Source organism: Mytilus californianus, unplaced genomic scaffold (assembly GCF_021869535.1).
Source record: "Mytilus californianus isolate M0D057914Y unplaced genomic scaffold, xbMytCali1.0.p SCAF_10, whole genome shotgun sequence".
Taxonomy (NCBI): Eukaryota; Metazoa; Mollusca; class Bivalvia; order Mytilida; family Mytilidae; genus Mytilus; species Mytilus californianus.
In genome coordinates, this window is record NW_026262582.1 from 2,910,525 (window position 1) to 2,982,613 (window position 72,089).

Here is a 72,089-nt window from a genome sequence, read left to right on the forward strand (position 1 = left end):
AGTAAGGGATTATCATTCTCTTACAAACTTAGAATATAGTAAAGTGCTCAAGGCTCAAATGATCTATTCAAGAATTAGTTTCAATTGTATGTGCAATGTTTATAATTGATGCATCACTTCCTTTTTGGGCATGTCATTTATGGATTAGTTTTACTGATGTAATGACTTTCATATCATTTGGGAAATATTTTTTTTATAAAAAAGCGTTATAGATATTAGGTGACACAACAGTAGAAAGAAAAGGTAGGAATTGGATATGTTTCTTGATTGTGAGTATGAATGTAAATCATGTAATATTTTAGTGAGGAATTATCATTTTTTTTATTTACAGTTTAAATCAATTAATATGTTTGAGTTACAGCTAAATTTTATTTCACAGCCAATATTTTGGTCCGGCTTTTTACATCAAATAATATTTCATTATTTCAGGGAAATGTTCAAAAATGTTCAAAAATAATGCCTTTAAAAGTTTTTAATATGTTCAAAATTAAATTCCTGTTTTTTTTATCGGAATACTGGAAATAAATATTCTTTCCAACCACTGATCAAGTAATCAGTTTTGGAAAGCTAAAGATTTAGGTTATTTTTTTATCTGAAAGATTTGTTTTCTTTTTGTGCTTTGCTTTGGTATTGTTTAATTTTTTTTAGTAATTTGAAGTTATTAATATTTTCATAATAACATTCACGGTACAAATTTTACTGCACCAGTAAACTTCAACTTATTTTGAGATTTTTGTTTGTTTCACAATTGAACTTTTAGTCAGTTTCAATCACTGTGTGATAAATCCTTCCAATCTGATAAATGTGCTTCGGGGCAGTTGTAACTCATTTATAGAAACTCTTTGTTTTGAACTGTAAATAGACCCAAATAATAGGATAATCCCTTACTAAGAACATGATTTACATTCATTCTTCACAATTAAGAGGCATCCAATCCTACAATTTCATTGGGCGAGAGCACTTTGCTATATTCTAAGTAAGGGATTATCCTATTATTTGGGTCTATTTACAGTTCAAAACAAAGAGTTTCTATAAATGAGTTACAACTGCCCCGAAGCACATTTATCAGATTGAAAGGATTTATCACACAGTGATTGAAACTGACTAAAAGTTCAATTGTGAAACAAACAAAAATCTTAAAATAAGTTGAAGTTTACTGGTGCAGTAAAATTTGTACCGTGAATGTTATTATGAAAATATTAATAACTTCAAATTACTAAAAAAAAATAAACAATACCAAAGCAAAGCACAAAAAGAAAACAAATCTTTCAGATAAAAAAATAACCTAAATCTTTAGCTTTCCAAAACTGATTACTTGATCAGTGGTTGGAAAGAATATTTATTTCCAGTATTCCGATAAAAAAAACAGGAATTTAATTTTGAACATATTAAAAACTTTTAAAGGCATTATTTTTGAACATTTTTGAACATTTCCCTGAAATAATGAAATATTATTTGATGTAAAAAGCCGGACCAAAATATTGGCTGTGAAATAAAATTTAGCTGTAACTCAAACATATTAATTGATTTAAACTGTAAATAAAAAAAATGATAATTCCTCACTAAAATATTACATGATTTACATTCATACTCACAATCAAGAAACATATCCAATTCCTACCTTTTCTTTCTACTGTTGTATCACCTAATATCTATAACGCTTTTTTATAAAAAAATATTTCCCAAATGATATGAAAGTCCTTACATCAGTAAAACTAATCCATAAATGACATGCCCAAAAAGGAAGTGATGCATCAATTATAAACATTGCACATACAATTGAAACTAATTCTTGAATAGATCATTTGAGCCTTGAGCACTTTACTATATTCTAAGTTTGTAAGAGAATGATAATCCCTTACTTCATGATAAGTACTCGCTAACGCTCGTACTTAATCATGAAGAAAGGGATTATCATTCTCTTACATATACTTAATGTACTGTTTTTCTATAGCTCTGCTGGGGGGCAAAGTCGTACAAATTTCATTCGTCATCTGATTCTAACCCTGTCAGTCCTAGCTTGAACACCGACAAACCAATCTTTAATAATTAGGGAAATATTATAGACAATGATGTACACTTTTGGAATGGCAGAGATGTGTTCACTTGTTTTGTAAGCAAACGGCATTCCTTTTACAGGTGAAACTCCTGAAACGTTACTTGTAAACGACGTTTCGATTAATTTGTTGTTTTTACCTTGTTCAAGCTACAAAGTGAGACTAAAACAAGACATTTGCGGAAACTAGCATATTTTCTGCCGCGTTTTATTACATTCTTTTCATTAAAAAACCTTTTTAACGTAATCGACAGTATCTTTGGAAGTATAAAATCTTCATATCTATATTTTTTTTTATATTCACATGATTCCAACGCATTATCTTATTTGATTTGGATAGCCAGTTTTCTGCCAAAGTCGGTGGTTTTTCTGCGGAAACTGTATCTTCGTGTACTAAACGGATAAGACAAGAGCGCAGAAAAAAATGTTGCGTTTCATACCAAAAATCAACCAACGAAATATCATCCAATTACGCATACGTCGCCTTAAAGAAATATACATTATCTGGTCAAATTCATTTAAAAAAAATAAAAATAAAAAACTGGGGACACGTTCAAAGGGAATAAAAAAAGTATTCTTTACAGTTATAATGCAAACGAATGCAGCCTTTCTGAAGTCCTTTGTCGCAAAGATTACATACGGTTCTACTCCTTGACATGTACCACCGTATCCGCGTTTAGAAGATGCACAAAGAACATCACTTCGCTCATTCAATAATATAGCTGCGGACAATATATAGAAATGTTTTAGGAACAGAAAGTTATCATTAAATTGAAGGGTTAAATTTGATTTCTGTTCCTAAAACATTTGACCATAACCTTGCAGTGTTAAGATATATCAGAAATTACTGGATTCTTTGTAAAGATATATCAGAAATTACTGGATTCTTTGTAAAGATATATCAGAAATTACTGGATTCTTTGTAAAGATATATCAGAAATTACTGGATTCTTTGTAAAACTGTCTTTAGAACCGAAAACAGGGGACTGATAATCTTTTCAATTTTGTTTTTACAGTAACTGAGCTAGAGTTCATGATGTATGTTTACAGTAACTGAGCTAGAGTTCATGATGTATGTTTACAGTAACTGAGCTAGAGTTCATGATGTATGTTTACAGTAACTGAGCTAGAGTTCATGATTAATGTTTATTACAGTTATAAAATAGATGTAAGAAAACTAAGGGACAGAAGTATTAATAAGTAAAATGTAATATACCACAAATATACTACTAAGAGAGGCCTGGAACTAGCCCCCCCCCCCAAAAAAAAAAAAATACAAACTAAATCATCAATTGTATTATTTCACATCGACAATAAATTTTGAATTGAATGGAATAGCGTATACCTCGTGTATTTAATTCATGTTTTTTCGCAGAGTTCCGAAGATATATATTGTTAGTTTAATATCTATAGGTATTAGGAATCAATCAGTATTTTCTATTTTTAGGCACTGCTAACCCATGGTGCTTTATGGCTGTGTGACCAAGTATAACGCACGCTTGATGATGCTCCTCATTACAGAAGTAGCATTTGAACATTGTTCTTGTTTTCTAATATTTCTAGAACGATAAAACAAATTACCATCAAGACACATGATAAATTAAATTTTAAGATGTATTTTCTGTTAAAAAATACACAATATCCGCTTAACACACACAATGTACGTACGTCTCAGTCCAACATTGTTTTGCTTGATACTTTAATCTGGGAAAACATGCTTTATCTATTAGTTGTAATTGGCTTTGACCTAGCTTTCAGTAACTGTGAGTACTCTTATATCGATACTTTGTGTCTATTGTTTTTTTGTTAGTTGCCGTGGTTTGTTTGTGCTTCGTTGCGATCTATTGAGATAAGTCATTTGCAAATGATTTTTAGAGTTTGTTCTTATGTTGTGCTGTTACCCAACAGTCCAAAGTAAGAGGAGGGTTGAGCGCTTACAAACATGTTTAACCCCGCCACATTCTTTATGTACATGTCCCAAGTCAAGAGCCTGTAATTCAATGGTTTTCATTGGTTCATGTCTGTCATATTTGGTTTTTTACCGTACTTTGTTACGTATTGTATATATTAGGTCGTTAGTTTTCTCGTTTTAGTTGTTTCAATTTTTTCATGTTGGGGTCTTTTTTAGCTGACTATAAGGTATGGGTTTTTTTCTCATTATTGAAGGGCGTACGGTGACCTAAAATCTTCGTCATTTGAACTCTTGTGGAAAGTTGTCTCATTGCATTTATACCGCATCTCCTTATTTTTAAATATATATATATATATGTGATCACGTAAATATTGTAACTTACATCTCGAATATATACTGTATGCTATCCATATCGGTACGCTAACATGAAGATTTTCACATCATGTAATTTTACTGTAAGGAATCGACATCGATATATATACGTATATCCAAATATATCTATACCGGTGTCCATGCAATTTAAAAGATGTGGCAAACAATAATATGTACAAATGACAGAAGCTTTTTTTGAACCTTTTCATTGTTTTTTAAACGTAAATGCACTCGATCAAAACCTGGACCGCACTAAAAAAACCCGGGCTGCTCTCGAAAAAAACACTTGACATATATTAAAATTAATTTATTCTAAAAATGTCCCAATGCAATAACAAGAATTTTTATATAAAGTGTCTGTATATCTAAGGATGTACAGATTCCAAATATACATTTCCTTTTACATTTCCTTTGATATTTGTTTAAAATAGATTAATTTTGTATTATGGAATAAATGTAATGTAAAGCTAAATTAAAGTTTTAGAACACAAAATAATGAAGAGATGATGATATTTTGATATCACAAATACTAATTTACCTTGTATGGTCTTGTATATAAAGTACAATAAAATTGAGAATGGAAACGGGGAATGCGTCAAAGAGAAAACAACCCGACCAAAGAGCAAAAAACAGCCCAAGGCCACCAATGGGTCTTCAACACAGCGAGAAAATCCCGGAAGGCGGGCTTTAGATGGCCCCTGAACAATAATGTATACTAGTATATATATATGATCAATTAAATTTAAGATGTATTTTCTGTTAAAAAATACACATACCCGCTTAACACACACATCGTACGTCTCAGTCCAACATTGTTTTGCTTGATACTTTAATCTGTATATTCCATTCTCAATTTTAGTTCAGCTAATGGATGTCACACTAAACTCCGGAACATATAAATGAACCAAAATAAAATTAAGACACACACACACAAGACTAACAAAGGCCAGAGGTTCCTGACTTGGGACAGGCGCAAAAATTCGGCGGGGTTAAGCATGTTTTGTGAGATCTATTTCACGTCTTAAAAGAAATGAAGTCTGTGTACATTTTTGATCATATTCACTCGAAAAACGTGGTCACACTAAAAAAAAACCCGATCAAATCACTTGAAAAAACACGATCCCAGCCGGACACTATACCTATTGTGAATTAAGGTATACGATTTGTTTTCAAACGATTCGCTGGTGCATGAGTTATAAAACGATGATACAAATACATATGTTACGTAATCCACACTCAAAAATAATTTCATATGTTTTTATTAATAACATTTGAAAAAAAAAAACCAAAAGAAACGTTGAGTCTGTGCGAGTGATAAAATCCATGGATTGAAGGAGAAAATTAATAAGATATTTTGGACACCAATTCAAGGGTATCTTCTAGATATAGGTTTAACAAAAAGGAGACATTTGATAGAAATTGCTTTGATCTCATCACAATCATTAAGAATATTGTATGGAAAGTTACTTGTAAGCTGGTAATACATATTATATTCGAGTGGATTTTGAAGTTACTCAAATGTAGGCTTGACATATAGTCCAATTCTGGTAATTTCGTGCGTCCGATAAGTCCTTCCTTTTCATTACCTTAAAGATCAATGAATCGGGACTCCGGACGGATCAAATTTCCAAGAAGCATCGTACATACATTTTGTTGTCTTATTGGCATGCTATTACTGTTCATGTATTCTTGCTCTCATTGGACAATTTAAAAGTTAACAGATAAGCAAAACTTTATCAATGCATCTCTGACTTTTTTCTATCATTTCGCTTCATATATTTTACATAATGATCCGTTCCTGTCTCGGGACGTTCCATAAATAATCAGAGACATGCACAACAAGGGCGGATCCAGCCATGTCTGAAAGGGGGTTCCAACCCAAGATAAAGGGGGAGGGGGTTCCGGACCCCCCCCCCCCCCCCCCCCCCTAGATCCACCACTACACAAATCACAACGATTTCAGAACATGATCTTTTTTAACCAGACTGGATGCTCCGCCTGACTGGTTATGGATGAATGCTTTTGTACACAGTAACTATTCATAGGGCTGACCATTTGATCCTCTGTGCGAGGATGTGGAGGGTTTTTTTTTTTACCGGATTGAATATTCTTTTTTTCATTTTTTGCTAGGTCGACTTATTTCTGCAATTGTCCTTCAATTTTTTGGACAAATTGTTCGTCCCGTGTTGGGCAAAGTTATTTAATTTAAGTTATTACAAGGCCAGAATATTCATTTCCAAAACCCTAAAGGTAACGTCAAGCGGCCCCGTTCTCCCCGTTGACAGTATAAGGGTTAACCGATCAGGACTAAAATCTAAAATTAAAGATTAAAGATTAACCTAATCAGGTAAATCGATCACACGTTGAAAACAGAATCCCTTAACAAGTGATAATTAGTCGATTTAATACGATCAACAACAGATTAACCTAATCAGGTAGATCGATCACAAGAAAAGACAAGACGGGTGCATTACATTTGCCCGCATTTGGGAATTAAATATTTTTACGTTTTCGCGCAGCTGTTTATTACATTTACCTGAGTTTGCCTGTAAAAGAATGCGCACAAACGTAATCAAAAGCTGCGCGCAAACGTAATGATCGAAAACCATGTTGTATGTTATATTGACTGTCCATGGCGTTAAAGCACTAAATCCCTGGGATGTGTTTTAATTGATTTTAGTCTCTGATACATGATTTTTTTTATTATTAATTGTTTTTGGCTTTTAACTATAGCTTTCAGTAACTGCAAGTAATCTCAAATCGTACTTTCGTGTTAATTTGACCTGTTGACACAATTTGTAATGCATTTCTGTTATTCAATGTTTACTTATTTTGTGTTATATCTCGTCTAACTATTTTTAATATGTACCACCTTTGATAAGTAAGTAGCATGACGATAAATTTTCACTTCTGTACTCGTACTGTGAACAACAAATTTATTTATTTTGTAAAAAAGTTTCCGTACTCCTAAATACAAAATTATTATATAAACTTACCTGTGTACGTTATTTTATTTAACGCCATTTTTCCCCAGGTTAGAGTTGTCTTTTTGACATTGTTCCCTACATCTTTTTTTTTTTTATTAATATTGTATTTTTATTGTGTCATAGATCAAACTTATTAGTTCGGGATGTTTATTTGTTTTGTTTATATGTCTTTTTTGATCGAGTTAAGCCATTTCAATTGATATTTTAAAGTGTGTCTTTTTATGTTGTAATGTTACACTACTGTTTCAGGTTAGGGTGAAGGTTTGTGCCTGTTAAAACGTTTAAACCCGCTGCATTTGTATGCACCTGTCCTAAGTCAGGAGCCTGTTGTTCAGTGGTTTTTGTTTGTTGGTGTGGTTCATAAGTGTTTCTCCTTTTTTATATAGATTAGAACGCTGGTTTTCCTGTATGAATTGTTTTACACTAGTCATTGTGGGGCCTTTTACATGTATATTTGAAATGAGCATATGGCAAAATGAAAACATGCATTAACGAGGACAGGCACATGAGCAAATGGCAAAATAAAAACATGCATTAACGAGGACAGGCACATGAGCATATGGCAAAATGAAAACATCCATTAACGAGGACAGGCACATGAGCAAATGGCAAAATAAAAACATGCATTAACGAGGACAGGCACATGAGCATATGGCAAAATAAAAACATGCATTGACGAGGACATGCACATGAGCATATCATATGTCAAAATAAAAACATGCATTAATGAGGACAGGCACAGGAGCATATGGCAAAATAAAAACATGCATTGATGAGGACAGGCACATGAGCATATGGCAAAATAAAAACATGCATTAACGAGGACAGGCACATGAGCATATGTCAAAATAAAAACATGCATTGATGAGAACAGTTCATGAGCATATGGCAAAATAAAAACATGCATTGATGAGGACAGGCACATGAGCATATGGCAAAATGAAAACATCCATTAACGAGGACAGGCACATGAGCAAATGGCAAAATAAAAACATGCATTAACGAGGACAGTTCATGAGCATATGGCAAAATAAAAACATGCATTGATGAGGACAGGCACATGAGCATATGGCAAAATAAAAATTCGTAAGGGTTCCGCGGAACCCAGTGTCTCGCCTACTTTTTCTGTTAATCGCAGGCTCAACAAAAATGAGGAAGTAAATCAATAAAAATATTCCTCTTGATACTATCTTTTGATTGTAAGAAGCTTCTGTCCAAGTTTGGTAAAAATCCAGGATAGTTTATGAATCTAATAAATGTTTAACTTTAACTGCAGACTGAATGTAATGTTAACTGGAAGAAAACAAAATTTACTTCTAGATACTAGCATTTGATCATAAAACAAGCTTCTGTCCAAGTTTGGTACAAATCCAAAATAGTATAAGAAAGTTATTAAAATTTACAAACTTTAACCACAGAGTGAATGTGTTGTTTCCTGGCAGAAAATCTAAGTCCATTTAAAAGTAAAATAAGGAAAAAAATGGATTTATTTTTTTTAACAAAATTTCCTTCAAGATACTAGCTTTTGATCATAAACAAGCTTCTGTCCAAGTTTGGTACAAATCCAAAATAGTATAAGAAAGTTATTAAAATTTTAAAAACTTTAACCACAGAGTGAATGTGTTGTTTCCTGGCAGAAAATCTAAGTCCATTTAAAAGTAAAATAAGGAAAAAATGGATTTTTTTTTTTTACAAAATTTACTTCTGGATACTATCTTATGATCATAAACAAGCTTCTGTCCAAGTTTGGTACAAATCCAGGATAGTTTAAGAAAGTTATTAAAATTTTAAAAACTTTAACCACAGAGTGAATGTAATATTTCCCGGCAGAAAAACTAAGTCCATTTATAAGTAAAATACGGAAAAAATGGAATTTTATTTTTACAAAATTTACTTCTGGATGCTATCTTATGATCATAAACAAGCTTCTGTCCAAGTTTGGTAGAAATCCAGGATAGTTTAAGAATGTTATTAAAATTTCAAAAACTTTAACCACAGAGTGAATATTTGTGGACGCCGCCGACGACAACGACGACGACGCCGACGGAATGTAGGATCGCTATGTCTCGCTTTTTCGACTAAAGTCGAAGGCTCGACAAAAACATGCATTGATGAGGACAGGCACATGAGCATATGGCAAAATAAAAACATGCATTGACGAGGACAGGCGCATGAGCATGTGGCAAAATAAAAAACACATGCATTGACGAGGACAGGCACATGAGCATATGGCATAGTTAAAGTTGTGTTATGAGATATCAAACCTCCCCTTTTCACCTTGTAACAATGTTTTAGATTTTAACGAGAGAAATTTATGTATTACTGAAAAATTATTACACCAGGGTTTTCAATATCACAAACTAGTCAAAACATTTACTAAATTTTATCATCGGTATAAGGACATCATTCGTAAATATAGCTCAACATGCAGACTTCTTATACGTTCAGGTATTTCACATCCAATTTTTTATGGAAATATTCTTTATAAAGCACAAAAATGTCAGTATTCACCTCTGAAGCTAACAAAACCTTTAAATAGACTTATTAAGAAGGGATATAGTTACGATACTGTTGTCAGGTCATTAACGATTGCATATTTTGGCGTTAATATTGATTCACTTATAGGGTCTTTGCATCGGCACTAAACACATTTATTTAAAAACCAGTTGTTGGCATGACACGGGTTATGTTCTTCTCATATATGTTATGATGGTATGATACTAAACCCCTAACGGGAAGGATTGTGCCTGCTATTCATATGATGAAGACATAATCTTTCAATCAGTTTAATTGAAGTCTGGAGCTGGCATGTCAGTTAACTGCTAGTAGTCTGTTGTTAGTTATGTATTATTGTCATTTTGTTTATTTTCTTTGGTTACATCTTCTGACATCAGACTCGGACTCCTCTTGAACTGAATTTTAATGTGCGTATTGTTATGCGTTTACTTTTCTACATTGGCTAGAGGTATAGGGGGAGGGTTGAGATCTCATAAACATGTTTAACCCTGCCGCATTTTTGCGCCTGTCCCAAGTCAGGAGCCTCTAGCCTTTGTTAGTCTTGTATTATTTTTAATTTTAGTTTCTTGTGTACAATTTGGAGTTTAGTATGGCGTTCATTATCACTGAACAAGTATATATATTTGTTTAGGGGCCAGCTGAAGGACGCCTCCGGGTGCGGGAATTTCTCGCTGCATTGAAGACCTGTTGGTGACCTTCTGCTGTTGTCTGTTCTATGGTCGGGTTGTTGTCTCTTTGACACATTCCCCATTTCCATTCTCAATTTTATTGATGAGGACAGGCACATGAGCATATGGCAAAATAAAACCTGCATTGATGAGGACAGGCTCTTGAGCATATGGCAAAATAAAAACATACATTAACGAGGACAGGCACATGAGCATACGGCAAAATGAAAACATGCATTAACGAGAACAGGCACATGAGCAAATGGCAAAATAAAATCATGCATAAACGAGGACAGGCACATGAGCATATGGCAAAAAAAAACATGCATTGACTAGGACATGCACATATGTCAAAATAAAAACATGCATTAACGAGGACAGGCACATGAGCATATGGCAAAATAAAAACATGCATTGATGAGGACAGGCACGTGAGCATATGGCAAAATAAAAACATGCATTGACGAGGACAGGCACATGAGCATATGTCAAAATAAAAACATGCATTGATGAGAACAGTTCATGAGCATATGGCAAAATAAAAACATGCATTGATGAGGACAGGCACATGAGCATATGGCAAAATAAAAACATGCATTGATGAGGACAGGCACATGAGCATATGGCAAAATAAAAACATGCATTGACGAGGACAGGCACATGAGCATGTGGCAAAATAAAAAACACATGCATTGACGAGGACAGGCACATGAGCATATGGCATAGTTAAAGTTGTGTTATGAGATATCAAACCTCCCCTTTTCACCTTGATTACTTAAAATATTAAAGGTATTTAAATGTTTGTACAATAAGAATCATGACAAGAGAAGTACTTAAAAGTAGAATCCAGTATAAAGATCACAAAAGCACAAGTACTAGGAGAACAAAAAGGATAATTATAAAAATCAGGAGATGTGGTATGATTGCCAATAAGACAACTATCAACCCATGTTCAAAAGAAGTGGATATGATTGTCTTATTTTCATTGTTTATTGAATATTTTAGATTTCATGATTAGTTAATGTCATGATGTATTTAGGAACTAAAAGTAATTGTCTTCTGTATGTAGGTAGATTCTCAATTAATGTAAGTTATAGGTCAACTCAAAATTTCTTGAATATAATTATTGTAAGATTTACATGGTCATCTTGACAAGGATCATCTGACCCTGACATCATTTCACGGTTCATTGGTCAACATTGAGATTTTGTGATAAGGTCCACTTCCCAGTCACTTTCAGTAACCATATCTGATGTTTATTTTGATTGTAAGGTGAACATGTCTGTCTATAATGGTTCATCTAACCTAGACTTCCTTTTCATGGTTCATTGGTAAATGTTAGGTTTTGATTAGAAAGTGCAGGATTCCAAAGATGTTTTTTGTCGAGCCTGCGACTTTTGTCGCAGAAAGCTCGACATAGGGATAGTGATCCGGCGGCGGCGGCGTTAGCTAACTTCTTAAAAGCTTTATATTTTAGAAGGTGGAAGACCTGGATGCTTCATATTTTGTGTATAGATGCCTTATGTTACGAAGTTTCCATTTGTCACATGTCCATTGTCCTTGACCTCATGTTCGTGGTTCAGTGACTACTTGAAAAAAAAGTTAAGATTTTTTGTAATGTTAATTTCTCTCTTATTATGAATAATATGATAACTATATTTGGTATGTGCGTACCTTGCAAGGTCATCATGCCCGTCAGACAGTTAAAATTCAGTTCAAGAGAAGTCCGAGTCTGATGTCAGAAGATGTAACCAAAGAAAATAAACAAAATGACAATAATACATAACTAACAACAGACTACTAGCAGTTAACTGACATGCCAGCTCCAGACTTCAATTAAACTGATTGAAAGATTATGTCTTCATCATATGAATATCAGGCACAATCCTTCCCGTTAGGGGTTTAGTATCATACCATCATAACATATATGAGAAGAACATAACCCGTGTCATGCCAACAACTGGTTTTTAAATAAATGTGTTTAGTGCCGATGCAAAGACCCTATAAGTGAATCAATATTAACGCCAAAATATGCAATCTTTAATGACCTGACAACAGTATCATAACTTTATCCCTTCTTAATAAGTCTATTTAAAGGTTTTGTTAGCTTCAGAGGTGAATACTGACATTTTTGTGCTTTATAAAGAATATTTCCATAAAAAAATGGATGTGAAATACCTGAACGTATAAGAAGTCTGCATGTTGAGCTATATTTACAAATGATGTCCTTATACCGATGATAAAATTTAGTAAATGTTTTGACTAGTTTGTGATATCGAAAACCCTGGTGTAATAATTTTTCAGTAATACATAAATGTCTCTCGTTAAAAATCTAAAACATTGTTACAAGGTGAAAAGGGGAGGTTTGATATCTCATAACACAACTTTAACTATGCCATATGCTCATGTGCCTGTCCTCGTCAATGCATGTGTTTTTTTTATTTTGCCACATGCTCATGTGCCTGTCCTCGTCAATGCATGTTTTTATTTTGCCATATGCTCATGTGCCTGTCGTCATCAATGCATGTTTTTATTTTGCCATATGCTCATGAACTGTTCTCATCAATGCATGTTTTTATTTTGACATATGCTCATGTGCCTGTCCTCATCAATGCATGTTTTTATTTTGCCATATGCTCATGTGCCTGTCCTCATCAATGCATGTTTTTATTTTGCCATATGCTCATGTGCCTGTCCTTATTAATGCATGTTTTTATTTTGACATATGCTCATGTGCATGTCCTTGTCAATGCATGTTTTTATTTTGCCATATGCTCATGTGCCTGTCCTCATTAATGCATGTTTTTATTTTGCCATTTGCTCATGTGCCTGTCCTCATTAATGGAGGTTTTCATTTTGCCATATGCTCATGTGCCTGTCCTCATTAATGCATGTTTTCATTTTGCCATATGCTCATGTGCCTGTCCTCATTAATGCATGTTTTTATTTTGCCATATGCTCATGTGCCTGTCCTCGTTAATGCATGTTTTTATTTTGCCATATGCTCACATGCCTGTCCTTGTTAATGCATGTTTTCATTTTGCCACTTGGGGAATTTGGTATTGATGAACTTTATACTTAAGTTTTAATGCTCAGAGCAATTTAGAGCTTGACATATTGTATTAGACATTTGTTGTTGAACTCTATATGTTTTTTTGCCTGTGTCGTTGGGTTGCTGTCTCATTAATATATAGCCCATCTCTTCTTTTATTCATAAGTATATACAATTTTTATCTGTTTCTTGAAAACATATACAAGAACATAACAATGCCTTTGAAATGTTGTGCATTGTTTATGATTATTGTTGATATTTGATTCCATGATTTATTTCTAGCAATGGTGGCTGCTGGTTGAGAGGTATTCAACCACAAAGGAATTATTTTTAAAAAAATTGGAAAGTAGACTCTGAACTGAATAGCTCACACTTAGATTTAGGTGACTAAAGAAAGAAATATAATTGAGAACTGAATTAGACAAATAAATTCCTTCAAGTTGTCTGCCCATAAACAGTTATTTGTTTCAAAGAGTAATTACTACTGTGGATTCATTATTATTCGTTGGATAGCAATCTTCGTGGATTTCGTGGGTACAGGTAAACCACGAAATTTAATGTTCAACGAATGACACATTTTCTATAGGCTTGTATGCAGAACTCGGCAAAACCACGAAATTTGATATCCACGAACATACTAGTTTTCCTTTATCCACGAAAATTGGTACCCATGAAAACAAATGAATCCACAGTATTCATAGGACAGTGCCAACTTCATTACACGTTTTCATAGTAAAACTTTTACATCACTTGGGTAAATAAATCTTAAGCTTTATGTATTGTTTTTTTTCCCCTTTTTAGTGAGTATTAATGATTTTTACACATTTTTTTCTTCTAATTCTATTATGTATCCAGGGTTTCCGCTGGAGGTCACCACTTTCGCAATTTGTGAATAAAGAAAAATTGTGCAAATTAAAAATCACGACTGACCAAAGAATTTGGTGAAAGAAATATAACAGTTTGACTTGTCCATCTTAGTAATTTTATTCAGGTTCCTCAGACTTTTCCCCTGGTCAGACAATACTCAGATTTTACCTTGCACTCCTCACATGTAACGATTTTGACAGAAAATCAATAATCAGCTGATTGCATCTGATAGCAACTGACAACAATGGACTAATTGAAAAAGGTGTTAATTGTCTTGTTAAATTAAAAAGTGTTTTTAATAAGAAGGAAAACAAGTTGTAAACAAAATATGTTTATGTTAGTTGGTGAAAAATATATTGTTTTGGCGAAAGAGGAGGCGAAAAAAAGTTTGACCCAGGAGAAACCCTGTATGTACATGATGTATCATTAAGTGAAAATTAAACACAGAACTTGGCACTATCCTGTAGGTCGCCAATTTTACATCGTAATTTAGTTTGCATTTGTCTTAACGAGATATAGGGTTTATAGTTATAAGTACCTGGAATGAGTTTCACAATAAATCTTACGACTATAAAATTGATCGTAAGCATACTGAATTGTGTAAGACTTACGATCAATTTTAGTAGTACTAAGATTTTTTGTTACAACTCGTCTATGTGCATTTGTATTTGCAGAAGAATGGCTTTGTTCATAGAAACAATAACTACAATGACAGATATTTCTCTATTGAAAACCATAAACACATAAAAAACAAGAAATGATTGTAACAGGATGCTGTTACGAAGTCTCCCAAACGAAGCTCCCATAATTCGTAATTCCCAGGGTCGCCTGACATTGGGAAACGTCCAGTGAAAATTGGTTTGGTCCAGTAAAGTTATATGCATTAGTGATGCCTGGAGACTAACCTTGTATATCATTCAAATCATCTTCGCATGACAAACCAGAATATATATGGTTTAGGGGTGGGGATCTCGACCATTTACAAGATACTAGAACATTGGGGGTGGGGATAAACCCCTGGGGACTGGCCCTATACGTCATTCAAATGTTCATTACATGACGAACAGGAATATATATGGTTTAGGGGTGGGGATCTCGACCATTTACAAGATATTAGAACTTTCTCAAATGGCAGGGGGTCGGGATGACCCCTGGGGACTAACCCTGTATAACATTCAAACCATCTTAGCATGACAAACCAGAATATATATGGTTAAGGGGTGGGGATCTTGACCACTTAGAAGATATTAGAACTTTCTTAAATGGCAGGGGGTGGGGGTGACCCCTGGGGACTAACCCTGTATTACATTTGATGTGCTTTATCATGACAAACCAGAATATATATGGTTTAGGGGTGGGGATCTCGACCATTTACAAGATATATGAACTTTCTCAAATGGCAGGGGATCGGGATGACCCCTGGGGACTAACCCTGTATATCATTCAAACCATCTTCGCATGACAAACCAGAATATATATGGTTTAGGGGTGGGGATCTTGACCACTTACAAGATATTAGAACTTTCTTAAATGGCAGGGGGTGGGGGTGACCCCAGGGGACTAACCATGTATTTCATTTGATGTGCTTTATAATGACAAACCAGAATATATATGGTTTAGGGGTGGGGATCCCAACCATTTACAAGATATTAGAACTTTCTCAAATGGCAGGGGGTCGGGATGACCCCTGGGGACTAACCCTGTATATCATTCAAACCATCTTCGCATGACAAACCAGAATATATATGGTTTAGGGGTGGGGATCTTGACCACTTACAAGATATTAGAACTTTCTTAAATGGCAGGGGGTGGGGGTGACCCCAGGGGACTAACCATGTATTTCATTTGATGTGCTTTATCATGACAAACCAGAATATATTTGGTTTAGGGGTGGGGATCTCGACCATTTACAAGATATTAGAAATTAATCAAATGGCAGGGGGTCGGGATGACCCCTGGGGACTAACCCTGTATATCATTCATACCATCTTAGCATTACAAACCATAATATATATGGTTTAGGGGTGGGGATCTTGACCACTTAGAAGATATTAGAACTTTCTTAAATGGCAGGGGGTGGGGGTGACCCCTGGGGACTAACCCTATATTTCATTTAATGGGCTTTATCATTTAGAACATTTTCAATTTAAAAGATTGTGTCTATCACAAACGGTTTTCAATTTATAATCATTTGAAAATTTTAAAAAATAAAATCCCATAGGGTTCTATAGTAAAACCCTCTTTTCTTTTTGCCCCTCAAAGTACCCCTTTATAAACCCCATTGCACAAACAAAACCCTGATTGCACCACTAGACATGTTAGTCTAACATATTGTGAAACCCTAAGTTAATCTGACAAGCGGTTTAGGAGAACAGGTGCGGACAAGTTCAAATTTAAAAGCGGCGGATGAAGAAGAAGAAGAAGAAGAAGAAGAAGAAGAAGAAGAAGAAGAAGAAGAATAATAATAAGAACTGAGCAAAAACAATAAGTCTTCCCAAACTTCGTTTGGGAGACTTAATAAATATATATCACAAAATTACGCATCAAAAAGAATATATGTCTAAATTTCCAGATTCAATGAACTGTTAAATCAGAGGCAAAATTCTAATTTGGCATATATTTTTAAAAGTTCACATACTAAACATGTATTCCAAGTCTTAAATTGATGTGACCTTCATGGTAAACTTTCTTAAATTGAAACATTAACCTGATATGGGATGGACAAACAACATACGGTCAACCATACAGACTAAAAAGAAAAATAATGCCCTCTAATATCTTTAAGTAGGGGATAAATTACTTTTGTTAAGATAATGATCATCATAATTAGCTATGAATATCGTCCTCGCACTAAATTCCTCCCAAAGTTGTATGGAATAGCACGAAGTGTTGTTCTGTATTTTCCCCATGCACCAAGGGGGATAACTATAGCTGTTGAATTATCTTCTGAACCAAAATGTAACGCTTGATCTGTGACGAATGATGCTGCTTCTTGTGGCGTTGAACAACAACATATTATATCAATAAGTTCCTGGTCGTTCAATACAAAGTTTACACCATCAGTCGTCAGAACTAGAAAGGCATCTTTTCCATGTTTCAGCTAAAAAATAAATCATTGGTTTTTGTATTGCTACAGGTACATTTTTTTTATCTTAAAAAGTTGAGATTTTTGGGAGCTGTACATGAGTTCAAGCATTAAAACAAATGAATCTCACATAAAGGTCTTAAAGATAAGCCTAAATTCTAGTTCACAAAAGAAATATCATCAACATGATCAATGTGTGGTTTAAAAAAAAATATATATGATTTTTATTATTTGAAAATAGAGGATAAAATTCAGGATTTATCAATTTGTAATTCCTCACTTCGTAATTCCCTTTCAATAAATTTTGAAATAATTAAGAAATTAAGGTTCAAAATCCCTCATGCAAAGTTGACCTTAGATGAATTTGGCTTTTCTTGTTAGGTCCTTTTTGGTCATATAGCCACAGATAGTTGTCTCTGAAAAAAAATTACCTATTTACTTTAATATAACAATTTTTAAAGTATATACCGGTAGGTATTTTTTTTGCCTGTGCATATAGTTTGGAAGGTTTCTACATTTTTATACATCGCTGTCTTTCAAGTGCTAAGGTTTCAGTGTTCCCCATGAAAGATAATCCTGAAAAGTGCTTTGCATGCACAAAATTTATTAAGTCTTATTTTCGTTAAAAATAATTATTCTCTCACTATAATCATGATAATTATGTGAAGATTTTTAGTTTTATATGGCAAAAAAATATTTCACTTTAAAATTTCTAAATGAAATTGTTAAATTTGGAACTCCTAAATTCCAAAAAAAAATAAGTCTATATATACTGTGGTTTTGAAGGAGTATATGTGTGTGGATGCCATGTTTACTAAGTACTTTGAATGCCTGTTATGAGCATGAGGAATTCCATGTATATAATGGAGGATTTTAAAAGAGTCAGGACAACAGCTCTAATAAGGGAGATAATCCATGAATTGGGAAAGTTGGCAGGTACATGTATGTTCTATCCACATAAAGTAATTACGTTTTTGGTTGTTAAATAAGGATCTGCAGTCACTCCATACTTCTTTAATTCAATGTCACCTAGACTTCTTGTCATGGATAACCTGCCATTTACTTGCCATACTCCTTGACTATTGTGGCTGATGATGCCACCCCGTTGATGCACCCGATCTTTCTCTCGATGATTCTCAGGAACATGGTCCTCACTCAGTCTAAGAGCTAGTCCTTCACGACACAAAATGACTCTACTGTCCCCAACATGTCCAATAGCTAGTTCAATGCCGTCTCTAAGTAGACAGACTGTCGCTGTGGTTCCTGCCTGAAACTCTTTTGTATCTGTAAAGAAAATGCAATGTATCAATTTTTGTCTCGCCTTGACAGAGTCAAAAAGGGAGACATAGGTATGCTGTTTCCGGCGTTGTTGGTGGCGTCAACTATGTATTAGTTTGTGATAAGGTCTAGTTTATGGTGAACCACTAGTGGTAGGTCAATGATATTTGGTATGCAGTTGTATAAGCATTGGCATATCTCATTACCATGGAGATTATTTGGCCTGCCCCCTCAGTCATGGTTTATTGACTTTGAAACTTTGCTTAGTTTACATGTATTAATTTGTGATTAGGTCAGTTTCTGTGGAACCACTAGTGGTAGGTCAATGATATTTGGTATGCAGTTGTATAAGCATTGGCATATCTCATTTCCATGGAGATTATTTGGCCACATCCCCTCTGTCATGGTCTATTGACTTTGACATTTTTGCTTAGTTTTCATGTACATGTATTAGTTTGTGATTAGGTCAGTTTCTGGTGAACCACTAGTGGTAGGTCAATGATATTTTGTATACAGTTGTATATTCATTGGATTATCTCATTTCCATGGAGATTATTTGGCCACGCCCCCTCTGTCATGGTCTATTGACTTTTAAATTTTTGCTTAGTTTTCATGTATTAGTTTGTGATTAGATCAGTTTAAGGGGAACTGTAAGTGGTAGGTCAATGATAATTGGTATGCAGTTGTATAATCATTAGCAGATCTCATTTCCATGGAGTATATTTGGTCCTTACCCCTCAGTCACGGTCTATTGACTTTTAAACTTTTGCTTAGTTTACACGTATTAGTTTGTGATTAGGTCAGTTTAAGATGAACCATTAATCTTAAGTCATTGATATTTGGTATGCAAAAGTATTGGTATTTGCAAGTTTCGTTTCCACTGAGATTATATAACCCCACCTCCTCATTATGGCTTATTGACTTTGAAACTTTTGCATAGTTTACAAGTTAATGTTTGTGTTTAGGTTTGTTTAAAGAGAACGACACATTAAAAATCAAATGTATTTGGTATGTAGTTGTATTAGCATTGGCACATCTGATTTCCATGCATGGATATTGTTTAGCCCTGTATCTGTCAGTCATGGTTGATTGACTTTAAATATTTGCATAACTTACATGTTAAAGTATTGCTATTTTGATTTCATCATATGCATTATCAAAATAACAAATAGGTGAGACATATCTCTGTGTTAACAGTTTATTTAAAAGAAACTTCAATACCAGTACATTGTAATCAAAGAAAAAATCATGAAAGAATAGCCTATTAATTACAATTGATACATATTGGAGATTTTTTTTACTTCAAATTTTATATTCATTATCATTTCTCTTTAGGAGCACTGGAGATCACCACAGTTTTTTTAGGGTTCATGTTGCTGAATCTTTAGCTTTTTATGTAGTTTTTTGTATACTGCTGTTTGTCTTTTCATCAATATTCTTTTTTTACAATGATTTTGTGGATCTCTCTTCGACTTCTATGAGTTTTGATTCTCAGGTGTATCTTCTGCCTTTACTTTTAACCTGTTAATTATGCATGAGAAATTCAAACTCAAGTAAATTTCCATAAATATCTCTAAAACAATCATGTGACAAAAAATCATGTGACATAAAAACTGGAGATTTATGTCCTTACAATTTTAAATATGTACAGTTATGTCATGTTTGCCATATCTGTTTTTCGTTAATTGTTTTGTTATAAGTTAGGCTATTGGTTTTCTCAATTGAATTGTTTCATATTTTTCATGTCAGGGCCTTTTATAGCTGACTATAAACGGTATGGGTTTTTCTCATTGTTGAAGGCCGTACGGTTGCCTATAATTGCATGCTTATGTCCACTTTATTTGAACTTTGGTGGATAGTTGTCTCATTGGCAATCATACCTCATCACCTTATTTTTGTACAGCAGCATTACAAAACTACCTCATATACCATGGATTTAATTATTTTTGAGGATACCAATTTTCGTACATTGAGGAGATATTGTATTTTTGTGGATTTTTGATTTTGTTGTATTGTCAAATTGTGCAAACAAGCCTCAAGAATTTTTTTATTTCATTGAACATTGAAATTCGTGCTTTACCTAAACTAACTGAAACCATGAAAATTTGTATACAACAAATAATAATGAATCCACAGTACTACTAACATGTAACATACAAAGTGTTCTGAAAATTAGGTACTAGTTACCAGTTTATAGGAGATGACGTGCACAGTCCCCAATTCTAAATGCATTAAGACTAAGGGTAATTATCTCTAATGAATAGGTGCTCAATTTACAGAGCACAATGTATGTGTTATGTCATGTATATGAAACAGTCCTGTCCTGTTGCTGCTGCTAAGTAATCCTGTCCCTTTCTTTAAAATTATACTACATGTATTAAGCCAATCAGTGAAAAATATTTGAATATAAGATGTGGGTAATACGTCAATGAGACAGCAACCCAATGACAAAAAAGACAGTTATAAAAACGTCTTTTTTAACCAGATTCTGCACCAATAGGGAAGAATGTTTTAAGGTCATCAAGAAAATAACTTTAGTGTAACAAAACAATACATGTACTTTAAATGAAGTATCAGAAAAAGGAAAATTAACAAAAAAGGAGAAGTGATCTTTGATTCTTAGGCCTTGACAGATATATCATCAAGCTGACTCTTAATTTTGACTGCTGGTAATTTGTTCAGGATAATATTTGTTGGCCTAAAGATCAATAGGATCTTTATGTATAACCTATTTTAGGGCTTATTTTAAAGGCCTTCATTTACTCTAAGGGAACCATTACTTAAGCATGTTAAGGGTTAGGGCTTAGTTATTGATTAATTTAGGTTAGGATTAGGTTTTAGGAATATGACTTGTGGGGGGTTAGGTATGGGAAAGGGTTAGTTAAGGGTTAAGGTTAATTTAGAATAGCCCTTAATAGGTTGGGTCTCCTAAATTTAAAGTAAATGAAGGCCATATGAAGGACACATTTAAAACAAGTTTTCTTGTCTGATTAAAAAGGGATCACCTGATAATGTTTTAGATAAAGCGATAACTAATTGAATATATTAAATAAAATATATGTTTGATGGATTTATAGTATTTAAGGAATGTAAAAATTTTGTGATTGAAATAAATTTTTTTTCAGAAAACTATTGTGCATGGGACAGGACTAGAAGGACAAAGGGGTGATATAAAGGGTAGAAAGCTCTGTCCCTCTATTTAGGGCTAGCTAGGACACAATTTTGGGTTTAAATTGTAATAAATCTCCAATCAGAAATTGGAACAGGTGCATGTGAGTCTGATAAACTAGTTTTTCTAATAAAGTATTCAAGGTACACAATCAAACTTATATAGCTATCTAATAATTTTCTATTCATTAAGTTATAAATGGGGAATGTGTCCATGGGACACAGATGATGCCCCCACTTGCATATAAAATTATAAAGGGACATAACTCAAGAACTGTAAAAGTGACGCTACCCAAATTTGACCTTGATCTGATTTTTGTGGTAATAAGCATTGTGTATAGGTTTCGTAACATTTGGTTGAGGCAAACTAAAGTTAGAGAACGGAAACGAAAAATTCAGCAATTTTTCCATTTGTAAAGGGGCATAACTCTAGAATGATAAAAGTGACACCACTAAAATTCAATCTTGATCTGTGTTTTATGGTAATAAGCATTGTGTATAAGTTTCATAACATTTGGTTGAGGCAAACTAAAGTTCAAGAACAGAAACGAAAAATTCAGCAATTTTTCCATTTGTAAAGGGGCATAACTCTAGAATGGTATAAGTGACACCACCAAAATTCGAACTTGATCTATGTTTTGTGGTAATAAGCATTGTGTATAAGTTTCATAACATTTGGTTGAGGCAAACTAAAGCTAAAGAACAGAAACGAAAAATTCAGCAATTTTTCCATTTGTAAAGGGGCATAACTCTAGAATGGTATAAATGACCCCACCAAAATTCGAACTTGATCTGTGTTTTGTGGTAATAAGCATTGTGTATAAGTTTCATAACATTTGGTTGAGGCAAACTAAAGTCAGAGAACGGAAACCAATTTTGGGACGTACAGACAGACAGACAAGGGTAAAACTTAATGCCCATTCCACTACGGCGGGGGCATAAAAAATTCAAAAATGATTTAAAAACAAATTAGACCCTAAAGTATAAGAGGAACGGGTACTTAGCAACATGAACCATCTTTGACCTGTAACCATGACAATTGTCACTGCATGTCTTACCAAGAGAATAGAAATATAAGTGCCTGGCAAGCATGTTGTTGACATCAATAAAGGCCTGTCTGAGAACCAAACATAAATCAGTTTCCCGGAGCAACCAAAACTTGATATGATCTGTAAACACCTTGGATACAAAATCTGATACCACGGATCCTCCATGTCCATCAAATACAGCAAAACACAGCAATGTCGGTGATATCTTCTCCATAAAATATCTGTCAAAATAAGGAGAGAGTTAAGAATAACTAATTCAAGATTTTAAACCTGTAAATTTATTCAATGAGAGACTGAACATCATATTTATTCAAGAAGGCATGAGTTGATCAACATATTGTTCTTCAGTCAGAAGTTTAATATTTTTCTATCATCATGATCATTGAATTTGTACATTTACTTTTAGTGTAATTAAGCAGAAACTATATCTTTTTCCTAGGTGTTCTCATTTTGTTTTGATATAACATCATTGACAACACCTACTGTATCACTTCAACAGATTGAAATTTCAATTTCTTTCACATGTGAAAGTATTGAATGAATGAATGAATGAATGAATGATTGGTGTTTAACGCCACTTTCAACACTATTGCACTATTGCGTGGCGGACTGGTGGTCAGTTTTAAATGGTGGAGAGAGTTGGAGTGCGCAGACCTTAGGCAAGAAAACTGACAACCCATGGCCATGTCAATAAAGATTGGATTTTAAAATTAGCACCTGCTATGTGCGGGGTTCGAAATCACAACCTCAGTGTTGATAGGCTAGTGATACAGTAGTTGGACTACTTAGACCACTCTGCCACTGAGGCCCCATGAAATCAGGGTATTTTATTATTATGGTTAAATATATGTACAAATGTACTTTAACTATAAAAGTCAACCTGATACAGGATGCACAGAAGGATAGACCAGAAAACATATATACCTAATCAGGTCATCATAATTGTTTCTCTTCTTTCATGACACTCAAACTAAGTTTAGAAGACCAGTTATATTTCAAATTATAGTGAACACATTTGTCAATTCAGGCAGGTGAAGACACTAAAAGTTTTTATTGAGGTTACTTGACTATCAGGCCATGGCCAGGATCATCAGAATATGCCAAAAAACACTTTTGCTGGTGATTGAAGGTGATAAAAATCTAGTTTATTACCCTATACAGCTATATATAGCTAGCAAACATTAAATTGAACCTATTCAACATACAGAGTGATTATTTGAATGATTTGAGAATGACTCACTCACAATTACCAGCAATCACTCTCAATAACACAACCAAGAGTTACTTTTATCTGAATCAGGGTTCCGTGTCATAAAACTTTATTCAGTACTTGGAGTACAAAATGTGTGCTACAAAAACCAAATCCATTTTTTTGATAATAACCTTACTCAAAAATTTTAAGACCCCAAGACCTGGCACGGTCAACTTTTTTCATGTCATTAAAAATAAATGTGGATAGTGTCCACATGTAGACACAGATGATGCCCCCACTTGCATATCATATAGTTATAAAGGGACATAACTGAAGAATGGTAAAAGTGACGCTACCCAAATTTGAACTTGATCTGAGTTTTGTGGTAATAAGCATTGTGTGTAAGTCTCATAACATTTGGTTGAGGCTAACTTAAGTAGAGAACAGAAACTAAAAATTCAGCAATTTTTCTATTTGTAAACATGCATAACTCTAGAACGGTTGTGTATATAAGTTCTATGACATTTGGTTGACACAAATTAAAGTTAGAGAACGAGAACGAAAAATTCACCAATTTTTATGTTTATAAACGGACATAACTCAAGAATGGTAAAAGTGTCGCCACCAAATTTCGTACTTAATCTGTATTATGTAGTTATAAGCATTGTGTATAAGTTTCATAACATTTGGTTGAGGCAAACTAAAGTTAGAAAACAGAAACAAAAAATTTGTACTTGATCTTAGTTTTGTGGTAATGAATATTGTGTATAGGTTTCATAATGTTTGGTTGGGGCAAACTTAAGTTACAGAATGGAAACTAAAAATTTTGCAATCTTTTGATTTATAAAGGGGCATAACTCAATAATGGTTAAAGTGACACTACCCAAATTCAACTTGAACTGAGTTTTATCAGTGGAAGTCAAAATTAAACATTGCATTGTATAAAGCATTGATTGTAGTTGATTCAACTATAATCATGGACAAAGGAAGATAACTCGATTTTTAAAAATTACTTGATATGTAGAAGAAAATAAAAATTTTGCAATTTTTCCATTTATAAAGGGGCATAACTTTAGAATTCAAACTTGACCTGTGTTTTGTGGTTATAAGCCTTGTGTATAAGTTTCATAACATTTGGTTGAGGCAAACTTAAGTTAGAGAACGGAAACTAAAAATTTTGCAATTTTTCCATTTATAAAGGGGCATAACTCTAGAACAGTTAAAGTGCCGCCACCAAAATTCAAACTTGACCTGTGTTTTGTAGTAATAAGCATTGTGTATAAGCTTCATTACATTTGGTTGAGGCAAACTCAAGTTAGAGAACGGAAACCAATTTTGGGACGTACGTACGTACGTACGTACAGACAGACAAGGGTAAAACTTAATGCCCCCACCGCAACGGCGGGCGCATAAAAATCAGGTGAACTCAAGAAGATTTGAGGTCATAATTGAATTTTGACCAATGAAGTACGGAGATCAAGCAAGCTATCACTTGATTTTCAGGGAAAGTAAAAGCAAGATTAGTTGGTTAAGAGTTATTCAGATATTATTCATTAGATACCAATCTTCGTCGATTTGGTATGTTGGTGGGTATAGGTAAAATTTAAATGATAAATTAAGTACAAATTTACTATATGTTTGTATGCAGACTTTAGCTAGACAACAGATTAAGCTATCAATGGAAATCTATATCTTTGAAATTTAAAGATTCCACAGTATATACAGGAAAAATAAGTACCTGTCTTCATTTACTTTTCTACGTCCAAGAAGTGAATCAATGCCGACATGTTCGAATGGGATTTCTGGAATCAAATTTCCTCTTTTAATACTCTCATTCATCATGATTGGCATATCTAATCTATTATTCCATGACCCTAAAGTGTCAAAGTTCACTCCTCTTTGTTGACCTCCTTTATTTTCTGGGTCAGAAAGAGGAGTTCCATAATGCCTCTTTGTTGTGTGTTGCAAGTTAAATTGTTCATGATGTTTTAAGAAGCTGTTGTCTCTTTCACCAGAGAACAGTTTTAAACTACAAATGGTTCTTGAGCACTGACAAATACTTGGGAAATATCTGCAGCATGTTAACAGCATTGTAGTTTTCAATATCTGCTCTTTGTTAGATATTCTCCTTCAAATATATTTGTTTATACTTCCACCTGTAGAATTATCTCCCTTTGCCTCTCATCTTTGAGTGTATACAATGTATATACAGAGCCTGAAAAATACAATTTTAAAATAAAAGAACATCAATCCAATGTTCCTTACCAATGCACATTTTTTTTTTATCTTGAGAGCACTTGCAATGAAATTTTCCATATAATTTATCTTTCCAAGGGCCATAACTCCTTTTAAAATAGATTATCTTCACTGATTTTTTTAACTTGTCTGAGACATTCTGATACATGTACATGTTGTGATATAAAACTTTGATATTAGTTTCTAAAAAAACTGAGAGTGCTTAAAAGACTGGACAGATGGACACCCAATATTTGTATGTCCCCCTTACTGCTTTGAGAGGGGACATTAAACAATAAATTTTAATGCAATATTACACTGCCAAAGGGTTGCATTATTAAATTTGTTCCCATGCATGTTAACAGAAAGTAAATTACACATTTTCATACATCTCATTGCTCTAAAGTTGAATGGCCTCAAGTTCATTAACTTTTGATTTTTTTAACAGTACATGTATAACATGTATAAGTTCGTTTAGACACATTTCCTATATGAAAAATATGTGCTCTTTAAAATAATAGTGTAAAAAAAGGACATAACTGGTTTGTGATGCCCAGTTCGAATTGGATCTTGTTATGAATGTTAATGATTGTTCTGAAAGGAGGAGGTCCAGTAAGGGCTAGTTTTGGCCTAAAATTCGAAGTACATCTAATGAAAGATTTTTGACATTTTTTTTAACGTCAAAAACAGCCCATACATGCCATATTTATGGAACATAAGTATTCTACTATCCAATAAACACATGTCATCATAAATAGCTAAAAGTTTACATTTCAACAAATTTTGTAAAAGTGCAAACTTTTGGGGCCAAAAAAGGGTCTTAACGGGCCTACTCCTTGTTAACATTTATCAATAAAGCTACACAAAGACAACAACATCGTAGATTACTGCAAGGAAAATCTTTATGTTGTTGTCTTTGTGTAGCATTATTTTCCTGAGGTTTTAAGACAACCGCAGCATACCTCCGGGTATCCATCCTGATTACTCTCTACCAGCCTGTACCGTTAGAAGGTGTTGGTTCACTCGATGCAACCTATGATTTTTTGTGAACCCCTGCATCTAGACGATCCACCTTTGCCAAACCCGCGTTGTATTTGACAACCACACCGCATTGACAATATCGACCCCTTCCGAGATTGCCGAATTATTCTAGAAAGTCAACAAATGAACTACTACCACTCAAGATCAAAAGAAGACCACCGCAAAACGTACTGAACCTCAGAACCGCACGATTATTGTTGAAATAAACTTGCAACATGGATAGTGTACCACAACCGCAAAATGTAACCAATTCACCACAACTTCCACCATGCCCTACATGTGCGACTACCATACATCTTACAACATTCCCGACGCAATTGGAAGTAGTACCTCTTTCCGAGTGAAGCCTTTTGGAATGGTACGGAATGTCCTGTGAGGTGTTGTCCATTTTGGAAAAGACACTGACAATTCATTATTAACTTTTACTTTCACCTTCATTTTAACGTTGTCAAATCAATTATTGTGACGTTACGTCTTGTTAACCTTTGTAACCCCATATGCACCGCATTTTATGTACTTCAGTATTTGTTTTCTATGTTTAAATTGTCCTGAAGACGCCACTGTAAGTGGCGAAACATGTAGACCATAATAAAGATTTTCCTTGCAGTAATCTACGATGTTGTTGTCTTTGTGTAGCATTTATCAATAAAGATAAATACATGCAGATAACATGGTCTTCAGTTGTTTTATATCAAATACATGTAGTTGTTTTACCGTGGAGATTGAAAAAGTCATATTATAAGTTATCTACGTTTATATCCATAGATACATGTACTGTATGGATATTTTAACACCCTGAAGTATCCAAGTACATCCTGAGGCGAAGCCGAATGGGTGTACAGGGTTCTGAAGGGTGTTAAAATATCCATACATGTATCTACGGATATGAAAGTAGATAATGAGTTTAGCCCCGGTCTTAGTCCAAATCTGGCAATTTTTAGAGAAATTCGAACACAAAGTGTAACGTGAAAGCAACATTTTTTTCACTTTTTAAAAATCTTTTATTGAATTTTGGGAATTTGACATATTTTTAACGGGGTGTAGGGTACTACCTTTGGCATGTTTGGTAGAACCCTACAGGTAGTCAAGTATAAGACGTTTGTAATCCAGATACAGGGAAACGGGAATGGGTCAAATTTGGCGTTCAATGTTGTGAGAGTTACATGTACATCATAAACGGTGTGATGTCAACATGGGTCATTTAATATTTGCATAGCTAGGTCAGTAGTCCCATTTATTGACAATGTGGCAGCCAAGTGATGCATTTACTAAAATGAGTGCAAATGATCGACATTAATGATACAATCGTTAGTTATAATCGTTAGGGATAATCTACAGATTTTCGACATTTCACAAGGAACAACCAAACTAAGGAAAATGCGTGTGAAGTTCCCCGGCGTAATGGATAGCAATGCCTGGGTATATGGATTAGCAACACCCAGGGCTATGGGTTTTGTAACGACGTGCGTTAACCAATCAGAATCCTAGAAATATACTAAGCCGGGGATAATAACATTGATTACATTTTGTAACTCATTTTCTAATGCACATGCCTAGTTTAAATTTTTACCACAGACATGACAGAAAAATTTAGCAAATATAATAATTTAAATTGATTTCCACTTAAAAAAGTAGACCACACTGTTCAAGTTTGACCCCAAATCCCTGATATAAAACAACCCTAAGGTGATATCACCCATACATGTACATTGTATGTGGATGTTTCCATACAGACGATGATGTATTGATCTCAACACTGCAGAGATTTTTTACATCAATGATATTTGACACAGGAAAACGAACTATTTTAAAACTAAAGTATTCTAATAGAAAAGAAAGAAGATGGGGTACCCATCCATGTCGCAAAATCAGTACATGCACACATGCACAGATAAAAGCACTGGAACAACATTTTTATTGATGTTTTTCATCTCAAATTAATGAATATATTCTGTCATTTAGTATGGTCATATAGAACTCTTGCCAAAGAAATTACAGACCAGCATCATATTAGCACCAACAGCATATTTACAGAACTGATATGGCTGCACAAAGCAGAAAATCACTCAAGAATCAGAACCACAAAACTTCAAAAGGGGAAAACCTTTCGACATGCCAGAAAATCTGAAAAAAACAGCTCTTACCTCCAGGTCAGGAAAGAGATGAAGCACTCCAGTCACTGATTACACCTTATCTGCCAGATTGGTTTATATAGCTTGATTTTGCTTTTTGGAGATATAGACCTGTTTTTTCGACCGTTAGCTTCAGAAGTCTGAAGTCTGAAGATGCAGCGAGTGTTTGATAAAAAAAAGTAGCTTGAAACTCAGCAGGCCTTTTCAAATGTTACCTTATAAACAAAATTGATCAGTCTTCTTACTGTATTACTCCAAATACATGACTAAACATTTACAAATGCGCAAAAAGAATAAATTTTGATCCTGTTTACATTTATTTAAAACGTTTCAAGACTTTGACTCGAAATAAAAATCAAGAACAAAAACAATGACGGAGCAGATAATAAGTTTCGGATGCCTTTTTTTCACGGTTTATGCAAAGACAAATAACACCTTATCATCTCTGGTTTATGACATTAAAAAATCGACAACTCTTACAGTCATAAACAGCCATCAACAGGGGCGGAGGAACAGAGGGTTGGAGTTTGTTTTTTGGGAGGGGGTGCCACATTTTTGTTTTGTTCCCCCATAACTACTTTTTGCTTATATCTATGTAACTCATATTGTTACAATATTTAATTTGTCTCAGTTTTTTGGTAAACAATATTGAAAATTAAAAAAAAATTGACAATGAAAGAGGACACTGATTAACTTGTAGACTACTCCTATGGGCACCAATTGCGCCCCTTTAATAGCAGACTTGTTCTTGTACTGTTATGAATCACAGTTTATGACCAAACGCAGGAAAGACCCGTCTAAATTGCAGTTAATTGATAAATTCAACAACACTCACTGTTATCTTGATGATACTTTTACGTTAAATAATCAAGAATTTTCTAAATATACTGCCGAAATTTACCAAAAGGAATTTACTTTAAATAAATCAAATATAAACGGTAATAACTGCCCTTTCCTAGATTTAGATATTTCAGTTTTACACGGGAAACTCTACCACTAAAATTTTCGACAAAAGGGACGATTTTCATTCCCTATTGTTAATTTTCCTTTTTTGGACGGTGATGTTCCTTTGGCACCATCTTACGGTGTTAATATATCACAACTCGTTCGCTATGCCCGTGTCTGTTGTGACGTTTTGGATTTCAACGAACGTAATTTATGTATTACTGATAAATTATTAAGTCGGGGATTTCGTTACCACAAATCACTTAAAACCTTTACTTAAATAATTCTTCATAGATATACAGATTTGGTTTTGAAGTTTGGTTGTATCTGTAGAAAACTTATTTCAAACGATTTGAAGTTTGGTTGTATCTGTAGAAAACTTATCTCAAACGATATAGCGCATCCAATTTTTTTCCGGAAATGTTGTTTACCGAGCCCGGAAACTTTAGAAACGATCCGGGTAAACTTATCCATCCTTTAATTAAACTTATTCTAAAAGGTTGCCAATTCAACACTGTAATTAGATCTTTGAATATTGTTTTATTGGTATTGATATTGATTTTGTTATCAGTTAATTAAAATCAAACTAAATATTATTTGTATATACATATGCACATTCATGTCCATTCATGGCTCTACAATCTGTCGGTACATGTATCTTGGCATTGCACAAGGTCATGTTTTCTCTGTCTGTTAATGACGTCTTTAAACTAAATCCATTGGATGTTGGATGTGTACTGATTGATGTTTTAGTCACGATTTTTTTTATTAGTTGTTATTGGCTTTGAACTAGCTGTCAGTAACTGCGAATACTCCCAGATCTGTACGTAGTGTCTTTTTGTTGTGTGGATGTAGAAGTACCTTGCCACGTCCACTCTCTGTTTTTGTTAGATGGTACAGTATTTTTATGTGTATCCATCTGATGAGTTCAGCCTTTTTCAACTGATTTTTATAGTTTGTTCTTATGTTGTACTGTTACGTCACTGTCCAAGGTTAGGGGAGGGTTGGCGCCTTGAAGCTAGTTTAACCCCGCCACATTCTATATGTACCTGTCCCAAGTCAGGAGCCTGTAATTCAGTTGTTGTCGCTTATTGTTGTTTCTCATATTTGTTTTTCGTATATTGTTTAGTGTAGTTTGATATTGTGTTGTGCCGTTGCACCACAATCCCAGGTTAGGGAAGGGTTGGCGCCAACAAACTTGTTTAACCCCGCCACATTCTGTATGTGCCTGTCCCGCCAGGAGCCTGTAATTCAGTGGTTGACGTTTGTTGCTGTGTAACATATTTGTTTTTCGTTCATTAATTTGTACATAAATTAGGCCGCTAGTTTTCTCGTTTCAATTGTTTTACATTTGTCAATTCGGGGCCTTTTATAGCTGACTATGGAGTATGAGCTTTGCTCATTGTTGAAGGCCGTACGGTGACCTATAGTTGTTAATTTCTGTGTCATTTGGTCTTTTGTGGAGAGTTGCCTCATTTGCAATCATACTACATCTTCTTATCTTTATATATACAACTTATAGTTTCAAACTTAAGAAGTTTTTTTTTTTTTTTTTTTTTTTTTTAATTGTCACTAAAGTGTGATCCCATCACTTTTCAGTCCACCCCTACGCCACTTATCAATTTTGATAATTACTCAACTCACATATTTAACTCCTGAATAGTATTGAAACTTACTTGTTAATAATTGTATAATCCCCTTTCCCCATTTGTTTTCTCTCACTGAATAGTTGTATATATCTCAAATTCATCATGTTCATAATGCTGAAATAAAAAAATATCAAATATCAAAAATGATTTTATTTTAAAAAGGGGATGCATAATACACAACACATCTATATTGCTTTTAATGTATAATACATTCCCTTAAATTGAAAATAATTTAAAATAAGAATTTTTTGAAATTCAGCAAATAAGGAGCGATACTAATTGATAAAAGTGAATACCATATATATAGCATGACTAGAGACACCATGTACTGGAACCCAACAGTTTGCTTGAAAAGAAAACAACACTCTAAAAAATGTGTTTAGGGCCTAAACATAAACCTATACATGTTACTTGTAATGCATTTGTAAACACGTTCTCATCCTTAATATGTTTTTCTCCTAAACACGTCGAGAAAAGTGTTTAAAGCTTAAAAATGTTTAACCCTCTACGTGTTTAACCTGACAACATGTTAAAGATAAACATGTTTTGATACTACTCCTTATCAACAGAAAATGAAACATTTTAAGTAAGTCACATCAGAACCTAGATTAGGCTAAAACCTCATTAAAAACTTTTTTTTTAGAACTCAGTGTCCCATAAAACATAATAAATCATCTTATAGTGACCAAGGCCGCAAATATAGTAAATAGAATCTTTTTGCATTTGCCTTTGCCTTTGTTGTATCCATTCAAAGAGCTTGATGTGAGGCGTGGTCCCACTCGCCATTCCTCGTCAGAACATGCATGAAATATTTGCCACTGGACGTTAAGCAACCAACAATCAATCCCCACCTTTCCATGAAGAGTACACAATTATTTGGAATTGTCTTTCAAATTCTACATGTAAAAAATAAGTGGTCGTGACCTTTACAGAGCGCTCTATCAATGTGTTCATGGTTGAAGGCATTACAACAACCTTTAAAGTAAAGAACTGCAATAAATGATATGTTCAACATTTTTTCTCCTTCTAATTTGTATACATTCGTGTATATTAACAACAAATATTTTCCTACTCAAGCATACGGTCAATGATTGCTCACAAAATAAACAGTAAACTAATATATTGTTTGAAAAATTTGCCACAATCCAGTAATTTTTGCAGATTTCTAAAACTGGTATAAAAATAAGGAGATGTAGTATAATTGCGAAGGAGACAACTATTGAACAAAGACCAAAGGAGGTATATGTAAATAAAGTATTCAACGTTGAAATCATTTTACAACACAATAAGAACTAATTCAGATGCAAAATAATCATATAACTAGATTGTGCATTTCAGATTATTTTTTAATTTGAAGTTTTCTATAAATCAAACATAAATATTCCGGTACATACATAAAATAAAACATTTCTAAATTCCAGTTGAATTCTTTTGGGATGATGGTAGGCAACATTTCTACTTAAAATGGCAAGAGCCGTTTTTTATTCTATTAGGTTTTGAATATTTTTTTAGAGAAATACCAACTTTTATCAAAATTAGGAATTTGTTGAAGACATATTTAGTTGTAACATGTAAACAAGTGGCTGCTTCACTAACAAATTAATGTGCTAGCTTTCTTACGACATGTATTCAAGTGGCTGCTTCACTAACAAATTAATGTGCTAGCCTTCTTACAACACGTATACAAGTGGATGCTTCACTAACAAATGAATGTGCTAGCCTTCTTACAACACGATACAAGTGGCTGCTTCACTAACAAATGAATGTGCTAGCCTTCTTACAACACGATACAAGTGGCTGCTTCACTAACAAATGAATGTGCTAGCCTTCTTACAACATGTATATATACAAGTGGCTGCTTCACTAACAAACTAATGTGCTAGCCTCCTTACAACATGTATACAAGTGGCTGCCTCACTAACAAATTAATGTGCTAGCCTTCTTACAACATGTATACAAGTGGCTGCTTCACTAAAAAAGTAATGTGCTAGCTTTCTTACTCCATGCTAACAAAAAAATTGTATGTTGAAACTTAGTTACATTTATTCAAACCTTTAACTTAAGAATGATGAATATTATGGTATCCTATCAGGCTATTTTTAGGGAACTTCATATAATGTTCACTCTTGTACGGGGTATTTGTTAATTCTATTATCTTAAACATATCGTTATATAAATCCAAACAGCTGATACTGTTTGGGGTATGTCTGGTCTAATACATAGTAACACTATACGTGTTTTGTAAGGTATGTCTTTGCTTCCTTTCCTAGTCAACATTTATTCCTCAACCAACAACAAAGCAGTTATTTATGGAGTTGTCTGCATTGTCAATTGCTACAAGCCTTGATGCTCCAGTTATTAAGGAGCTGAAAACCAGGTCTGTTAGCTGTAAAATAAAAAACTGTAGAAACACAATGTTAAAGTTTCTTAGATTATTGATGACATGCTCAAAAGTTCTTATGTATCATAATATCTTTAAATTGTATTTAATTTATTACATTTTAACATGCGAATTTGACACGTATATATATACAAAAGCTTTATATTCTTGACATGCATGCACTTCTTGTCAATCAGTTTGGTTTAGATGTTGGTGCATTGCATTGAATATAATGCATCCTGGATAAGATACTATGTACAAGTTTGGTCAAACTCCTTTTAATAATCATGGCTTTATAGGCGTAGCAATTAGAAGAAAAGCAAATGAACAGGATTTCATAAAAGCAGACCATGCATGCTTCTCAAGCAACATAATAAAAAAAGTTTTAGTTACCTTTAATCACTTTTGCAAATTTCAATGCTAATCTTCTGACGAACAAGTCACTCGCAGACGTCTTCAAGTGTCGAGTATCTTTCAAATTCATCTTGATAACTAAAAATAATTACATATATATTTTATATATATGATATATGCACTTACAAATTAATAACGTAAGATGTCAAATTTATAATGACTCTAAATTCGCAGACAAATATTTTGAATTTCTCTCCACAGTAAGTTAACTGATCTCGGAATAGTAGCGAAACCTCAGTTTGAAAGTTTACATATAGTGAAAATGCAATTTTGATTTGTTCAAAGCATTTTCTAGCACAACTATTTAGCAGTGGCATTGAATTGTTTCTTCTTATTTTCATGACACTGCTGCATGAATGTTTTACTTTCCCATTTCATAGAGTTACTTTCAAAATTTTGGACTAGATTTTTCATGTTTCTTTGCCTGACATTTCAAAACATGCAAGGCACTGTAATTTTTTTTTCAAATCTCATTGCACGCCCATAAGACCGAGCGGTCGTCCTGTTTAGGCTTTACACTGAACGAGAGAAAACCATTTGTCTTGATTGACTCCTTTTTTCACTAACATGAACACAAATTCTGCTACGTAGAGCGTTTTATTGCATAGATTAACTGATAATAAATGAATAATCTTGACTCCTTACACTTTGAATAAAATCACTTCCAAAATCAGACGATTTCCTAACACAGTAGCAGAACAAATACTGATATTTGGTGTGTATGTAACGTGATTAATTTGGAAAAAAATCTCAATCATATACTGACGTAGTACTTGAAATCAAACATCTATATTTCTTTATAAGATTTTTTTTAATATCAATATTATGAACGCAAGTATTATGAAAGGAAAAAGAATAATCCAATGTTCTGTTACTTCGTATAGTAATGAAGTTACAATAAATAATGGTCAGTTTTCCAGTCCATCCCATTTTTCACTGACAGTACATTCACGAGTATAATTTACATTTACAGCAGCCGTGATGATTAATAAGAATACCTCTTACTTATACCCAATCAGACAAAGGTTGGCGCCTATTAAAACGTTTAAACCCGCTGCATTTGTTTGCACCTGTCCTAAATCAGGATCCTGATGTTCAGTGGTTGTCGTTTGTTGATGTGGTTCAAAAGTGTTTCTCTTTTCTCGTTTTTTTTATATAGATAAGACCGTTGGTTTTCCTGTTTGAATGGTTTTACACTAGTCATTTTTTGGGGCCCTTTATAGCTTGCTGGTCGGTGTGAGCCAAGGCTTCGTGTTGAAGGCCGTACTTTGATCTATAATGGTTTACTTTTTGCAAATTGTGACTTGGATGGAGAGTTGTCTCATTGGCATTCATACCACATCTTCTTATATCTATGTACCATGCTAAGACTAGACCTTAGTTGACAGTTTTATTTAACTTTCAAAAATATCTTTACCCGCAGTATACAATAACTAATTCAACTTTGTGTGAAATAGATGCTGTTATATTCTAACTTGAGCAGAAATAACTTAACACAATAATAAATACTTACAATGAAATTTTGGCTTGTTCGTTGGAACTCGTTTCTGTGATAAAGGCTGACCACACTGCTTCTTTGTGTAAAACGATAGGTTTTGGCGGGATTATAGTTTTGATAGATATGATATAATATATATGTTCTAATCCTACACATTACATTAATCACCTATCATGTTTTGAAGATAAATATATTTAGCAATGTGTATAGGATTTCAACATTATCCTAAATATATTCTGGTAAAACATGTTACACGAAGCGTTCAGTGCCTAAACACAATTTTTAGAGTTAAACATCTTCTTTTCAAGCAAACTGTTGGTTTCCAGTACATGGCTTCTATAGAATTGCAGTCATGCTATATATATGGTATTCACTTTTATCAATTAGTATCGAGACATGTGCTTTCATCATACATTTAGAGTTGTAGCTGTTTTGCAGTGTCATACAACATCAAATTAAAATCGAGGTGAAGTATAACGACACTTCAAAGTCAGAAAGACTGAAAAAACGATATTCTCACCGATGAGTCTTGTATCATCTAAGATGGGTTGATTTTTGTATGTTTGTTGCCCAGTGACAAATAGTTCGCGAATATTCAAGACGGTTAATCAACAATGAAGATGAAGGAAATTTCAATACACCTGGATAGTCATGATAAAGACTAGTTCTTAAATAAATAAGAAAGACTGTTCAGCTGAAAATCCGTATACAATGCAGACCGAGGAGCTTTGTCCACTTCGACAGTAACTAGATACAGCAAAAGAGGAAGAAAAGTTAAAGGAAAAATGGGAAGAGAAGTGGCTACACCAAGCCGTTAAAACATATAATGTCGATCCTTAGTCAGAAAGAGCCCTGTCAGTCGAAATTGTTAATTTTGTGCTGTAAAGCCAAAAAAAAGCTCAAATGAAGCATAGCAGAAATACCGACAATCATCAAATTCTTTAGACCTTTGTTACATTGAATTGTTTTTGTAGCTGTATTTAACTATAGATATTTAGATATATCGCATCTGTGATTCCACATTTGAAACGAGTATCTTCTCGAACTTTTTATGATGAAAGCACATGTCTTCTTACGATATATTGACCCCCCTCAATGATATTTGCAGAAAGTTCAGTTTTCAATTATTTCATAATTTAATAGATTGACCATTTAATCTATGATGAATTTATTTATACTATAATTTTCATATACAAGTTTTAAAAAAAATCGAAATTGAACGAACGACAGTATGAACTTATAAAAAAAAAATATTTCAATTACATTTTTCGATTATTTTTTCGTTTCCACATGCGATGATATTCGTTACTTTTCACAATAGTTATTTCGCCATCTAAACGCCAAATTTATATAAAATAAGGAAATGTGACACGACTGTGAATGGGACAACGATCCACAAGGGATCACATGACTAGGAGGTCACTGTGCAATTTTGAACAATGAGCAAAACCTATACTGTATAGTAAGCTGAAAAGTCCCCAGAATGACAAAGTGTTAAACAATTAAAACCGAAAAAATAATAAAGCAGACGACAACTAACGACGACCATTTAACTACAGGCTCCTGACTTAAGGATGTTCGCTCCTCTTGTTTTGGAATTTTTGTCAGATTTTCGGAATCCTCTGGTTTTATCTATTTGAATGCCTTACAAAATTTTGCCCATTGACCCCCATTTTTCTTTTTAAAAATATTTTACATTCATAATTATAAGCCATCTGTAAAAGTCTTATAAAATCTTATTTATTTTTTAATAGTTTTTGAGAACTTTGACTTGTCAATGATAAAGCTATGAAAAATCAAGAGAGAATATTTTCCCGCCAAAATTTCAATGGCTAATATCTCGAAAACAAGCACATTGACCTATATTTTATTTTTGCTCTTTTTGTTCCTTTATTAATCCCCTATCAACCTATACTAGTGTTATGAAAAGCTTGTTATTTTGAAACTGAGTAGCGAACTTCCTTAATTGGGACAAGACACGTGACAAAGCATGTGATGATAATAAATTAAATCTGTAAGCTAGCTCTAAAAGTAATACAGAAAGAATAGGTTTTTTTCATGGCCTTCGTTTTGACTTATGATTAACAAACTGTAGTATAAAATGTTTTACCATCTGTTCCATCGTCAGTTATAATCTTTAGTTTCTATACGGGGCCATGATACTCTGACTTAAAGACAGTTATAATCTTTAGTTTCTATACGGGGACATGATACTCTGACTTAAAGACAGTTATAATCTTTAGTTTCTATACGGGGCCATGATACTCTGACTTAAAACAGTTATAATCTTTAGTTTCTATACGGGGACATGATACTCTGACTTAAAGACAGTTATAATCTTTAGTTTCTATACGGGGTCATGATACTCTGACTTAAAGACAGCTATAATCTTTAGTTTCTATACGGGGCCATGATACTCTGACTTAAAACAGTTATAATCTTTAGTTTCTATACGGGGACATGATACTCTGACTTAAAGACAGTTATAATCTTTAGTTTCTATACGGGGACATGATACTCTGACTTAAAGACAGTTATAATCTTTAGTTTCTATACGGGGCCATGATACTCTGACTTAAAGACAGTTATAATCTTTAGTTTCTATACGGGGACATGATACATTGACTTAAAACAGTTATAATCTTTAGTTTCTATACGGGGACATGATACTCTGACTTCAAACAGTTATAATCTTTAGTTTCTATACGGGGACATGATACTCTGACTTAAAACAGTTATAATCTTTAGTTTCTATACGGGGACATGATACTCTGACTTAAAACAGTTATAATCTTTTAAATTTAGTTTCTATACGGGGACATGATACTCTGACTTAAAACAGTGATAAAATTTAGTTTCTATACGGGGACATGATACTCTGACTTACAGACAGTTATAATCTTTAGTTTCTATACGGGGACATGATACTCTGACTTAAAACAGTTATAATCTTTAGTTTCTATACGGGGACATGATACTCTGACTTAAAACAGTTATAATCTTTAGTTTCTATACGGGGACATGATACTCTGACTTAAAACAGTTATAATCTTTAGTTTCTATACGGGGCCATGATACTCTGACTTAAAACAGTTATAATCTTTAGTTTCTATACGGGGCCATGATACTCTGACTTAAAACAGTTATAATCTTTAGTTTCTATACGGGGACATGATACTCTGACTTAAAACAGTTATAATCTTTAGTTTCTATACGGGGCCATGATACTCTGACTTACAGACAGTTATAATCTTTAGTTTCTATACGGGGCCATGATACTCTGACTTACAGACAGTTATAATCTTTAGTTTCTATACGGGGCCATGATACTCTGACTTACAGACAGTTATAATCTTTAGTTTCTATACGGGGCCATGATACTCTGACTTAAAACAGTTATAATCTTTAGTTTCTATACGGGGCCATGATACTCTGACTTAAAACAGTTATAATCTTTAGTTTCTATACGGGGCCATGATACTCTGACTTAAAACAGTTATAATCTTTAGTTTCTATACGGGGACATGATACTCTGACTTACAGACAGTTATAATCTTAAGTTTCTATACGGGGACATGATACTCTGACTTACAGACAGTTATAATCTTTAGTTTCTATACGGGGCCATGATACTCTGACTTACAGACAGTTATAATCTTTAGTTTCTATACGGGGCCATGATACTCTGACTTACAGACAGTTATGATCTTTAGTTTCTATACGGGGACATGATATTCTGACTTACAGACAGTTATAATCTTTAGTTTATATACGGGGACATGATACTCTGACTTAAAACAGTTATAATCTTTAGTTTCTATACGGGGCCATGATACTCTGACTTACAGACAGTTATAATCTTTAGTTTCTATACGGAGCCATGATACTCTGACTTACAGATAGTTATAATCTTTAGTTTCTATACGGGTCCATGATACTCTGACTTACAGACAGTTATAATCTTTAGTTTCTATACGGGGACATGATACTCTGACTTAAAACAGTTATAATCTTAAGTTTCTATACGGGGACATGATACTCTGACTTAAAGACAGTAATATCTTTAGTTTCTATACGGGGCCATGATACTCTGACTTAAAACAGTTATAATCTTTAGTTTCTATACGGGGATATGGTACTCTGACTTAAAGACAGTTATAATCTTTAGTTACTATACGGGGACATGATACTCTGACTTAAAACAGTTATAATCTTAAGTTTCTATACGGGGCTATGATACTCTGACTTACAGACAGTTATAATCTTTAGTTTCTATACGGGGCCATGATACTCTGACTTACAGACAGTTATAATCTTTAGTTTCTTTACGGGGCAATGATACTCTGACTTACAGACAGTTATAATCTTTAGTTTCTATACGGGGCCATGATACTCTGACTTAAAACAGTTATAATCTTTAGTTTCTATACGGGGACATGATACTCTGACTTACAGACAGTTATAATCTTTAGTTTCTATACGGGGCCATGATACTCTGACTTACAGACAGTTATAATCTTTAGTTTCTATACGGGGACATGATACTCTGACTTCAAACAGTTATAATCTTTAGTTTCTATACGGGGACATGATACTCTGACTTAAAACAGTTATAATCTTTAGTTTCTATACGGGGACATGATACTCTGACTTAAAACAGTTATAATCTTTAGTTTAAATTTAGTTTCTAAACGGGGACATGATACTCTGACTTAAAACAGTGATAAAATTTAGTTTCTATACAGGGACATGATACTCTGACTTACAGACAGTTATAATCTTTAGTTTCTATACGGGGACATGATACTCTGACTTAAAACAGTTATAATCTTTAGTTTCTATACGGGGACATGATACTCTGACTTAAAACAGTTATAATCTTTAGTTTCTATACGGGGACATGATACTCTGACTTAAAACAGTTATAATCTTTAGTTTCTATACGGGGCCATGATACTCTGACTTAAAACAGTTATAATCTTTAGTTTCTATACGGGGCCATGATACTCTGACTTAAAACAGTTATAATCTTTAGTTTCTATACGGGGACATGATACTCTGACTTAAAACAGTTATAATCTTTAGTTTCTATACGGGGCCATGATACTCTGACTTACAGACAGTTATAATCTTTAGTTTCTATACGGGGCCATGATACTCTGACTTACAGACAGTTATAATCTTTAGTTTCTATACGGGGCCATGATACTCTGACTTACAGACAGTTATAATCTTTAGTTTCTATACGGGGCCATGATACTCTGACTTACAGACAGTTATAATCTTTAGTTTATATACGGGGACATGATACTCTGACTTAAAACAGTTATAATCTTTAGTTTCTATACGGGGCCATGATACTCTGACTTACAGACAGTTATAATCTTTAGTTTCTATACGGAGCCATGATACTCTGACTTACAGATAGTTATAATCTTTAGTTTCTATACGGGTCCATGATACTCTGACTTACAGACAGTTATAATCTTTAGTTTCTATACGGGGACATGATACTCTGACTTAAAACAGTTATAATCTTTAGTTTCTATACGGGGCCATGATACTCTGACTTAAAACAGTTATAATCTTTAGTTTCTATACGGGGCCATGATACTCTGACTTAAAACAGTTATAATCTTTAATTTCTATACGGGGACATGATACTCTGACTTAAAACAGTTATAATCTTTAGTTTCTATACGGGGCCATGATACTCTGACTTACAGACAGTTATAATCTTTAGTTTCTATACGGGGGCCATGATACTCTGACTTACAGACAGTTATAATCTTTAGTTTCTATACGGGGCCATGATACTCTGACTTACAGACAGTTATAATCTTTAGTTTCTATACGGGGCCATGATACTCTGACTTAAAACAGTTATAATCTTTAGTTTCTATACGGGGCCATGATACTCTGACTTAAAACAGTTATAATCTTTAGTTTCTATACGGGGCCATGATACTCTGACTTAAAACAGTTATAATCTTTAGTTTCTATACGGGGACATGATACTCTGACTTACAGACAGTTATAATCTTAAGTTTCTATACGGGGACATGATACTCTGACTTACAGACAGTTATAATCTTTAGTTTCTATACGGGGCCATGATACTCTGACTTACAGACAGTTATAATCTTTAGTTTCTATACGGGGCCATGATACTCTGACTTACAGACAGTTATGATCTTTAGTTTCTATACGGGGACATGATATTCTGACTTACAGACAGTTATAATCTTTAGTTTATATACGGGGACATGATACTCTGACTTAAAACAGTTATAATCTTTAGTTTCTATACGGGGCCATGATACTCTGACTTACAGACAGTTATAATCTTTAGTTTCTATACGGAGCCATGATACTCTGACTTACAGATAGTTATAATCTTTAGTTTCTATACGGGTCCATGATACTCTGACTTACAGACAGTTATAATCTTTAGTTTCTATACGGGGACATGATACTCTGACTTAAAACAGTTATAATCTTAAGTTTCTATACGGGGACATGATACTCTGACTTAAAGACAGTAATATCTTTAGTTTCTATACGGGGCCATGATACTCTGACTTAAAACAGTTATAATCTTTAGTTTCTATACGGGGATATGGTACTCTGACTTAAAGACAGTTATAATCTTTAGTTACTATACGGGGACATGATACTCTGACTTAAAACAGTTATAATCTTAAGTTTCTATACGGGGCTATGATACTCTGACTTACAGACAGTTATAATCTTTAGTTTCTATACGGGGCCATGATACTCTGACTTACAGACAGTTATAATCTTTAGTTTCTTTACGGGGCAATGATACTCTGACTTACAGACAGTTATAATCTTTAGTTTCTATACGGGGCCATGATACTCTGACTTAAAACAGTTATAATCTTTAGTTTCTATACGGGGACATGATACTCTGACTTACAGACAGTTATAATCTTTAGTTTCTATACGGGGCCATGATACTCTGACTTACAGACAGTTATAATCTTTAGTTTCTATACGGGGACATGATACTCTGACTTAAAGACAGTTATAATCTTTAGTTTCTATACGGGGACATGATACTCTGACTTCAAACAGTTATAATCTTTAGTTTCTATACGGGGACATGATACTCTGACATAAAACAGTTATAATCTTTAGTTTCTATACGGGGACATGATACTCTGACTTAAAACAGTTATAATCTTTTAAATTTAGTTTCTATACGGGGACATGATACTCTGACTTAAAACAGTGATAAAATTTAGTTTCTATACGGGGACATGATACTCTGACTTACAGACAGTTATAATCTTTAGTTTCTATACGGGGACATGATACTCTGACTTAAAACAGTTATAATCTTTAGTTTCTATACGGGGACATGATACTCTGACTTAAAACAGTTATAATCTTTAGTTTCTATACGGGGACATGATACTCTGACTTAAAACAGTTATAATCTTTAGTTTCTATACGGGGACATGATACTCTGACTTAAAGACAGTTATAATCTTTAGTTTCTATACGGGGCCATGATACTCTGACTTACAGACAGTTATAATCTTTAGTTTCTATACGGGGCCATGATACTCTGACTTACAGACAGTTATAATCTTTAGTTTCTATACGGGGACATGATACTCTGACTTAAAGACAGTTATAATCTTTAGTTTCTATACGGGGCCATGATACTCTGACTTAAAACAGTTATAATCTTTAGTTTCTATACGGGGCCATGATACTCTGACTTACAGACAGTTATAATCTTTAGTTTCTATACGGGGCCATGATACTCTGACTTACAGACAGTTATAATCTTTAGTTTCTTTACGGGGCAATGATACTCTAACTTACAGACAGTTATAATCTTTAGTTTCTATACGGGGCCATGATACTCTGACTCAAAACAGTTATAATCTTTAGTTTCTATACGGGGCCATGATACTCTGACTTAAAACAGTTATAATCTTTAGTTTCTATACGGGGCCATGATACTCTGACTTAAAACAGTTATAATCTTTAGTTTCTATACGGGGACATGATACTCTGACTTACAGACAGTTATAATCTTAAGTTTCTATACGGGGACATGATACTCTGACTTACAGACAGTTATAATCTTTAGTTTCTATACGGGGCCATGATACTCTGACTTACAGACAGTTATAATCTTTAGTTTCTATACGGGGCCATGATACTCTGACTTACAGACAGTTATGATCTTTAGTTTCTATACGGGGACATGATATTCTGACTTACAGACAGTTATAATCTTTAGTTTATATACGGGGACATGATACTCTAACTTACAGACAGTTATAATCTTTAGTTTCTATACGGGGCCATGATACTCTGACTTAAAACAGTTATAATCTTTAGTTTCTATACGGGGCCATGATACTCTGACTTAAAACAGTTATAATCTTTAGTTTCTATACGGGGACATGATACTCTGACTTAAAACAGTTATAATCTTTAGTTTCTATACGGGGCCATGATACTCTGACTTACAGACAGTTATAATCTTTAGTTTCTATACGGGGCCATGATACTCTGACTTGCAGACAGTTATAATCTTTAGTTTCTATACGGGGCCATGATACTCTGACTTAAAACAGTTATAATCTTTAGTTTCTATACGGGGCCATGATACTCTGACTTAAAACAGTTATAATCTTTAGTTTCTATACGGGGACATGATACTCTGACTTAAAACAGTTATAATCTTTAGTTTCTATACGGGGCCATGATACTCTGACTTACAGACAGTTATAATCTTTAGTTTCTATACGGGGCCATGATACTCTGACTTACAGACAGTTATAATCTTTAGTTTCTATACGGGGCCATGATACTCTGACTTACAGACAGTTATAATCTTTAGTTTCTATACGGGGACATGATACTCTGACTTAAAGACAGTTATAATCTTTAGTTTCTATACGGGGCCATGATACTCTGACTTAAAACAGTTATAATCTTTAGTTTCTATACGGGGCCATGATACTCTGACTTACAGACAGTTATAATCTTTAGTTTCTATACGGGGCCATGATACTCTGACTTACAGACAGTTATAATCTTTAGTTTCTTTACGGGGCAATGATACTCTAACTTACAGACAGTTATAATCTTTAGTTTCTATACGGGGCCATGATACTCTGACTTAAAACAGTTATAATCTTTAGTTTCTATACGGGGCCATGATACTCTGGCTTAAAACAGTTATAATCTTTAGTTTCTATACGGGGCCATGATACTCTGACTTAAAACAGTTATAATCTTTAGTTTCTATACGGGGACATGATACTCTGACTTACAGACAGTTATAATCTTAAGTTTCTATACGGGGACATGATACTCTGACTTACAGACAGTTATAATCTTTAGTTTCTATACGGGGCCATGATACTCTGACTTACAGACAGTTATAATCTTTAGTTTCTATACGGGGCCATGATACTCTGACTTACAGACAGTTATGATCTTTAGTTTCTATACGGGGACATGATATTCTGACTTACAGACAGTTATAATCTTTAGTTTATATACGGGGACATGATACTCTGACTTAAAACAGTTATAATCTTTAGTTTCTATACGGGGCCATGATACTCTGACTTACAGACAGTTATAATCTTTAGTTTCTATACGGAGCCATGATACTCTGACTTACAGATAGTTATAATCTTTAGTTTCTATACGGGTCCATGATACTCTGACTTACAGACAGTTATAATCTTTAGTTTCTATACGGGGACATGATACTCTGACTTAAAACAGTTATAATCTTAAGTTTCTATACGGGGACATGATACTCTGACTTAAAGACAGTAATATCTTTAGTTTCTATACGGGGCCATGATACTCTGACTTAAAACAGTTATAATCTCTAGTTTCTATACGGGGATATGGTACTCTGACTTAAAGACAGTTATAATCTTTAGTTACTATACGGGGACATGATACTCTGACTTAAAACAGTTATAATCTTAAGTTTCTATACGGGGCTATGATACTCTGACTTACAGACAGTTATAATCTTTAGTTTCTATACGGGGCCATGATACTCTGACTTACAGACAGTTATAATCTTTAGTTTCTTTACGGGGCAATGATACTCTGACTTACAGACAGTTATAATCTTTAGTTTCTATACGGGGCCATGATACTCTGACTTAAAACAGTTATAATCTTTAGTTTCTATACGGGGACATGATACTCTGACTTACAGACAGTTATAATCTTTAGTTTCTATACGGGGCCATGATACTCTGACTTACAGACAGTTATAATCTTTAGTTTCTATACGGGGACATGATACTCTGACTTAAAGACAGTTATAATCTTTAGTTTCTATACGGGGACATGATACTCTGACTTCAAACAGTTATAATCTTTAGTTTCTATACGGGGACATGATACTCTGACTTAAAACAGTTATAATCTTTAGTTTCTATACGGGGACATGATACTCTGACTTAAAACAGTTATAATCTTTTAAATTTAGTTTCTATACGGGGACATGATACTCTGACTTAAAACAGTGATAAAATTTAGTTTCTATACGGGGACATGATACTCTGACTTACAGACAGTTATAATCTTTAGTTTCTATACGGGGACATGATACTCTGACTTAAAACAGTTATAATCTTTAGTTTCTATACGGGGACATGATACTCTGACTTAAAACAGTTATAATCTTTAGTTTCTATACGGGGCCATGATACTCTGACTTACAGACAGTTATAAAATTTAGTTTCTATACGGGGCCATGATACTCTGACTTACAAACAGTTATAAAATTTAGTTTCTATACGGGGCCATGATACTCTGACTTAAAACATTTATAATCTTTAGTTTCTATACGGTGCCATGATACTCTGACTGACAGACAGTTATAATCTTTATTTTCTATACGGGGCCATGATACTCTGACTTACAGACAGTTATAATCTTTAGTTTCTATACGGGGCCATGATACTCTGACTTACAGACAGTTATAATCTTTAGTTTCTATACGGGGCCATGATACTCTGACTTAAAACAGTTATAATCTTTAATTTCTATACGGGGACATGATACTCTGACTTACAGACAGTTATAATCTTTAGTTTCTATACGGGGACATGATACTCTGACTTACAGACAGTTATAATCTTTAGTTTCTATACGGGGACATGATACTCTGACTTAAAGACAGTTATAATCTTTAGTTTCTATACGGGGACATGATACTCTGACTTACTGACAGTTATAATCTTTAGTTTCTATACGGGGCCATGATACTCTGACTTAAAGACAGTTATAATCTTTAGTTTCTATACGGGGCCATGATACTCTGACTTAAAACAGTTATAATCTTTAGCTTCTATACGGGGTCATGATACTCTGACTTAAAACAGTTATTATCTTTAGTTTCTATACGGAACCATGATACTCTGACTTACAGACAGTTATAATCTTTAGTTTCTATACGGGGACATGATACTCTGACTTAAAACAGTTATAATCTTTAGTTTCTATACGGGGACATGATACTCTGACTTAAAACAGTTATAATCTTTAGTTTCTATACGGGGCCATGATACTCTGACTTAAAACAGTTATAATCTTTAGTTTCTATACGGGGCCATGATACTCTGACTGAAAACAGTTATAATCTTTAGTTTCTATACGGGGCCAGTTTCTATACGGGGCCATGATACTCTGACTTACAGACAGTTATAATCTTTAGTTTCTATACGTGGCCATGATACTCTGACTTACAGACAGTTATGATCTTTAGTTTTTATACGGGGACATGATGCTCTGACTTACAGACAGTTATAATCTTTAATATATATACGGGGACATGATACTCTGACTTAAAACAGTTATAATCTTTAGTTTCTATACGGGGCCATGATACTCTGACTTACAGACAGTTATAATCTTTAGTTTCTATACGGGGCCATGATACTCTGACTTACAGACAGTTATGATCTTTAGTTTCTATACGGGGACATGATATTCTGACTTACAGACAGTTATAATCTTTAGTTTATATACGGGGACATGATACTCTAACTTACAGACAGTTATAATCTTTAGTTTCTATACGGGGCCATGATACTCTGACTTAAAACAGTTATAATCTTTAGTTTCTATACGGGGCCATGATACTCTGACTTAAAACAGTTATAATCTTTAGTTTCTATACGGGGACATGATACTCTGACTTACAGACAGTTATAATCTTAAGTTTCTATACGGGGACATGATACTCTGACTTACAGACAGTTATAATCTTTAGTTTCTATACGGGGCCATGATACTCTGACTTACAGACAGTTATAATCTTTAGTTTCTATACGGGGCCATGATACTCTGACTTACAGACAGTTATGATCTTTAGTTTCTATACGGGGACATGATATTCTGACTTACAGACAGTTATAATCTTTAGTTTATATACGGGGACATGATACTCTAACTTACAGACAGTTATAATCTTTAGTTTCTATACGGGGCCATGATACTCTGACTTAAAACAGTTATAATCTTTAGTTTCTATACGGGGCCATGATACTCTGACTTAAAACAGTTATAATCTTTAGTTTCTATACGGGGACATGATACTCTGACTTAAAACAGTTATAATCTTTAGTTTCTATACGGGGCCATGATACTCTGACTTACAGACAGTTATAATCTTTAGTTTCTATACGGGGCCATGATACTCTGACTTGCAGACAGTTATAATCTTTAGTTTTTATACGGGGCCATGATACTCTGACTTAAAACAGTTATAATCTTTAGTTTCTATACGGGGCCATGATACTCTGACTTAAAACAGTTATAATCTTTAGTTTCTATACGGGGACATGATACTCTGACTTAAAACAGTTATAATCTTTAGTTTCTATACGGGGCCATGATACTCTGACTTACAGACAGTTATAATCTTTAGTTTCTATACGGGGCCATGATACTCTGACTTACAGACAGTTATAATCTTTAGTTTCTATACGGGGCCATGATACTCTGACTTACAGACAGTTATAATCTTTAGTTTCTATACGGGGACATGATACTCTGACTTAAAGACAGTTATAATCTTTAGTTTCTATACGGGGCCATGATACTCTGACTTAAAACAGTTATAATCTTTAGTTTCTATACGGGGCCATGATACTCTGACTTACAGACAGTTATAATCTTTAGTTTCTATACGGGGCCATGATACTCTGACTTACAGACAGTTATAATCTTTAGTTTCTTTACGGGGCAATGATACTCTAACTTACAGACAGTTATAATCTTTAGTTTCTATACGGGGCCATGATACTCTGACTTAAAACAGTTATAATCTTTAGTTTCTATACGGGGCCATGATACTCTGGCTTAAAACAGTTATAATCTTTAGTTTCTATACGGGGCCATGATACTCTGACTTAAAACAGTTATAATCTTTAGTTTCTATACGGGGACATGATACTCTGACTTACAGACAGTTATAATCTTAAGTTTCTATACGGGGACATGATACTCTGACTTACAGACAGTTATAATCTTTAGTTTCTATACGGGGCCATGATACTCTGACTTACAGACAGTTATAATCTTTAGTTTCTATACGGGGCCATGATACTCTGACTTACAGACAGTTATGATCTTTAGTTTCTATACGGGGACATGATATTCTGACTTACAGACAGTTATAATCTTTAGTTTATATACGGGGACATGATACTCTGACTTAAAACAGTTATAATCTTTAGTTTCTATACGGGGCCATGATACTCTGACTTACAGACAGTTATAATCTTTAGTTTCTATACGGAGCCATGATACTCTGACTTACAGATAGTTATAATCTTTAGTTTCTATACGGGTCCATGATACTCTGACTTACAGACAGTTATAATCTTTAGTTTCTATACGGGGACATGATACTCTGACTTAAAACAGTTATAATCTTAAGTTTCTATACGGGGACATGATACTCTGACTTAAAGACAGTAATATCTTTAGTTTCTATACGGGGCCATGATACTCTGACTTAAAACAGTTATAATCTTTAGTTTCTATACGGGGATATGGTACTCTGACTTAAAGACAGTTATAATCTTTAGTTACTATACGGGGACATGATACTCTGACTTAAAACAGTTATAATCTTAAGTTTCTATACGGGGCTATGATACTCTGACTTACAGACAGTTATAATCTTTAGTTTCTATACGGGGCCATGATACTCTGACTTACAGACAGTTATAATCTTTAGTTTCTTTACGGGGCAATGATACTCTGACTTACAGACAGTTATAATCTTTAGTTTCTATACGGGGCCATGATACTCTGACTTAAAACAGTTATAATCTTTAGTTTCTATACGGGGACATGATACTCTGACTTACAGACAGTTATAATCTTTAGTTTCTATACGGGGCCATGATACTCTGACTTACAGACAGTTATAATCTTTAGTTTCTATACGGGGACATGATACTCTGACTTAAAGACAGTTATAATCTTTAGTTTCTATACGGGGACATGATACTCTGACTTCAAACAGTTATAATCTTTAGTTTCTATACGGGGACATGATACTCTGACTTAAAACAGTTATAATCTTTAGTTTCTATACGGGGACATGATACTCTGACTTAAAACAGTTATAATCTTTTAAATTTAGTTTCTATACGGGGACATGATACTCTGACTTAAAACAGTGATAAAATTTAGTTTCTATACGGGGACATGATACTCTGACTTACAGACAGTTATAATCTTTAGTTTCTATACGGGGACATGATACTCTGACTTAAAACAGTTATAATCTTTAGTTTCTATACGGGGACATGATACTCTGACTTAAAACAGTTATAATCTTTAGTTTCTATACGGGGCCATGATACTCTGACTTACAGACAGTTATAAAATTTAGTTTCTATACGGGGCCATGATACTCTGACTTACAAACAGTTATAAAATTTAGTTTCTATACGGGGCCATGATACTCTGACTTAAAACATTTATAATCTTTAGTTTCTATACGGTGCCATGATACTCTGACTGACAGACAGTTATAATCTTTATTTTCTATACGGGGCCATGATACTCTGACTTACAGACAGTTATAATCTTTAGTTTCTATACGGGGCCATGATACTCTGACTTACAGACAGTTATAATCTTTAGTTTCTATACGGGGCCATGATACTCTGACTTAAAACAGTTATAATCTTTAATTTCTATACGGGGACATGATACTCTGACTTACAGACAGTTATAATCTTTAGTTTCTATACGGGGACATGATACTCTGACTTACAGACAGTTATAATCTTTAGTTTCTATACGGGGACATGATACTCTGACTTAAAGACAGTTATAATCTTTAGTTTCTATACGGGGACATGATACTCTGACTTACTGACAGTTATAATCTTTAGTTTCTATACGGGGCCATGATACTCTGACTTAAAGACAGTTATAATCTTTAGTTTCTATACGGGGCCATGATACTCTGACTTAAAACAGTTATAATCTTTAGCTTCTATACGGGGTCATGATACTCTGACTTAAAACAGTTATTATCTTTAGTTTCTATACGGAACCATGATACTCTGACTTACAGACAGTTATAATCTTTAGTTTCTATACGGGGACATGATACTCTGACTTAAAACAGTTATAATCTTTAGTTTCTATACGGGGACATGATACTCTGACTTAAAACAGTTATAATCTTTAGTTTCTATACGGGGCCATGATACTCTGACTTAAAACAGTTATAATCTTTAGTTTCTATACGGGGCCATGATACTCTGACTGAAAACAGTTATAATCTTTAGTTTCTATACGGGGCCAGTTTCTATACGGGGCCATGATACTCTGACTTACAGACAGTTATAATCTTTAGTTTCTATACGTGGCCATGATACTCTGACTTACAGACAGTTATGATCTTTAGTTTTTATACGGGGACATGATGCTCTGACTTACAGACAGTTATAATCTTTAATATATATACGGGGACATGATACTCTGACTTAAAACAGTTATAATCTTTAGTTTCTATACGGGGCCATGATACTCTGACTTACAGACAGTTATAATCTTTAGTTTCTATACGGAGCCATGATACTCTGACTTACAGATAGTTATAATCTGTAGTTTCTATACGGGGCCATGATACTCTGACTTACAGACAGTTATAATCTTTAGTTTCTATACGGGGACATGATACTCTGACTTAAAACAGTTATAATCTTTAGTTTCTATACGGGGCCATGATACTCTGACTTAAAACAGTTATAATCTTTAGTTTCTATAGGGTGACATGATACTCTGACTTACAGACAGTTATAATCTTTAGTTTCTATACGGGGCCATGATACTCTGACTTACAGACAGTTATAATCTTTAGTTTCTATACGGGGACATGATACTCTGACTTAAAGACAGTTATAATCTTTAGTTTCTATACGGGGACATGATACTCTGACTTCAAACAGTTATAATCTTTAGTTTCTATACGGGGACATGATACTCTGACTTAAAACAGTTATAATCTTTAGTTTCTATACGGGGACATGATACTCTGACTTAAAACAGTTATAATCTTTTAAATTTAGTTTCTATACGGGGACATGATACTCTGACTTAAAACAGTGATAAAATTTAGTTTCTATACGGGGACATGATACTCTGACTTACAGACAGTTATAATCTTTAGTTTCTATACGGGGACATGATACTCTGACTTAAAACAGTTATAATCTTTAGTTTCTATACGGGGACATGATACTCTGACTTAAAACAGTTATAATCTTTAGTTTCTATACGGGGCCATGATACTCTGACTTACAGACAGTTATAAAATTTAGTTTCTATACGGGGCCATGATACTCTGACTTACAAACAGTTATAAAATTTAGTTTCTATACGGGGCCATGATACTCTGACTTACAAACAGTTATAAAATTTAGTTTCTATACGGGGCCATGATACTCTGACTTAAAACATTTATAATCTTTAGTTTCTATACGGTGCCATGATACTCTGACTGACAGACAGTTATAATCTTTATTTTCTATACGGGGCCATGATACTCTGACTTACAGACAGTTATAATCTTTAGTTTCTATACGGGGCCATGATACTCTGACTTACAGACAGTTATAATCTTTAGTTTCTATACGGGGCCATGATACTCTGACTTAAAACAGTTATAATCTTTAATTTCTATACGGGGACATGATACTCTGACTTACAGACAGTTATAATCTTTAGTTTCTATACGGGGACATGATACTCTGACTTACAGACAGTTATAATCTTTAGTTTCTATACGGGGACATGATACTCTGACTTAAAGACAGTTATAATCTTTAGTTTCTATACGGGGACATGATACTCTGACTTACTGACAGTTATAATCTTTAGTTTCTAAACGGGGCCATGATACTCTGACTTAAAGACAGTTATAATCTTTAGTTTCTATACGGGGCCATGATACTCTGACTTAAAACAGTTATAATCTTTAGCTTCTATACGGGGTCATGATACTCTGACTTAAAACAGTTATTATCTTTAGTTTCTATACGGAACCATGATACTCTGACTTACAGACAGTTATAATCTTTAGTTTCTATACGGGGACATGATACTCTGACTTAAAACAGTTATAATCTTTAGTTTCTATACGGGGACATGATACTCTGACTTAAAACAGTTATAATCTTTAGTTTCTATACGGGGCCATGATACTCTGACTTAAAACAGTTATAATCTTTAGTTTCTATACGGGGCCATGATACTCTGACTGAAAACAGTTATAATCTTTAGTTTCTATACGGGGCCAGTTTCTATACGGGGCCATGATACTCTGACTTACAGACAGTTATAATCTTTAGTTTCTATACGTGGCCATGATACTCTGACTTACAGACAGTTATGATCTTTAGTTTTTATACGGGGACATGATGCTCTGACTTACAGACAGTTATAATCTTTAATATATATACGGGGACATGATACTCTGACTTAAAACAGTTATAATCTTTAGTTTCTATACGGGGCCATGATACTCTGACTTACAGACAGTTATAATCTTTAGTTTCTATACGGAGCCATGATACTCTGACTTACAGATAGTTATAATCTGTAGTTTCTATACGGGGCCATGATACTCTGACTTACAGACAGTTATAATCTTTAGTTTCTATACGGGGACATGATACTCTGACTTAAAACAGTTATAATCTTTAGTTTCTATACGGGGCCATGATACTCTGACTTAAAACAGTTATAATCTTTAGTTTCTATACGGGGACATGATACTCTGACTTACAGACAGTTATAATCTTTAGTTTCTATACGGGGCCATGATACTCTGACTTACAGACAGTTATAATCTTTAGTTTCTATACGGGGACATGATACTCTGACTTAAAGACAGTTATAATCTTTAGTTTCTATACGGGGACATGATACTCTGACTTCAAACAGTTATAATCTTTAGTTTCTATACGGGGACATGATACTCTGACTTAAAACAGTTATAATCTTTAGTTTCTATACGGGGACATGATACTCTGACTTAAAACAGTTATAATCTTTTAAATTTAGTTTCTATACGGGGACATGATACTCTGACTTAAAACAGTGATAAAATTTAGTTTCTATACGGGGACATGATACTCTGACTTACAGACAGTTATAATCTTTAGTTTCTATACGGGGACATGATACTCTGACTTAAAACAGTTATAATCTTTAGTTTCTATACGGGGACATGATACTCTGACTTAAAACAGTTATAATCTTTAGTTTCTATACGGGGCCATGATACTCTGACTTACAGACAGTTATAAAATTTAGTTTCTATACGGGGCCATGATACTCTGACTTACAAACAGTTATAAAATTTAGTTTCTATACGGGGCCATGATACTCTGACTTACAAACAGTTATAAAATTTAGTTTCTATACGGGGCCATGATACTCTGACTTAAAACATTTATAATCTTTAGTTTCTATACGGTGCCATGATACTCTGACTGACAGACAGTTATAATCTTTATTTTCTATACGGGGCCATGATACTCTGACTTACAGACAGTTATAATCTTTAGTTTCTATACGGGGCCATGATACTCTGACTTACAGACAGTTATAATCTTTAGTTTCTATACGGGGCCATGATACTCTGACTTAAAACAGTTATAATCTTTAATTTCTATACGGGGACATGATACTCTGACTTACAGACAGTTATAATCTTTAGTTTCTATACGGGGACATGATACTCTGACTTACAGACAGTTATAATCTTTAGTTTCTATACGGGGACATGATACTCTGACTTAAAGACAGTTATAATCTTTAGTTTCTATACGGGGACATGATACTCTGACTTACTGACAGTTATAATCTTTAGTTTCTATACGGGGCCATGATACTCTGACTTAAAACAGTTATAATCTTTAGCTTCTATACGGGGTCATGATACTCTGACTTAAAACAGTTATTATCTTTAGTTTCTATACGGAACCATGATACTCTGACTTACAGACAGTTATAATCTTTAGTTTCTATACGGGGACATGATACTCTGACTTAAAACAGTTATAATCTTTAGTTTCTATACGGGGACATGATACTCTGACTTAAAACAGTTATAATCTTTAGTTTCTATACGGGGCCATGATACTCTGACTTAAAACAGTTATAATCTTTAGTTTCTATACGGGGCCATGATACTCTGACTGAAAACAGTTATAATCTTTAGTTTCTATACGGGGCCAGTTTCTATACGGGGCCATGATACTCTGACTTACAGACAGTTATAATCTTTAGTTTCTATACGTGGCCATGATACTCTGACTTACAGACAGTTATGATCTTTAGTTTTTATACGGGGACATGATGCTCTGACTTACAGACAGTTATAATCTTTAATATATATACGGGGACATGATACTCTGACTTAAAACAGTTATAATCTTTAGTTTCTATACGGGGCCATGATACTCTGACTTACAGACAGTTATAATCTTTAGTTTCTATACGGGGCCATGATACTCTGACTTACAGACAGTTATAATCTTTAGTTTCTATACGGGGACATGATATTCTGACTTACAGACAGTTATAATCTTTAGTTTATATACGGGGACATGATACTCTAACTTACAGACAGTTATAATCTTTAGTTTCTATACGGGGCCATGATACTCTGACTTAAAACAGTTATAATCTTTAGTTTCTATACGGGGCCATGATACTCTGACTTAAAACAGTTATAATCTTTAGTTTCTATACGGGGACATGATACTCTGACTTACAGACAGTTATAATCTTAAGTTTCTATACGGGGACATGATACTCTGACTTACAGACAGTTATAATCTTTAGTTTCTATACGGGGCCATGATACTCTGACTTACAGACAGTTATAATCTTTAGTTTCTATACGGGGCCATGATACTCTGACTTACAGACAGTTATGATCTTTAGTTTCTATACGGGGACATGATATTCTGACTTACAGACAGTTATAATCTTTAGTTTATATACGGGGACATGATACTCTAACTTACAGACAGTTATAATCTTTAGTTTCTATACGGGGCCATGATACTCTGACTTAAAACAGTTATAATCTTTAGTTTCTATACGGGGCCATGATACTCTGACTTAAAACAGTTATAATCTTTAGTTTCTATACGGGGACATGATACTCTGACTTAAAACAGTTATAATCTTTAGTTTCTATACGGGGCCATGATACTCTGACTTACAGACAGTTATAATCTTTAGTTTCTATACGGGGCCATGATACTCTGACTTGCAGACAGTTATAATCTTTAGTTTCTATACGGGGCCATGATACTCTGACTTAAAACAGTTATAATCTTTAGTTTCTATACGGGGCCATGATACTCTGACTTAAAACAGTTATAATCTTTAGTTTCTATACGGGGACATGATACTCTGACTTAAAACAGTTATTATCTTTAGTTTCTATACGGAACCATGATACTCTGACTTACAGACAGTTATAATCTTTAGTTTCTATACGGGGACATGATACTCTGACTTAAAACAGTTATAATCTTTAGTTTCTATACGGGGCCATGATACTCTGACTTACAGACAGTTATAATCTTTAGTTTCTATACGGGGCCATGATACTCTGACTTACAGACAGTTATAATCTTTAGTTTCTATACGGGGCCATGATACTCTGACTTACAGACAGTTATGATCTTTAGTTTCTATACGGGGACATGATATTCTGACTTACAGACAGTTATAATCTTTAGTTTATATACGGGGACATGATACTCTAACTTACAGACAGTTATAATCTTTAGTTTCTATACGGGGCCATGATACTCTGACTTAAAACAGTTATAATCTTTAGTTTCTATACGGGGCCATGATACTCTGACTTAAAACAGTTATAATCTTTAGTTTCTATACGGGGACATGATACTCTGACTTAAAACAGTTATAATCTTTAGTTTCTATACGGGGCCATGATACTCTGACTTACAGACAGTTATAATCTTTAGTTTCTATACGGGGCCATGATACTCTGACTTGCAGACAGTTATAATCTTTAGTTTCTATACGGGGCCATGATACTCTGACTTAAAACAGTTATAATCTTTAGTTTCTATACGGGGCCATGATACTCTGACTTAAAACAGTTATAATCTTTAGTTTCTATACGGGGACATGATACTCTGACTTAAAACAGTTATTATCTTTAGTTTCTATACGGAACCATGATACTCTGACTTACAGACAGTTATAATCTTTATTTTCTATACGGGGCCATGATACTCTGACTTACAGACAGTTATAATCTTTAGTTTCTATACGGGGCCATGATACTCTGACTTACAGACAGTTATAATCTTTAGTTTCTATACGGGGCCATGATACTCTGACTTAAAACAGTTATAATCTTTAATTTCTATACGGGGACATGATACTCTGACTTACAGACAGTTATAATCTTTAGTTTCTATACGGGGACATGATACTCTGACTTACAGACAGTTATAATCTTTAGTTTCTATACGGGGACATGATACTCTGACTTAAAGACAGTTATAATCTTTAGTTTCTATACGGGGACATGATACTCTGACTTACTGACAGTTATAATCTTTAGTTTCTATACGGGGCCATGATACTCTGACTTAAAACAGTTATAATCTTTAGCTTCTATACGGGGTCATGATACTCTGACTTAAAACAGTTATTATCTTTAGTTTCTATACGGAACCATGATACTCTGACTTACAGACAGTTATAATCTTTAGTTTCTATACGGGGACATGATACTCTGACTTAAAACAGTTATAATCTTTAGTTTCTATACGGGGACATGATACTCTGACTTAAAACAGTTATAATCTTTAGTTTCTATACGGGGCCATGATACTCTGACTTAAAACAGTTATAATCTTTAGTTTCTATACGGGGCCATGATACTCTGACTGAAAACAGTTATAATCTTTAGTTTCTATACGGGGCCAGTTTCTATACGGGGCCATGATACTCTGACTTACAGACAGTTATAATCTTTAGTTTCTATACGTGGCCATGATACTCTGACTTACAGACAGTTATGATCTTTAGTTTTTATACGGGGACATGATGCTCTGACTTACAGACAGTTATAATCTTTAATATATATACGGGGACATGATACTCTGACTTAAAACAGTTATAATCTTTAGTTTCTATACGGGGCCATGATACTCTGACTTACAGACAGTTATAATCTTTAGTTTCTATACGGGGCCATGATACTCTGACTTACAGACAGTTATAATCTTTAGTTTCTATACGGGGACATGATATTCTGACTTACAGACAGTTATAATCTTTAGTTTATATACGGGGACATGATACTCTAACTTACAGACAGTTATAATCTTTAGTTTCTATACGGGGCCATGATACTCTGACTTAAAACAGTTATAATCTTTAGTTTCTATACGGGGCCATGATACTCTGACTTAAAACAGTTATAATCTTTAGTTTCTATACGGGGACATGATACTCTGACTTACAGACAGTTATAATCTTAAGTTTCTATACGGGGACATGATACTCTGACTTACAGACAGTTATAATCTTTAGTTTCTATACGGGGCCATGATACTCTGACTTACAGACAGTTATAATCTTTAGTTTCTATACGGGGCCATGATACTCTGACTTACAGACAGTTATGATCTTTAGTTTCTATACGGGGACATGATATTCTGACTTACAGACAGTTATAATCTTTAGTTTATATACGGGGACATGATACTCTAACTTACAGACAGTTATAATCTTTAGTTTCTATACGGGGCCATGATACTCTGACTTAAAACAGTTATAATCTTTAGTTTCTATACGGGGCCATGATACTCTGACTTAAAACAGTTATAATCTTTAGTTTCTATACGGGGACATGATACTCTGACTTAAAACAGTTATAATCTTTAGTTTCTATACGGGGCCATGATACTCTGACTTACAGACAGTTATAATCTTTAGTTTCTATACGGGGCCATGATACTCTGACTTGCAGACAGTTATAATCTTTAGTTTCTATACGGGGCCATGATACTCTGACTTAAAACAGTTATAATCTTTAGTTTCTATACGGGGCCATGATACTCTGACTTAAAACAGTTATAATCTTTAGTTTCTATACGGGGACATGATACTCTGACTTAAAACAGTTATAATCTTTAGTTTCTATACGGGGCCATGATACTCTGACTTACAGACAGTTATAATCTTTAGTTTCTATACGGGGCCATGATACTCTGACTTACAGACAGTTATAATCTTTAGTTTCTATACGGGGCCATGATACTCTGACTTACAGACAGTTATAATCTTTAGTTTCTATACGGGGACATGATACTCTGACTTAAAGACAGTTATAATCTTTAGTTTCTATACGGGGCCATGATACTCTGACTTAAAACAGTTATAATCTTTAGTTTCTATACGGGGCCATGATACTCTGACTTACAGACAGTTATAATCTTTAGTTTCTATACGGGGCCATGATACTCTGACTTACAGACAGTTATAATCTTTAGTTTCTTTACGGGGCAATGATACTCTAACTTACAGACAGTTATAATCTTTAGTTTCTATACGGGGCCATGATACTCTGACTTAAAACAGTTATAATCTTTAGTTTCTATACGGGGCCATGATACTCTGGCTTAAAACAGTTATAATCTTTAGTTTCTATACGGGGCCATGATACTCTGACTTAAAACAGTTATAATCTTTAGTTTCTATACGGGGACATGATACTCTGACTTACAGACAGTTATAATCTTAAGTTTCTATACGGGGACATGATACTCTGACTTACAGACAGTTATAATCTTTAGTTTCTATACGGGGCCATGATACTCTGACTTACAGACAGTTATAATCTTTAGTTTCTATACGGGGCCATGATACTCTGACTTACAGACAGTTATGATCTTTAGTTTCTATACGGGGACATGATATTCTGACTTACAGACAGTTATAATCTTTAGTTTATATACGGGGACATGATACTCTGACTTAAAACAGTTATAATCTTTAGTTTCTATACGGGGCCATGATACTCTGACTTACAGACAGTTATAATCTTTAGTTTCTATACGGAGCCATGATACTCTGACTTACAGATAGTTATAATCTTTAGTTTCTATACGGGTCCATGATACTCTGACTTACAGACAGTTATAATCTTTAGTTTCTATACGGGGACATGATACTCTGACTTAAAACAGTTATAATCTTAAGTTTCTATACGGGGACATGATACTCTGACTTAAAGACAGTAATATCTTTAGTTTCTATACGGGGCCATGATACTCTGACTTAAAACAGTTATAATCTTTAGTTTCTATACGGGGATATGGTACTCTGACTTAAAGACAGTTATAATCTTTAGTTACTATACGGGGACATGATACTCTGACTTAAAACAGTTATAATCTTAAGTTTCTATACGGGGCTATGATACTCTGACTTACAGACAGTTATAATCTTTAGTTTCTATACGGGGCCATGATACTCTGACTTACAGACAGTTATAATCTTTAGTTTCTTTACGGGGCAATGATACTCTGACTTACAGACAGTTATAATCTTTAGTTTCTATACGGGGCCATGATACTCTGACTTAAAACAGTTATAATCTTTAGTTTCTATACGGGGACATGATACTCTGACTTACAGACAGTTATAATCTTTAGTTTCTATACGGGGCCATGATACTCTGACTTACAGACAGTTATAATCTTTAGTTTCTATACGGGGACATGATACTCTGACTTAAAGACAGTTATAATCTTTAGTTTCTATACGGGGACATGATACTCTGACTTCAAACAGTTATAATCTTTAGTTTCTATACGGGGACATGATACTCTGACTTAAAACAGTTATAATCTTTAGTTTCTATACGGGGACATGATACTCTGACTTAAAACAGTTATAATCTTTTAAATTTAGTTTCTATACGGGGACATGATACTCTGACTTAAAACAGTGATAAAATTTAGTTTCTATACGGGGACATGATACTCTGACTTACAGACAGTTATAATCTTTAGTTTCTATACGGGGACATGATACTCTGACTTAAAACAGTTATAATCTTTAGTTTCTATACGGGGACATGATACTCTGACTTAAAACAGTTATAATCTTTAGTTTCTATACGGGGCCATGATACTCTGACTTACAGACAGTTATAAAATTTAGTTTCTATACGGGGCCATGATACTCTGACTTACAAACAGTTATAAAATTTAGTTTCTATACGGGGCCATGATACTCTGACTTAAAACATTTATAATCTTTAGTTTCTATACGGTGCCATGATACTCTGACTGACAGACAGTTATAATCTTTATTTTCTATACGGGGCCATGATACTCTGACTTACAGACAGTTATAATCTTTAGTTTCTATACGGGGCCATGATACTCTGACTTACAGACAGTTATAATCTTTAGTTTCTATACGGGGCCATGATACTCTGACTTAAAACAGTTATAATCTTTAATTTCTATACGGGGACATGATACTCTGACTTACAGACAGTTATAATCTTTAGTTTCTATACGGGGACATGATACTCTGACTTACAGACAGTTATAATCTTTAGTTTCTATACGGGGACATGATACTCTGACTTAAAGACAGTTATAATCTTTAGTTTCTATACGGGGACATGATACTCTGACTTACTGACAGTTATAATCTTTAGTTTCTATACGGGGCCATGATACTCTGACTTAAAGACAGTTATAATCTTTAGTTTCTATACGGGGCCATGATACTCTGACTTAAAACAGTTATAATCTTTAGCTTCTATACGGGGTCATGATACTCTGACTTAAAACAGTTATTATCTTTAGTTTCTATACGGAACCATGATACTCTGACTTACAGACAGTTATAATCTTTAGTTTCTATACGGGGACATGATACTCTGACTTAAAACAGTTATAATCTTTAGTTTCTATACGGGGACATGATACTCTGACTTAAAACAGTTATAATCTTTAGTTTCTATACGGGGCCATGATACTCTGACTTAAAACAGTTATAATCTTTAGTTTCTATACGGGGCCATGATACTCTGACTGAAAACAGTTATAATCTTTAGTTTCTATACGGGGCCAGTTTCTATACGGGGCCATGATACTCTGACTTACAGACAGTTATAATCTTTAGTTTCTATACGTGGCCATGATACTCTGACTTACAGACAGTTATGATCTTTAGTTTTTATACGGGGACATGATGCTCTGACTTACAGACAGTTATAATCTTTAATATATATACGGGGACATGATACTCTGACTTAAAACAGTTATAATCTTTAGTTTCTATACGGGGCCATGATACTCTGACTTACAGACAGTTATAATCTTTAGTTTCTATACGGAGCCATGATACTATGACTTACAGATAGTTATAATCTGTAGTTTCTATACGGGGCCATGATACTCTGACTTACAGACAGTTATAATCTTTAGTTTCTATACGGGGACATGATACTCTGACTTAAAACAGTTATAATCTTTAGTTTCTATACGGGGCCATGATACTCTGACTTAAAACATTTATAATCTTTAGTTTCTATACGGTGCCATGATACTCTGACTGACAGACAGTTATAATCTTTATTTTCTATACGGGGCCATGATACTCTGACTTACAGACAGTTATAATCTTTAGTTTCTATACGGGGCCATGATACTCTGACTTACAGACAGTTATAATCTTTAGTTTCTATACGGGGCCATGATACTCTGACTTAAAACAGTTATAATCTTTAATTTCTATACGGGGACATGATACTCTGACTTACAGACAGTTATAATCTTTAGTTTCTATACGGGGACATGATACTCTGACTTACAGACAGTTATAATCTTTAGTTTCTATACGGGGACATGATACTCTGACTTAAAGACAGTTATAATCTTTAGTTTCTATACGGGGACATGATACTCTGACTTACTGACAGTTATAATCTTTAGTTTCTATACGGGGCCATGATACTCTGACTTAAAGACAGTTATAATCTTTAGTTTCTATACGGGGACATGATACTCTGACTTAAAACAGTTATAATCTTTAGCTTCTATACGGGGTCATGATACTCTGACTTAAAACAGTTATTATCTTTAGTTTCTATACGGGGACATGATACTCTGACTTACAGACAGTTATAATCTTTAGTTTCTATACGGGGACATGATACTCTGACTTAAAACAGTTATAATCTTTAGTTTCTATACGGGGACATGATACTCTGACTTAAAACAGTTATAATCTTTAGTTTCTATACGGGGCCATGATACTCTGACTTAAAACAGTTATAATCTTTAGTTTCTATACGGGGCCATGATACTCTGACTTAAAACAGTTATAATCTTTTGTTTCTATACGGGGCCAGTTTCTATACGGGGCAATGATACTCTGACTTACAGACAGTTATAATCTTTAGTTTCTATACGTGGCCATGATACTCTGACTTACAGACAGTTATGATCTTTAGTTTTTATACGGGGACATGATGCTCTGACTTACAGACAGTTATAATCTTTAATATATATACGGGGACATGATACTCTGACTTAAAACAGTTATAATCTTTAGTTTCTATACGGGGCCATGATACTCTGACTTACAGACAGTTATAATCTTTAGTTTCTATACGGAGCCATGATACTCTGACTTACAGATAGTTATAATCTGTAGTTTCTATACGGGGCCATGATACTCTGACTTACAGACAGTTATAATCTTTAGTTTCTATACGGGGACATGATACTCTGACTTAAAACAGTTATAATCTTTAGTTTCTATACGGGGCCATGATACTCTGACTTAAAACAGTTATAATCTTTAGTTTCTATACGGGGACATGATACTCTGACTTAAAACAGTTATAATCTTAAGTTTCTATACGGGGACATGATACTCTGACTTACAGACAGTTATAATCTTTAGTTTCTATACGGGGCCATGATACTCTGACTTAAAACAGTTATAATCTTTAGTTTCTATACGGGGACATGATACTCTGACTTAAAACAGTTATAATCTTAAGTTTCTATACGGGGACATGATACTCTGACTTACTGACAGTTATAATCTTTAGTTTCTATACGGGGCCATGATACTCTGACTTAAAGACAGTTATAATCTTTAGTTTCTATACGGGGACATGATACTCTGACTTAAAACAGTTATAATCTTTAGCTTCTATACGGGGTCATGATACTCTGACTTAAAACAGTTATTATCTTTAGTTTCTATACGGGGACATGATACTCTGACTTACAGACAGTTATAATCTTTAGTTTCTATACGGGGACATGATACTCTGACTTAAAACAGTTATAATCTTTAGTTTCTATACGGGGACATGATACTCTGACTTAAAACAGTTATAATCTTTAGTTTCTATACGGGGCCATGATACTCTGACTTAAAACAGTTATAATCTTTAGTTTCTATACGGGGCCATGATACTCTGACTTAAAACAGTTATAATCTTTAGTTTCTATACGGGGCCAGTTTCTATACGGGGCAATGATACTCTGACTTACAGACAGTTATAATCTTTAGTTTCTATACGTGGCCATGATACTCTGACTTACAGACAGTTATGATCTTTAGTTTTTATACGGGGACATGATGCTCTGACTTACAGACAGTTATAATCTTTAATATATATACGGGGACATGATACTCTGACTTAAAACAGTTATAATCTTTAGTTTCTATACGGGGCCATGATACTCTGACTTACAGACAGTTATAATCTTTAGTTTCTATACGGAGCCATGATACTCTGACTTACAGATAGTTATAATCTGTAGTTTCTATACGGGGCCATGATACTCTGACTTACAGACAGTTATAATCTTTAATTTCTATACGGGGACATGATACTCTGACTTAAAACAGTTATAATCTTTAGTTTCTATACGGGGCCATGATACTCTGACTTAAAACAGTTATAATCTTTAGTTTCTATACGGGGACATGATACTCTGACTTAAAACAGTTATAATCTTAAGTTTCTATACGGGGACATGATACTCTGACTTACAGACAGTTATAATCTTTAGTTTCTATACGGGGCCATGATACTCTGACTTAAAACAGTTATAATCTTTAGTTTCTATACGGGGACATGATACTCTGACTTAAAACAGTTATAATCTTAAGTTTCTATACGGGGACATGATACTCTGACTTACAGACAGTTATAATCTTTAATATATATACGGGGACATGATACTCTGACTTAAAACAGTTATAATCTTTAGTTTCTATACGGGGATATGGTACTCTGACTTAAAGACAGTTATAATCTTTAGTTACTATACGGGGACATGATACTCTGACTTAAAACAGTTATAATCTTAAGTTTCTATACGGGGATATGATACTCTGACTTACAGACAGTTATAATCTTTAGTTTCTATACGGTGACATGATACTCTGACTTAAAACAGTTATATTCTTTAGTTTCTACACGGAGACATGATACTCTGACTTAAAACAGTTATAATCTTTAGTTTCTATACGGGGACATGATACTCTGACTTAACGACAGTTTTAATCTTTAGTTTCTATACGGGGACATGATACTCTGACTTCAAACAGTTATAATCTTTAGTTTCTATACGGGGACATGATACTCTGACTTAAAACAGTTATAATCTTTAGTTTCTATACGGGGCCATGATACTCTGACTTACAGACAGTTATAAAATTTAGTTTCTATACGGGGCCATGATACTCTGACTTAAAACAGTTATAATCTTTAGTTTCTATACGGGGACATGATACTCTGACTTACAGACAGTTATAATCTTTAGTTTCTATACGGGGCCATGATACTCTGACTTAAAACAGTTATAATCTTTAGTTTCTATACGGGGACATGATACTCTGACTTAAAGACAGTTATAATCTTTAGTTTCTATACGGAGCCATGATACTCTGACTTACAGATAGTTATAATCTGTAGTTTCTATACGGGGCCATGATACTCTGACTTACAGACAGTTATAATCTTTAGTTTCTATACGGGGACATGATACTCTGACTTAAAACAGTTATAATCTTTAGTTTCTATACGGGGACATGATACTCTGACTTAAAACAGTTATAATCTTTAGTTTCTATACGGGGCCATGATACTCTGACTTACAGACAGTTATAAAATTTAGTTTCTATACGGGGCCATGATACTCTGACTTACAAACAGTTATAAAATTTAGTTTCTATACGGGGCCATGATACTCTGACTTAAAACATTTATAATCTTTAGTTTCTATACGGTGCCATGATACTCTGACTGACAGACAGTTATAATCTTTATTTTCTATACGGGGCCATGATACTCTGACTTACAGACAGTTATAATCTTTAGTTTCTATACGGGGCCATGATACTCTGACTTAAAGACAGTTATAATCTTTAGTTTCTTTACGGGGCAATGATACTCTAACTTACAGACAGTTATAATCTTTAGTTTCTATACGGGGCCATGATACTCTGTCTCAAAACAGTTATAATCTTTAGTTTCTATACGGGGCCATGATACTCTGACTTAAAACAGTTATAATCTTTAGTTTCTATACGGGGCCATGATACTCTGACTTAAAACAGTTATAATCTTTAGTTTCTATACGGGGACATGATACTCTGACTTACAGACAGTTATAATCTTAAGTTTCTATACGGGGACATGATACTCTGACTTACAGACAGTTATAATCTTTAGTTTCTATACGGGGCCATGATACTCTGACTTACAGACAGTTATAATCTTTAGTTTCTATACGGGGCCATGATACTCTGACTTACAGACAGTTATGATCTTTAGTTTCTATACGGGGACATGATATTCTGACTTACAGACAGTTATAATCTTTAGTTTATATACGGGGACATGATACTCTAACTTACAGACAGTTATAATCTTTAGTTTCTATACGGGGCCATGATACTCTGACTTAAAACAGTTATAATCTTTAGTTTCTATACGGGGCCATGATACTCTGACTTAAAACAGTTATAATCTTTAGTTTCTATACGGGGACATGATACTCTGACTTAAAACAGTTATAATCTTTAGTTTCTATACGGGGCCATGATACTCTGACTTACAGACAGTTATAATCTTTAGTTTCTATACGGGGCTATGATACTCTGACTTGCAGACAGTTATAATCTTTAGTTTCTATACGGGGCCATGATACTCTGACTTAAAACAGTTATAATCTTTAGTTTCTATACGGGGCCATGATACTCTGACTTAAAACAGTTATAATCTTTAGTTTCTATACGGGGACATGATACTCTGACTTAAAACAGTTATAATCTTTAGTTTCTATACGGGGCCATGATACTCTGACTTACAGACAGTTATAATCTTTAGTTTCTATACGGGGCCATGATACTCTGACTTACAGACAGTTATAATCTTTAGTTTCTATACGGGGCCATGATACTCTGACTTACAGACAGTTATAATCTTTAGTTTCTATACGGGGACATGATACTCTGACTTAAAGACAGTTATAATCTTTAGTTTCTATACGGGGCCATGATACTCTGACTTAAAACAGTTATAATCTTTAGTTTCTATACGGGGCCATGATACTCTGACTTACAGACAGTTATAATCTTTAGTTTCTATACGGGGCCATGATACTCTGACTTACAGACAGTTATAATCTTTAGTTTCTTTACGGGGCAATGATACTCTAACTTACAGACAGTTATAATCTTTAGTTTCTATACGGGGCCATGATACTCTGACTTAAAACAGTTATAATCTTTAGTTTCTATACGGGGCCATGATACTCTGACTTAAAACAGTTATAATCTTTAGTTTCTATACGGGGCCATGATACTCTGACTTAAAACAGTTATAATCTTTAGTTTCTATACGGGGACATGATACTCTGACTTACAGACAGTTATAATCTTAAGTTTCTATACGGGGACATGATACTCTGACTTACAGACAGTTATAATCTTTAGTTTCTATACGGGGCCATGATACTCTGACTTACAGACAGTTATAATCTTTAGTTTCTATACGGGGCCATGATACTCTGACTTACAGACAGTTATGATCTTTAGTTTCTATACGGGGACATGATATTCTGACTTACAGACAGTTATAATCTTTAGTTTATATACGGGGACATGATACTCTGACTTAAAACAGTTATAATCTTTAGTTTCTATACGGGGCCATGATACTCTGACTTACAGACAGTTATAATCTTTAGTTTCTATACGGAGCCATGATACTCTGACTTACAGATAGTTATAATCTTTAGTTTCTATACGGGTCCATGATACTCTGACTTACAGACAGTTATAATCTTTAGTTTCTATACGGGGACATGATACTCTGACTTAAAACAGTTATAATCTTAAGTTTCTATACGGGGACATGATACTCTGACTTAAAGACAGTAATATCTTTAGTTTCTATACGGGGCCATGATACTCTGACTTAAAACAGTTATAATCTTTAGTTTCTATACGGGGATATGGTACTCTGACTTAAAGACAGTTATAATCTTTAGTTACTATACGGGGACATGATACTCTGACTTAAAACAGTTATAATCTTAAGTTTCTATACGGGGCTATGATACTCTGACTTACAGACAGTTATAATCTTTAGTTTCTATACGGGGCCATGATACTCTGACTTACAGACAGTTATAATCTTTAGTTTCTTTACGGGGCAATGATACTCTGACTTACAGACAGTTATAATCTTTAGTTTCTATACGGGGCCATGATACTCTGACTTAAAACAGTTATAATCTTTAGTTTCTATACGGGGACATGATACTCTGACTTACAGACAGTTATAATCTTTAGTTTCTATACGGGGCCATGATACTCTGACTTACAGACAGTTATAATCTTTAGTTTCTATACGGGGACATGATACTCTGACTTAAAGACAGTTATAATCTTTAGTTTCTATACGGGGACATGATACTCTGACTTCAAACAGTTATAATCTTTAGTTTCTATACGGGGACATGATACTCTGACTTAAAACAGTTATAATCTTTAGTTTCTATACGGGGACATGATACTCTGACTTAAAACAGTTATAATCTTTAGTTTCTATACGGGGACATGATACTCTGACTTAAAACAGTTATAATCTTTTAAATTTAGTTTCTATACGGGGACATGATACTCTGACTTAAAACAGTGATAAAATTTAGTTTCTATACGGGGACATGATACTCTGACTTAAAACAGTTATAATCTTTAGTTTCTATACGGGGACATGATACTCTGACTTAAAACAGTTATAATCTTTAGTTTCTATACGGGGCCATGATACTCTGACTTACAGACAGTTATAAAATTTAGTTTCTATACGGGGCCATGATACTCTGACTTACAAACAGTTATAAAATTTAGTTTCTATACGGGGCCATGATACTCTGACTTAAAACATTTATAATCTTTAGTTTCTATACGGTGCCATGATACTCTGACTGACAGACAGTTATAATCTTTATTTTCTATACGGGGCCATGATACTCTGACTTACAGACAGTTATAATCTTTAGTTTCTATACGGGGCCATGATACTCTGACTTACAGACAGTTATAATCTTTAGTTTCTATACGGGGCCATGATACTCTGACTTAAAACAGTTATAATCTTTAATTTCTATACGGGGACATGATACTCTGACTTACAGACAGTTATAATCTTTAGTTTCTATACGGGGACATGATACTCTGACTTACAGACAGTTATAATCTTTAGTTTCTATACGGGGACATGATACTCTGACTTAAAGACAGTTATAATCTTTAGTTTCTATACGGGGACATGATACTCTGACTTACTGACAGTTATAATCTTTAGTTTCTATACGGGGCCATGATACTCTGACTTAAAGACAGTTATAATCTTTAGTTTCTATACGGGGCCATGATACTCTGACTTAAAACAGTTATAATCTTTAGCTTCTATACGGGGTCATGATACTCTGACTTAAAACAGTTATTATCTTTAGTTTCTATACGGAACCATGATACTCTGACTTACAGACAGTTATAATCTTTAGTTTCTATACGGGGACATGATACTCTGACTTAAAACAGTTATAATCTTTAGTTTCTATACGGGGACATGATACTCTGACTTAAAACAGTTATAATCTTTAGTTTCTATACGGGGCCATGATACTCTGACTTAAAACAGTTATAATCTTTAGTTTCTATACGGGGCCATGATACTCTGACTGAAAACAGTTATAATCTTTAGTTTCTATACGGGGCCAGTTTCTATACGGGGCCATGATACTCTGACTTACAGACAGTTATAATCTTTAGTTTCTATACGTGGCCATGATACTCTGACTTACAGACAGTTATGATCTTTAGTTTTTATACGGGGACATGATGCTCTGACTTACAGACAGTTATAATCTTTAATATATATACGGGGACATGATACTCTGACTTAAAACAGTTATAATCTTTAGTTTCTATACGGGGCCATGATACTCTGACTTACAGACAGTTATAATCTTTAGTTTCTATACGGAGCCATGATACTCTGACTTACAGATAGTTATAATCTGTAGTTTCTATACGGGGCCATGATACTCTGACTTACAGACAGTTATAATCTTTAGTTTCTATACGGGGACATGATACTCTGACTTAAAACAGTTATAATCTTTAGTTTCTATACGGGGACATGATACTCTGACTTAAAACAGTTATAATCTTTAGTTTCTATACGGGGCCATGATACTCTGACTTACAGACAGTTATAAAATTTAGTTTCTATACGGGGCCATGATACTCTGACTTACAAACAGTTATAAAATTTAGTTTCTATACGGGGCCATGATACTCTGACTTAAAACATTTATAATCTTTAGTTTCTATACGGTGCCATGATACTCTGACTGACAGACAGTTATAATCTTTATTTTCTATACG

General features: G+C 34.0%; 1 protein-coding gene across 1 annotated transcript; it reads right to left on the reverse strand.

Moving 5' to 3' along the window:
• Positions 1-15,140: 15,140 nt before the first annotated feature.
• LOC127717462 (protein phosphatase 1K, mitochondrial-like) lies at positions 15,141-29,960 on the reverse strand. Its single transcript, XM_052223097.1, has 5 exons — positions 29,827-29,960; positions 25,942-26,418; positions 23,021-23,232; positions 18,487-18,800; positions 15,141-17,531 (listed from the first exon to the last, which is right to left on the reverse strand). The coding sequence occupies exons 2-5, from the start codon at positions 26,292-26,294 to the stop codon at positions 17,262-17,264; spliced, it is 1,149 nt and encodes a 382-aa protein (XP_052079057.1). The 5' UTR covers positions 26,295-26,418; positions 29,827-29,960; the 3' UTR covers positions 15,141-17,261.
• Between the last annotated feature and the right edge of the window lie 42,129 nt (positions 29,961-72,089).

Excerpts from the sequence above, each read along its gene's own strand:
- LOC127717462 (XM_052223097.1), bottom strand. The coding sequence starts at position 26,294 with ATGCTGTTAACATGCTGCAGATATTTCCCAAGTATTTGTCAGTGCTCA. Across the intron at positions 23,233-25,941 it reads AGAAAAGTAAATGAAGACAG|ATATTTTATGGAGAAGATAT; the intron begins GTACTTATTTTT and ends TTATTTTGACAG. Across the intron at positions 17,532-18,486 it reads CTTATTTAACAACCAAAAAC|CTGAAACATGGAAAAGATGC; the intron begins GTAATTACTTTA and ends TTTATTTTTTAG.